Consider the following 68,663-nt stretch of genomic DNA (forward strand, 5'->3'; position numbering starts at 1 on the left):
TTGTGTTTGATTTGCTTGAGTGACTCATAAGTTTTGTTGCAGAGGGAAAAAGGATATGCTGTGTGGGAACTGCAATGGAGCTGGCTTCGTTGGTGGTTTTATGAGTACTTTTGATGAGTGAAGTATCAAGTACATAGTTGTATGGTTGAGCATTTGCACTGCCCTCAAAAAGTGTCTGTTTCTACCTGTATATGTACAAATGTGTATAGTTTGCCTCTAAATTACAGTTATTCTCTTTTTTCCATTCCCATTATTTTTACTTGGCAAGAATTTAATGATCATGACAGATTCTAAATGGTTGGACATTCATGAGTGAAAGTACTGTAAATTTGAACTGAATCTTGATTTTATTAGAAATGCTTTCTGGATACACTGGCCAGGCATAGCTTTTTAAGATTCTAACTAATAGCTCTTCATAAACTCGGACATTTGTCGTTGAAGCAAACGAGTTGCCTCAGATTCAGGGTAAAACACATGAAACACATGCGACTCCTTCTCAGCTTCCACCACTCTCACCTCCTTCAATCCTTTATTCTGCAAAAACTCTGCATACATGATCCCCCTTTCCTTCAAAAAATCCAACCCAGCAACATAAACCACCACTGCTGGAAATTGACTCCATTCTTCCACACACATTTCTTCTGTCTCAAAATTACACCCAAAATAATCACGATTTGACCCTTCCGGTATGCTTAATCTCCAGAACAAATCATTCATGGCCACATGCTCACCAACCCCATCAGCCATCTCTTTTTGAGTTCTCCTTTCACTGCTAAAATAAGGATGTATCAATAACAACCCTTTGATTTTAACATCAAGAGCTTTGTTCCGCAATGCTCTGACTGCAACATGATGTGCAATGTTCCCTCCAGCACTGTCACCTGAGAGAAACACACGAGAAATATCAGCTTGAGCAAGCCATGGTTCAGATTTTACTTGTTGACATAACCACTCAAGCGAGGAATAACAATCTTCATAAGCTATGGGGAGGCGATTCTCCGGCGCCAAACGGTAGTCAATGGAAAGGACAATGGATTGTGATGCAACAGAGAAGTCTCCAAGGAAATAATGGTAGCCAAGCCAAGTGGTTGAGCCAATGCAAAATCCACCACCATGAAAATAAAGGAGAATGGGAAGGGTGGTAGTTGTAGTGGTAGTTGTAGTGGTAGTATCAGGAAGGAAAATCCTTGCAGTGATTGGCTTAGAAGTGTGAATGATGACATCCTTAGACTTGTATCCATTGAATGATTCAGCTGAGGCAGGAGCTATTTCAGGAGCAAAGCGTTGAACAGAACCATCAGCAAAGACTTGGAGGAAGCCTGGTACTTCAGCTATTATAGACATTTTTGGTTTGTGATCAAATTATGAAGAGATTGAATGAGTTTATATGGGCTGTTTCAGTATGGTTAAGAGAGGAATTGTTTGTGATGTTAGGTAATTCATGTAAAGACGCATGCATTGTATTCACAAAATTTATGTTAAAAATAAATTATACATGTATACTCATTTAAACCAGAGGGTATTTTCTTTTGAAGCAATATAATCATGTTTCATTTCTTCGTATATTATCTCACTCCATTTCATTTACATCCAATCCTCATTCATATTTCTCTGTAAAATCTATGAAATAAACACCACTTAGGGTCCATTTGGATCGGGGGTAATATTAATTTATTTTGCAAGATTCCTATGTTTGGTTTGCAAATTATAAGATATTACGGTAATTTTTTATTGCAAATAGTGTTTACTGTTGGTAACATGGGAGGTAATCTAATTACCTTGTTAGAGGGTATTATTAAAACATTATCGGAGTAATATGTTTTTTCTTCTCATTTTGCCCTTAATTAAAAACCATTTTGAACACAATTGCCTTCAAATGATTACCAAATAACAATTACCCAGCCTCTTTACATTTAAGAAATTAGCTAAAACACCCCAACCACAAAAAGTTTAAAAGTTAACAAAATACTCCCAGTTAGAGGTGGGCAAGGGACCGATCCCTTGCGGGCCCAGGCCTGGGCCTGTTTGGGACTAGTCCCAAATGGGACCAGTCACTCATGGGCCTGGGACCCATGAGAAAAACCAGGACCCGGACCAGGCCCTGGGCTTGGTCGAGACTGGTCCCATGGGCCCAAGACCAGTCCTAGGACCGGTCCCATGGGCCTTGGATAATTTCATTTTCCCCCCTCAATTTTTTTTATATTTTGGGGGCAAAACAAAATTTTATAGGGGGTTTTTAGTATTTTTTTAGGGGTAAAATTTATAAATTTTATAAATTTTTTAGGCCTGGAAGATTTTTTTTTTTTTATAAATTTTGTAAAATTTTATTTTAGCCCTCGTAATTTATATTTATTTTAAAATTAATATGGGGTTTTATGTAATTTGGCAGGGGACTACATTGAAAAAATACAAAAAAATTTGGCCTTGGAGGAGGGCCCAATGGAGGGCCCGTGCCCTCCTCCTTAGGCCTGGTCCCGTTTTGGGACCAGCCCTCCTAGGACCGGGTTTTAGAGCTGGGCTTTTGGGCCCGGTCCCAAATGCCCAGCTCTACTCCTAGTTACCCAAGACCACTGCTGACCGTGACTCACCATCGCCAGCTGCCAGCGTCAATCACCGCAAAGGTGCATGGTCGACAGGATCTGGCTAGTTGTGCGCCAGTAAGGCCTTTTCTAGCTATAGATCACAAATCCATAGCCGAAAACGTCCAGATCTAGCATTTCTATGGTTGTTTCACGGCCAAAGATGTGGTCGTGAAACAGCCACAAATATGGTCGTGAAAAGGCCAGAAAATGGCCATGGATCATTTGGCCATGAAAATGCCAGATCCTTAGCCATGAAATGGCATGGCCAAATGATCCATGGTCATTTTCGACTTTGTCGGTGCACAGCCGACCATATACAACCAATCGTGCACCATTCTGTCGAATGCCGACGGCGGCCGACGGTGGTGGTTGGCTGCCGACAATGGCTTGGGGTGGGTGGGGGTGATTTTGCTATAAATTAAAGTTTTATATGGCTGTGATGTTTTAACAAAATTTCAAATGTAGGGGGTTAAAAAAAATGATTCAAAAAATAATAATAAAAAAATACTATGATATTAATATTAAAAAAATGAAGGCAATTTAGTAATCTATATAACATACCCGCCCATTTATCCTCCCAACCAAGCATATTATTCACCAATTTATTTGAACCAACCAAACACATTTTCAAAATATTCTCAATAATCCTCAAGATAATATTTTTTTCCGTTAATATAATATACCCCTATAATAAAATATTATACAATCCAAACGTCCCCTTAAAGGTAGCAACGATGAATGCATAGGTTGAGATGTGTTAATACCCAACTAGGCCTGCAAACAAACCGAACACGAACGAACACCTCCTTTCGAAACTCGTTTGATAAGCACAAATGGGTGTTCGAAATCGTGTTTGAAATCAAACGAACACAGAATGGCTGTTCGAGTTCGTTCGATTAACTTGTAAATATATGTTCGAATAACTCGTTCAAATAACTTAGGGCTATGATTGAATTGGATTAGGATTTTGGGCCGGGTAAGGGAAAATGTGGAATTGGGTTTGAATTTTTGTTTTAAAATTTGGGTTGGGCGGGTTAGTTTGTTGGTTATTGGGTTATATATATAATGTGTAATTATGTAAGCCAATGGCATAAGCTGAAAGCTAGACACAATTGTTTGACACAAATGTAAAACTTAAATGAGCCTACCCTGTGAAGATAGGTATCAGCTGAATCTGGCATGTCATAATTGATGACAATATTAACACGCTCAATGTCAATTCCTCTTCCACCAAATCCGTGGCCACAAGAATCCTCTTGTTCCCCTCCTTGAAACCCTTGTACCGCGTCACCTACAAGCAATTATCAGTCAGCTCAAAAATCCACAACCATTAATAGTTTAAATGCTAATGTGCTTATTAATTTCACAGGCAACACAAATATTTTCCAAAAATGTAATTTTTTCTACTTTATTCGTGTCACCAACCATCCACACAATGAAGTGAGAGCATTTGGTCAAAGATGGAACCCTTAGTATACTAAAGAAATACTACTACAAGCCAAAATCTAGTTAAAAAATATATCAGATCTCACTAAATTCATAAAAAGAAACACATCAAAACAAGGATAACAACTACATATACTGCTTGAAATAAAACATATACTGGATTCTTCGTTGTATTTTGTTGAATATGTTTCGAGAGGCTCGAACCCAAAGAAAATTCAAAACCATAACACCCAAAGTCTAAATGCTCAACAATCAATTTTCTGCTACCTCCACTGACAAGAAACTCACAAACAGAATTAGATGAAACAAAATAAAGCCAATTGTACCTAGTAACAGAAGGTTTGCCTTTGCTAGTTATGACCAGAATGACAAGTAAAAAGCACAAAAAGATGATAAAGTTGACTGAAAGCTAAGAAAGGATAACATTTTTTTTTTTTTGTTTTTTTTAAATGCTCATTTAAACAGCTTAAAAGTAACACTCCTGCAGTACAAACAAAATCATTAAAGTACACGGCAAAACAACAGTATTCAAACTAATGTTGCTGACAAAAACAGTCCTATCATATAAGCCTTATCAACAAAGTTTTAGTTCTGAAGCAGAAAATTACCAACAAAATTATAAATTATGTCCACTGATTTAAAACCTGATATTACCATTCAGAGAAAGATACGCTACTTAAACATTAAGCACACGATAACACATCATGCAACAGGGCAGTAGAAAGTTTTGTATTTGACATTGGGATTAAATAATAGAGAATACAAAGATCCAACATCCAAGCATAATTGATAATTTCAACTGGAATATGAAAGCAGAGACTTAAACCTCAAGACGACGAAAAATATTTTATCACAAAGCTGATTTCTGCAACAAGACAAATACACGGGAACTTACTCAAACCATCTACCCAAAATAGTGGGAAATTTTATATAAACATTGACAAATCAAAACAATGAAAAAAAGCCAAATAATGTACAAATAATCTAGTGGCAAAATACCATGGAGAAAAATTCACTGCAGATAAATAATACATAAAACAAAATGAGAACCAAAAATACAGAAAAAAAAAAATTGTGAAGAGACAAAAACAACAGTTTTATATTACCCAAGATAAATCATATGTCAAAGATTTAAATATTTATATTAATTATTGGGAACAATTACCAAGGAAAAATATATATCAAACCTGGACGACCAGATCTCTGAGTTTTTAAAAAAAATACAATCAAACACATAAAAGCAGTTCACCAGAAAACCTATGTTGTCAAGCATTCCAAATAATCACATGGACAATGACCATTCAGAGGGAAACTTAATACACACATATTTGCCCTCACATTACATCTAAATTTAATCTGTTGGTATCTGTTTGGCCTTTTCACTGAGCCCTCCACATTCATGCTATGATGGAAATCATGGCACATTCATGCATTACATATTTGCTAAAACATTGACTTTACCTTTACTCTTCAAGGGCATTGTTGCATCTACTGGATGCACAAAAGAGTAAAATAAAGAGATGAGTATATTAACAAATAAGTACTAGACAAGAAAATTAACAACACCATAGAACTCCAACATTTTAGAACATAAACAAGCATTCAAAAAAATTTACCACAGCAAATGGTTACAGTTGACCACTAAAGATAATTGCAAAAAGCAAAAAATTATTTGCAAACCATGTACAAACCTTTCCTCCTGGGACATTCCAGAATGTGCATATAGAGGGAAAATTACATTCACCGTAACTTGTTCAACTCCGCAGCTCTGCTCACACTTTTACAAAAATACAACTTGTTAAAGTCCAATGCATCAAGGAGGTCATTCAGCTTCCGATTCTTCTCCAGCTCGCTCATTGATGTAGTGCTATTTCAAAATTATATGAGTGATAGTAAAAACGAATGCCATGAAATAGCAAAAAAGCTAAAGTATAAAGCTCCTGGACACATACCTGTACAAGACCATGAAGAGTCAACTTGGCCTCGTCGCAACATAATTTCCATGGGCTGAAAGGAACAAATGTCACAGTAAATCATATTAGAACCTTCCTCAAGTTAAGGAATCCAGTACGAAATGTATGATGAGTGCACATCCCTTCAATTGAGATTCCTCAATCTGATTTGTCTCCTTGTAGATAACTTTTTTGGTCACCGCAAGAAGAGCCACTGTTGCTAAATATAACCTACGACAAGACAGCACAACCCAGAGAAGCCCACCCACCACCCAAAACCCAAACCACCCTCTCAACAACAGAAAATTTGAACCAACACCCAACATGTAGCCTATAAAAAGAAAAATAAATACAAACAAAAGCCTAACTGACACATGTTCGCATTATAACATATCCCACAACTTTGAGATATCCTAACGGTTGCAATTGTCTTTATTTCCCAATTACACACTAATCTCACCTATAAGACTGGATTTCCCGCTTTCCGACTAAAAATTGCCACCGAGACCAAACACCAATGGCAGTATATGGTCATGGAACCACCGATTATAAAATTCTATGGAAACTCGTAGAAAGTTGGCATTAATAAAAGATTGGACTTCTAAATTCAAGTAGTTCTGGCCATAAGACATTACATCTTGCATAAATTTCTTGCAGACCGGCGGATTTCTTTGCTGAGTGTTGCTGAAAACATCATAACTTGCTTAATGAGGAGTCATCTTGAATATCTCCTGCACATCTCTTCTCATGTCTGTAAACACAAAAACATAAGAAGAATATAGTGAACTAATTACAAGATACTTAAAAGGAATTGAGACATTCTACATTTCCAGGAAACAAAATAATATAGTTCAATTTTGGGATAGGGCTGGAGGGCATACCAAGTGATTCAAGCATCTTGTCACATTCATCAAGGATAAAATGCCTCACATTCTTCAATGAGAGGTCTTTACTCTTGCAGAGCTAATATTCTTCCAGGTGTGCCAACAACAATTTGAGGACATTCATTTTTCAGCAAGTCTTTGTGACTTTTGATATTAACACCACCATAAAAGACAGCAACCTTTATATCGGGCAGGTAAGTACTGAACCTCCAAACTCATGGCAGATCTGCAAAATGTGGTAACAAAAATGAGGAAAAGCATATCAAGTGAGAACAAATATAAATTCCACACAAACACTAAAGAACTTGGACTACCTGATAAGCTAACTCCCTAGTATGACAATAAACAAGTGCAGTAACTTGCCCGGGTTTGGCTCAGTTTGCTGTAAAGTTGACAGAACAAAACTGCGTCTTCCCATCCCAGATTTAGCTTGGCAAATCACGTCCATGCCCAGAATAGCTTGAGTATACATTCATGTTGCACTGATGAAGAACCAAAGAAAATCGTATCGAAGGAACCGTTGGTAAGAATATAACCTCCGTGATGAAAGGTTTACCAAACCACAATACTGCTCCCAAATCAATAGTGATAGTAGTATATTACCTAAAAACACATAAGAACATGACTTTAGAAACAGTGGATGAAGTACCTAAGTTAATTTAAAAAAAAAAAAAAAAAACACTGCACAAGTCATGCAAACCACACAAATTCTATCAAGTTTAGTTAAAGGAACGAAAACAGAGCCACTCTATACAACAATCGGTTAAAAAAGGAGCATGCTTATCAGCAAACATCCCTGAACTTTAAAATCAGAAACCTCATAAATATATGTATACATTAAAAAGTTAGTTTACGCAATATAGTTATTCACATATCAACCTCAATGTACACCTAAGATGTTTCCACATTGTAGGTTCAAAACGGATTGACTAAACACACAATATCACATCAGCAATGATCCAAAATCCTTTAAATATGTACTTGTAACATAAAATAAAAAAATTAAAGGAAAATCATTAAATTCCAAAACAATGAAATTTAATGGCAAAAACGGAGATGGTAATTTGCCTTCTGTATGGCTCAAATCCGAGTCCACGATTGCTCGAAACGCTGGCTTCAAAAGAAGTCCCTGAATCCTGAACTGTGAATTCCAACATAGCCCCTGCTCAATGAAAGGAGAATTTTAAACTAGTAATTAACATTAAATAATGTTTTACAGCAATTTCAAGCTCAATTACTATTTCAAAACTTAAAAGAGCAACAAATGCAATAAAGACATTAAACCTTTCCAGACCAAATCAACCAGAATCTTGGCAAATAATAACGAATATAGAAATAAAAACGAATATAGTACTGACTTCTTGGCGGCTTCGCCATTGGCTTTGGTAGCGACAGAGTCAGGAGCTTGGGCATCTTCTTCCTCATAGTCGAGAAGCTCATCTTCGTACTCGTTGTCCCTGGTCTCTCCCATCCGTAAAACAAAATCGAAAATGATATTAGATCTTCATTAATTAGGGTTTCAACTAAATCAAACGAATCCCCGGTGATATATACAAATCGACAACAAATTAGGGGAAACTAGGGTTTTGAACTACAGAAAAAAACAAGTAAGTGGGAGATTGGAGTAAATAGAGGGAAATTAAAGTTGTACCTGCTAGCCTGTTAGAAGATGTTTTGAGGTTTTAGGGTTAGGGTTTGGGGAGGGGGAAAATTTGAAAGACTGCTGCAAAGGAAAAAATTAGCCAAAAAAAAGGGAAAATATTTATAGTGAAGAGGTCGAAGAGAGAGGTGAATTAGGGTTACGGATTCGGAGCGTCTTATATAAAAGGCGAACTCGGACATGTGGCCAAAATGCCCCTAAAAATTGTTTTTTATTACCATATTCATCCACCTCCAATGAGTTGGGCTGTTTAGCCCAATAAAACAGATTTTTTTTTTTTATTTCTCAAAAAAAAAAGAGATAAATAAAGAAAATTGTTTCTTGATTTAACTAAATAGTTTATGGAACAATATCGTGAATTATTGAATTTATTTGACTAAATATAGTCAAGTTGGGTTGGGCTAGTGGAAGCTTGGTGACGACAAACTGGGCTCGGAGCGAAGCTACATACACCAAACAGACTGAGTTCTCTTTCAATCTATCAATCCTGATATTTGATTGCCGACCATTACAACCAATGGCTTCTGCTTCATCTTTTGCCCCTGCCCTTCCCTCAAGACCAACACTCAAACCAAGTACAACTCCTTTTCTTAATTTTAACTTCTTTATTCTTAACGTTGTTTCATAAATCTGGATGCACAGGGACACTGAAAAGCTGTACTGGATTCATTATGTGTCCCCATTCTACAACTAGTAAACTCCGTTCTGTTAAAGCCAAGGTTAGTACTTTCTCCTTTGCCAGTTTAAGCTTCTCTAAATTGATGTGTTGTTTGCAACAACAATTAACTTTTTTACTGTATCAAAATAGGCTGCAGCAAATAATGGAAACACAAAGCCAAAAAGTGTTATCTGGCAGATTGTGATGAAATGGTGAGCTCTATTGGCATTTGTGGGCAGATTTTTTTTTTTTTTTTTATATTTATTTTAGAAATAGAAGAACGAGTAAATGTAAATGCAGCTTATTTAGATTATAATAATACCAGTGCAGTTATTGCTCTCAATGCAAGGTAGTGGGGTGAACTCTGTTGATCTCTTCAATGGACAATTCAAGGCTGGTGATTCATGTTGGCTTGTGGGTAATGTTACTGATTTTCTTAATTTATTTTCATCTATTCTTGTGTTTGATTTGCTTGAGTGACTCCTAAGTTTTGTTGCAGAGGGAAAAAGGATAGCTGTGTGAACTGCAATGGAGCTGGCTTCGTTGGTGGTTTTATGAGTACTTTTGATGAGTGAAGTATCAAGTACATAGTTGTATGGTTGAGCATTTGCACTGCCCTCAAAAAGTGCTGTTTCTACCTGTATAGTACAAATGTGTATAGTTTGCCTCTAAATTACATTATTCTCTTTTTTCCATTCCCATTATTTTTACTTGGCAAGAATTTAATATCATGAAAATTCTAAATGGTGGAATAAATGAGGAAATACTGTAAATTTAAAACTGATCTTGATTTTATTAGAAATGCTTTCTGGATACACTGGCCAGTCATAGCTTTTTAAGATCTAACTAATAGCTCTTCATAACTCGCCATTTGTCGTTGAAGCAAACGAGTTGCCTCAGATTCAGGGTAAAACACTGAAACACATCGACTCCTTCTCAGCTTCCACCACTCTCACCTCCTTCAATCCTTTATTCTGCAAAAACTCTGCATACATGATCCCCTTCCTTCAAAAAATCCAACCCAGCAACATAACCACCACGCTGGAAATTGACTCCATTCTTCCACACACATTTCTTCTGTCTCAAAATTACACCCAAAATAATCACGATTTGACCCTTCCGGTATGCTTAATCTCCAGAACAAATCATTCATGGCCACATGCTCCACACCCATCAGCCATCTCTTTTTGTTCCTCCTTCACTGCTAAAATAAGGATGTATCAATAACCCTTTGATTTTAACATCAAGAGCTTTGTTCCGCAATGCTCTGACTGCAACATGATGTGCAATGTTCCCTCCGCAGTCACCTGAGAGAAACACCGAGAAATATCAGCTTGAGCAAGCCATGGTTCAGATTTTACTGTTGACATAACCATCAAGCAGAATAACAATCTTCATAAGCTATGGGAGGCGATTCTCCGGCGCCAAACGGTAGTCAATGGAAAGGACAATGGATTGTGATGCAACAGAGAATTCTCCAAGGAAATAAGGTAGCCAACCCAGTGGTTGAGCCAATGCAAAATCCACCACCATGAAAATAAAGGAGAAGGGAAGGGTGGTAGTTGTATAATCAACATGACCAGTGGCCATAAATGTGATTTATAGCACTAACAATTATTATAAGCATAATTTGTTTAGTAAACCAGAAAAATAAGTCATAAAACGGTTAAGGTGACAACTTTCAATTTCAAAACATAACCAGTCGCCAAATCCTAATTTAAAAGTGCAGTTTAATTAAAGCAAAGCAATATACAACAAACGGAATCAAATTTTGATAATGAAACCACCAGTAGTTGGGAGATTGACATGATTGCACATAGTCATCGACATTGCAAATGCCTTATTAAGCTGCGAATTCTATGATGCCCCATAGGCTCCATATAAGACTCACGATGCCAACGTTTTAAAACGACTTCGAAATTCGAATGCTCAACTCCCTTATCGCTTCAATATAGTTACTTTCACTTAGGACAACCGCTATAGAATTCTTGCTACGTATAAATTTACAACAATAATTACTCAACATCCGAAATCGCATTCTACCATCTCACAACCACCAAACGTCTTATTCTTAAAGCCTACCTATAGATGAAATCAACAAGTCCAAAGAGCTATAATTCCGTACACCAACATCTGGTCATTGAGATGTAAATCACTCTTTTAAAACCTGGGCCGACTGGGAGCTGGCACCAACACCGATCCAAAAACCTTCTAAACTTGTTTTTAACAATTAACCCGAAATAAACCAGATTTGGACCGGTGGAATAGTGACAACTGACAAACCACCTGCTCAACCGACCGGTGGCACAACTAAGTCACCAAAAATCCCTAAAACCAATTTCCCCTTTTCCAATTTCCAATTCTCCATCTTCAATTTTTATCATAATTTAAATGCTTATTAACATATCACAACATTTTATAATAACAGTCAATGTTTCAAAATTTAAATTCATGGATTGTTGGATGAAAAAGAATAATTACACAAATACCAAACAGTCCAACCAACAAATTGCAACCCATTCAATATTTCCGAGAAAACCTTAGGTAAAGATGTCAAAAGCCAACAAAATGCGTAGGTAGCCAACTAGCCATCGTAGATCAAAAAAAACATATGCAAGGGAGAGAAAAAACAAGACGATAGAAGAAAAGAAAAAGGAAATCCAACAGCCATGAAGCCTTCACCGTGGCAGATAGATCTAACAGCCACAAAGCCTTCACTGTGATGAAAAGATCCAACAGCCACAAAGCCTACACTGTGGCAAAGCGGCCACGAAATCTACATCATGGCAAAACAACCACAAAGCCTACACCATTGAGGTCCAAATGGTAGCCATGGTAGATCGAAAAAAGATGCAAGGGAGAGAAGAAAGGGAGGCAGTTGAAGAAGAGAGAAAGAAATGAAAAAGAAGAATAAGAGTAAGGAATTTAAGGTTTTCTTAGTAAGTTTTAAAAAATCAATAATACCGTCTTTAAAACGACATCGTTTTGAATTTTAACTGACTTAATTATAATGACATCACCGATCCAACCAATTGGATAGATCAACCTTAACCCAAACCCTTGACCGGGTCAAGGCTCGGGTCAAGTTTTAAAACAGTGATGTAAATATTTAAAAAAACAAAAATTAACTAGGTAAAAATTTGATTGAACTACGTTTTAAGTATTTTAAAATGCAGAAGAAAAAAAGCACTTAATGAAAGACATTTACAAAGATATTTAGTTGAATCCCACAAATTTAAATATAAATTAGGAAGTAGAAACCATCCCTCTAGTAAACTACAATTTAATTCACTTCCGGCACCTAAAAATCCCAACGTAGTAAATTAAAACATAAAATATCATGACTGAATTTTGTCTAAGAATCTAATCAACAACACCAAATTAACACCCGAATTCATAAGCAATTCTACAACAAAAAAATAAAATAAACTAGTAGTAGTGGGGGTAAAATTCCCAAAAGCAGCAGAATCGAGGTCTTAGATAGACGTGACTCTACCAAGAAGTATAAAACGACAGAGAATACGAGAATCTATCCGATTTGGAATCTCCAAGGCCATATATGTCGACCATTGGACTTTAGTCTCAAGAGATACATTAAAGGGCTGCAGCACCCTACATCCGAATTTCGCTTCAAAAAGCCTCCATCCATCCTCGTTTATGATGGCACTATTAAAAAACAACAATTTTAGATCTGTTAGAATACCGAATGAAATATTACTCTTTGCGGTTATAACTTACAAACATGATTTCAAAACAATATAAGCTAAATTACTACACCAAAAACTTAAGCAGCATGAAACATACTGTATGTAGATGTATCAATCTGCTCTGGAAGTTCCTTTATATCCACCTCAAACCTTGCTTGAACCTACAGTCAATTGACCAACAAAATTAAGATACGAACACACAGATAATAAGCAAATATAGATGTTTTTCATAAAAACGAAAAACACAACATAGATTTGAAACCTGATTAAGAATGTCGGAATCAGATGCAGAGGAGACGAAAGTAATCGCAAGACCCTTAGTACCAAACCTACCAGCTCTACCAACCTGCAAGATCCAGCCAATGGCATAAGCTGAAAGCTAAGACACAATTGTTTGACACAAATAAGTGAAAACTTAAATTGAGCCTACCCTGTGAAGATAGGTATCAGCTGAATCTGGCATGTCATAATTGATGACAATATTAACACGCTCAATGTCAATTCCTCTTCCAACCAAATCCGTGGCCACAAGAATCCTCTTGTTCCCCTCCTTGAAACCCTTGTACCGCGTCAACCTACAAGCAATTATCAGTCAGCTCAAAAATCCACAACCATTAATAGTTTAAATGCTAATGTGCTTATTTAAATTTTCACAGGCAACACAAAAATATTTTCCAAAAATGTAATTTTTTCTACTTTATTCGTGTCAACCAACGCATCCACACAATGAAGTGAGAGCAATTTGGTCAAAGATGGAACCCTTAGTATACTAAAAGAAATACTACTACAAGCCAAAATCTAGTTAAAGAATATTATCAGCATCTCACTAAATTCATAATAAAAGAAACCACATCAAAACAAGGATCACAACTACATATACTGCTTGAAATAAAACATATACTGGATTCTTCGTTGTATTTTGTTGAATATGTTTCGAGAAGCTCGAACCCAAAGAAAATTCAAAACCATAACACCCAAGGTCGCAACATTTCTAAATGCTCAACAATCAATTTTCTGCTACCTCCACTGACAAGAAACTCACAAAACAGAATTAGATGGAAACAAAATAAAGACGCCAATTGTACGCTAGTAACAGAAGGTTTGCCTTTGCTAGTTATGACCAGAATGACAAGTAAAAAAGCACAAAAAGATGATAAAGTTGACTGAAAGCTAAGAAAGGAGATAAAACATTTTTTTTTTGTAAATGCTCATTTAAACAGCTTAAAAGTAACACTCCTGCAGTACAAAACAAAACCATTAAAGTACACGGCAAAACAAACAGTATTACAAACTAATGTTGCTGACAAAAACAGGGCCTCCTATCATATAAAGCCTTATCAACAAAAGTTTTAGTTCTGAAACAAGGAAAAACTACCAAACAAAATTATATAATTATGTCCACTGATTTAAACACCTGATATTACCATTCAGAGAAAAATACGCTACTTAAACATTAAGCACACGATAACAACATCATGCAACAGGGCAGTAGAAAGTTTGGTTATTTGACATTGGGATTAAAATAATAGAGAATACAAAAGATCCAACATACAAAGCATAATTGATAATTTCAACTGGAATATGAAAAGCAGAGACTTAAACCTACAAGACGACAGAAAAATATTATATCAACAAAGCTGAATTTCTGCAAACAAAGACAAATACACGGGAACTTACTCAAACCATCTAGCCAAAATAGTGGGAAATTTTATATAAACATTGACAAATACAAAACAATGAAAAAATAAGCCAAATAATGTACAAATAATCTAGTGGCAAAATACACATGGAGAAATATTCACTGCAGATAAATAATACATAAAACAAAATGAGAACCAAAAATACAGGAAAAAAAAAAATTGTGAAGAGACAAAGAAACAACAGTTATATATTACCCAAGATAAATCATATGTCAAAGATGTTAAATATTTATATTAATTTATTGGGAACAATTACCAAGGAAAAATATATATCAAACCTGGACGACCAGATCTCAAGAGTTTTTAAAAAAAATACAATCAAACACAATAAAAGCAGTTCACCAGAAAACCTATGTTGTCAAACATTCCAAATAATCACATGGACAATGACCATTCAGAGGGAAACTTAATACTACACATATTTGCCTCTCACAATTACATCTAAATTTAATCTGTTGGTATCTGTTTGGCCTTTTCACTGAGCCCTCCACATTCACTGCTATGATGGAAATCATGGCACATTCAATGCATTACATATTTGCTAAAACATTGACTTTACCTTTACTCTTCAAGGGCATTGATGCATCTACTGGATGCACAAAAAGAGTAAAATAAAGAGATGAAGTATATTAACAAATATAGTACTAGACAAGAAAATTAACAAGACCAATAGAACTCCCAACATTTATAGAACATAAACAAGCATTCAAAAAAATTTACCACAGCAAATGGTTACAGTTGACCACCAAAGATAATTGCAGAAGGCAAAAAATTATTTGCAAACCATGTACAAACCTTTCCTCCTGGGACATTCCAGAATGGATGCATATAGAGGGAAAATTACATTCAACCAGTAACTTGTTCAACTCCGCAGCTCTGCTCACACTTTTAACAAAAATAACAACTTGATTAAAGTCCAATGCATCAAGGAGGTCATTCAGCTTCCGATTCTTCTCCAGCTCGCTCAATTTGATGTAGTGCTATTTCAAATAGTATATGTGAGATGAAAAACGAATGCCATGAAATAGTAGAAAAGCTAAAGTATAAAGCTCCGTGACACATACCTGTACAAGACCATGAAGAGTCAACTTGGCCTCGTCGTCAACATATATTTCCATGGGCTGAAAGGAACAAATGTCACAGTAAATCATATTAGGAACCTTCCTCAAGTTAATGGAATCCAGTACGAAATGTATGATGGATGCACATCCCTTCAATTGAGATTCCTTCAATCTGATTTGTCTCCTTGTAGATAACTTTTTTGGTCACCGCAAGAAGAGCCACTGTTGCTAAATATAACCTACGACAAGACAGCACAACCCAGAGAAGCCCACCCACCTACCCCAAAACCCAAACCACCCCTCTCAACAACAGAAAATTTGAACCAACACCCAACATGTAGCCTATTAAAAAGAAAAATAAATACAAACAAAAGCCTAACTGAACACATGTTCAGCATTATAACATATCCCACAACTTTGAGATATCCTAACGGATTGCAACTTGTCTTTATTTCCCAATTACACACTAATCTCACCTATAAGACTGGATTTCCCGCTTTCCGACTAAAAATTGCCACCGGATAGACAAACACCAATGGCAGTATATGGTCATGGAACCACCGCATTATAAAACTTCTATGGAACTCTCGTAGAAAGTTGGCATTAATAAAAAAGATTGGACTTCTAAATTCAAGTAGTTCTGGCCATAAGACATTACATCTTGCATAAATTTCTTGCAGACCGGGCGGATTTCTTTGCTGAGTGTTGCTGAAAACATCATAACTTGCTTATCATGAGGAGTCATCTTGAATATCTCCTGCACATCTCTTCTCATGTCTGTAAAACACAAAAACATAAGAAGAATATAAGTGGAACTAATTACAAGATAGTTACAAAAGGAATTGAGACATTCTACATTTCCAGGAAACAAAAATAATATAGTTCAATTTTGGGGATAGGGCTGGAGGGCATACCAAGTGATTCAAGCATCTTGTCACATTCATCAAGGATAAAATGCCTCACATTCTTCAATGAGAGGTCTTTATCTCTTGCAAGAGCTAATATTCTTCCAGGTGTGCCAACAACAATTTGAGGACATTCATTTTTCAGCAAGTCTTTGTGACTTTTGATATTAACACCACCATAAAAGACAGCAACCTTTATATCAGGCAGGTAAGTACTGAACCTCTCAAACTCATGGCAGATCTGCAAAATGTGGTAACAAAAATGAGGAAAAGCATATCAAGTCAAGAAACAAATATAAATTCCACACAAACACTAAAGAACTTGGACATACCTGATAAGCTAACTCCCTAGTATGACATAAAACAAGTGCAGTAACTTGGCCCGGGTTTGGCTCAGTTTGCTGTAAAGTTGACAGAACAAAAACTGCGGTCTTCCCCATCCCAGATTTAGCTTGGCAAATCACGTCCATGCCCAGAATAGCTTGAGGTATACATTCATGTTGCACTGATGAAGAACCAAAAGAAAATCGTATCGAAGGAACCGTTGGTAAGTAAAATATAACCTCCGTGATGAAAGGTTTACCAAACCACAATACTGCTCCCAAATCAATAGTGATAGTAGTATATTACCTAAAACAACATAAGAACATGACTTTAGAAACAGTGGATGAAGTACCTAAGTTAATCTAAAAAAAAAAAAAAACACTGGCACAAGTCATGCAAAACCACACAAATTCTATCAAGTTTAGTTAAGAGGAAACGAAACAGAGAGCCACTCTATACAACAATCGGTTTAAAAAAGGAGCATGCTTATCAGCAAACATCCCTGAACTTCTAAATCAGAAATCAGAAACCTCATAAATATAATAGGTATACATTAAAAAAAACAGTTAGTTTACGCAATATATGTTATTCACATATCAACCTCAATGTACACCTAAGATGTTTCCACATTGTAGGTTCAAAAACGGATTGACTAAACACACAATATCACATCAGCAATGATCCAAAATCCTTTAAATATGTAACTTGTAACATAAAATAAAAAAATTAAAGGAAAATCATTAAATTCCAAAACAATGAAATTTAATAGGCAAAAACGGAGATGGTAATTTGCCTTCTGATGGATGCTCAAATCCAGAGTCCACGATTGCTCGAAGAAGCTCTGGCTTCAAAAGGAAGTCCCTGAATCCTGAACTGTGAATTCCAACATAGCCCCTGCTCAAAATGAAAGGAGAATTTTAAACTAGTAATTAACATTAAAATAATGTTTTACAGCAATTTCAAGCTCAATTACTATTTCAAAACTTAAAAGAGCAACAAATGCAATAAAGACATTAAAACCTTTCCAGACCAAATCAAACCAGAATCTTGGCAAAAATAATAAACGAATATAGAAATAAAAACGAATATAGTACTGACTTCTTGGCGGCTTCGCCATTGGCTTTGGTAGCGACAGAGTCAGGAGCTTGGGCATCTTCTTCCTCATAGTCGAGAAGCTCATCTTCGTACTCGTTGTCCCTGGTCTCTCCCATCCTGTAAAACAAAATTAGAAAATGATATTAGATCTTCATTAATTAGGGTTTCAATCGTTAAATCAAACGAATCCCCGGTGATATATATCAAATCGACAACAAATTAGGGGAAACTAGGGTTTTGAACTACAGAAGAAAAAACAAGTAAGTGGGAGATTGGGGAGTAAATAGAGGGAAATTAAAGTTGTACCTGCTAGCCTGTTAGAAGATGTTTTGAGGTTTTAGGGTTAGGGTTTGGGGAGGGGGAAAATTTGAAAGACTGCTGCAAAGGAAAAAAATTAGCCAAAAAAAAGGGAAAATATTTTAGAGTGAAGAGGTCGAAGAGAGAGAGAGTGAATTAGGGTTACGGGATGCGGAGCGTCTTATATAAAAGGCGAACTCGGATATGTGGCCCAAAATGCCCCTAAAAATTGTTTTTTATTACCATATTCAATCCACCTTCCAATGAGTTGGGCTGTTTAGCCCAATAAAACAGATTTTTTTTATTTTTTTATTTCTCAAAAAAAAAATGAGAATAAATAAAAGAAAATTGTTTCTTGATTTAACTAAATAGTTTATGGAACAAATATCGTGAATTATTGAATTTATTTGATCTAAAATATAGGTCAAGTTGGGTTGGGCTAGTGGAAGCTTTGGTGACGACAAACTGGGCTCGGAGCGAAGCTACATACACACAAACAGACTGAGTTCTCTTTCAATCTATTCGAATCCTTGATATTTTGATTGCCGACCATTACAACCAATGGCTTCTGCTTCATCTTTTGCCCCTGCCCTTCCCTCAAGACCAACACTCAAACCAAGTAACAACTCCCTCTTTCTTAATTTTAACTTCTTTATTCTTAACAGTTGTTTCATAAATCTTGATGCACAGGGACACATGAAAAGCTGTACTGGATTCATTATGTGTCACCAAATTCTACAACTAGTAAACTCCGTTCTGTTAAAGCCAAGGTTAGACTTTTCTCCTTTGCCAGTTTAAGCTTCTCTAAATTGATGTGTTGTTTGCAACAACAATTAACTTTTTTACTGAATCAAAAATAGGCTGCAGCAAATAATGGAAACACAAAGCCAAAAAGTGTTATCTGTGCAGATTGTGATGGAAATGGTGAGCTCTATTGGCATTTGTGGGCAGATTTTTATTTTTTTTTTTATTTTTTTTTATTTTAGAAATAGAAGAAAGAGTAAATGTAAATGCTGCTTATTTAGATTTATAATAATACCAGGTGCAGTTTTATGCTCTCAATGCAAAGGTAGTGGGGTGAACTCTGTTGATCTCTTCAATGGACAATTCAAGGCTGGTGATTCATGTTGGCTTTGTGGGTAATGTTACTGATTTTCTTTAATTTATTTTCATCTTTTCTTGTGTTTGATTTGCTTGAGTGACTCCTAAGTTTTGTTGCAGAGGGAAAAAGGATATGCTGTGTGGGAACTGCAATGGAGCTGGCTTCGTTGGTGGTTTTATGAGTACTTTTGATGAGTGAAGTATCAAGTACATAGTTGTATAGTTGAGCATTTGCACTGCCCTCAAAAAGTACCTGTTTCTACCTGTATAAGTACAAATGTGTATAGTTTGCCTCTAAATTACAATTATTCTCTTTTTTCCATTCCCATTATTTTTACTTGGCAAGAATTTAATGATCATGACAGATTCTAAATGGTTGGACATTCATGAGTGAAAGTACTGTAAATTTGAACTGAATCTTGATTTTATTAGAAATGCTTTCTGGATACACTGGCCAGGCATAGCTTTTTAAGATTCTAACTAATAGCTCTTCATAAACTCGGACATTTGTCGTTGAAGCAAACGAGTTGCCTCAGATTCAGGGTAAAACACATGAAACACATGCGACTCCTTCTCAGCTTCCACCACTCTCACCTCCTTCAATCCTTTATTCTGCAAAAACTCTGCATACATGATCCCCCTTTCCTTCAAAAAATCCAACCCAGCAACATAAACCACCACTGCTGGAAATTGACTCCATTCTTCCACACACATTTCTTCTGTCTCAAAATTACACCCAAAATAATCACGATTTGACCCTTCCGGTATGCTTAATCTCCAGAACAAATCATTCATGGCCACATGCTCACCAACCCCATCAGCCATCTCTTTTTGAGTTCTCCTTTCACTGCTAAAATAAGGATGTATCAATAACAACCCTTTGATTTTAACATCAAGAGCTTTGTTCCGCAATGCTCTGACTGCAACATGATGTGCAATGTTCCCTCCAGCACTGTCACCTGAGAGAAACACACGAGAAATATCAGCTTGAGCAAGCCATGGTTCAGATTTTACTTGTTGACATAACCAATCAAGCGAGGAATAACAATCTTCATAAGCTATGGGGAGGCGATTCTCCGGCGCCAAACGGTAGTCAATGGAAAGGACAATGGATTGTGATGCAACAGAGAAGTCTCCAAGGAAATAATGGTAGCCAAGCCAAGTGGTTGAGCCAATGCAAAATCCACCACCATGAAAATAAAGGAGAATGGGAAGGGTGGTAGTTGTAGTGGTAGTTGTAGTGGTAGTATCAGGAAGGAAAATCCTTGCAGTGATTGGCTTAGAAGTGTGAATGATGACATCCTTAGACCTGTATCCATTGAATGATTCAGCTGAGGCAGGAGCTATTTCAGGAGCAAAGCGTTGAACAGAACCATCAGCAAAGACTTGGAGGAAGCCTGGTACTTCAGCTATTATAGACATTTTTGGTTTGTGATCAAATTATGAAGAGATTGAATGAGTTTATATGGGCTGTTTCAGTATGGTTAAGAGAGGAATTGTTTGTGATGTTAGGTAATTCATGTAAAGACGCATGCATTGTATACACAAAATTTATGTTAAAAATAAATTATACATGTATACTCATTTAAACCAGAGGGTATTTTCATTTGAAGCAATATAATCATGTTTCATTTCTTCGTATATTATCTCAATCCATTTCATTTACATCCAATCCTCATTCGTATTTCTCTTTAAAATCCATGAAATAAACACCACTTATGGGCCATTTGGATAGGGGGTAATATTCGTTTATTTTGCAAGATTTCTATGTTTGGTTTGCAAATTATAAGATATTACGGTAATTTTTTATTGTAAATAGTGTTTACTGTTGGTAATATGGGATGTAATCTGATTATCTTGTTAGAGGGTGTTATTAAAACATTATCGGGATAATATGTTTTTTCTTCTCATTTTGCCCTTAATTAAAAGTCATTTTGAACACAATTGCCTTTAAATGTTTACCAAATAACAATTACTCAGCCCCTTTACAGTTAAAAAATTAGCTAAAACACCTCAACCACAAAAAGTTTAAAAGTTAACAAAATACTCCCAGTCACCCAAGACCACTGTTGACCGTGACTCACCACCGCCAGCCGCCAGCATCAATCACCGCAAAGGTGCACGGTCGGCAGGATCTGGCTAGTCGTGCGCCAGTAAGGCCTTTTCCAGCTATGGATCACAAATCCATAGCCGAAAACGGCCAGACCTGCCATTTCTAGGGCTGTTTCACGGCCAAAGATGTGGTCGTGAAATGTGGTCGTGAAACAGCCGACGTGAAACAGCCACAGATATGGTCGTGAAAAGGCCAGATCTTTAGCCATGAAATGGCACGGCCAAATATCTGGCCTTTTCATGCCAAATGATCCATGGCCATTTTCGACTTTGTCGGCGCACAGCCGACCATATACAACCAGTCGTGCACCATTCTGTCAAATGCCGACGGTGGTGGTTAGCTGCCGGCAATGGCTTGGGGTGGGTGGGGGTGATTTTGCTATAAATTAAAGTTTTATATGGCTGTGATGTTTTAACAAAATTTCAAATATAAGGGATTCAAAAAAATGATTCAAAAAATAATAATAAAAAATACTATGGGTGCGTTTGGCTTATTGTTTTTATCCATATTCTCAATCATATTCTTCAAATGTTGTTTGGCACATTATTCCCAAAATATTAGTCTATTTTTTTAATTATTTTTAGACCTCATAAGTTTATTAATTTTATTAAATAACCCCTAGAAAAAATGTTTAAAAACTAACAAAAACACCCCTACCCACCAATACTTGCCAGATTCTAACAACCACCACCGGTGGTAGTCAGAATCTGTCACAACAATCACATGACCACCAGAAATGGCCAGTAATGGCCGGAAAAGGACGGCCAAAGATCGCCTTTTTCGGCCGTCGAAAGCCACATCCGGCCTTAGATCTGGCATTTTTCGGCCAGATCCGTGGTGGATATGGCTGGAAAAGGCCATATTAATCAAATACCCGCCAGATCCGACCTAAGTTAGTTAAGTATGTGTGGTTATCCAATTTTTCGGCCAGATTCCGGCGGTGGTGGCCAGAATCTAGCACTGCGGGTGGTAGGGGTGTTTTTGTCATTTTACAATATTTTAATATATTGGGGTGTTTATTAAATTAGCAAACCTTGGGGGCTTTTTTATAAATTTTTAAATTTTATCTCGTAATATTCCCTTATCCAACTATCCAATACTATCCCCAAAATCCTACCCAAAATAATAAACCAAACGCACCCTATGATATTAATATTTAAAAAATGAGAGCAATTTAGTAATCTATATAACATATCCGCCCATTTATCCTCCCAACCAAACATATTATTCACCAATTTATTTGAACCAATCAAACACATTTTCAAAATATTCACAATGATCCTCAAGATGATATTTCTTTCCGTTAATATAATATACCCTTATAATAAAATATTATACAATCCAAACGTCCCCTTAAAGGTAGCAACGATGAATGCATAGGTTGAGATGTGTTAATACCCAACTAGGCTTGCAAACGAACCGAACACGAACGAACACCTCCATTCGAAACTCGTTTGATAAGCACAAATGGGTGTTCGAACTCAAACGAACACAGAATGACTGTTCGAGTTCGTTCAATTAACTTGTAAATAGATGTTCGAATAACTCGTTCAAATAACTTAGGGCTGTGATTGAATTGGATTAGGATTTTGGGCTGGGTAAGGGAAAATGTGGAATTGGGTTTGAATTTTTGTTTTAAAATTTGGGTTGGGCGGGTTAGTTTGTTGGTTATTGGGTTATATATATAATGTGTAATTATATATATACAAAATTATTATCATACATATATTAATCATAGATTAAATATGTTTAATATATTATTAAATTACCAAAATGATAGGTTATTATATATATATTATCATTACTGTCTACATATAATTTTGTATCAACACCCATAAATTTATAGTGGTATAAGAGTCAATTATAATATATGATCAATACAAATATGTGATTAATTTAGGTTTAATTAAACTATTATGTTATTAAATTTGTCATGCTATATATCACTAAATTATAAAATATATTATGCTCATAAATTTGTTATACTACATTTAATTAAGCTATTATATTATTAAATTTGTCATGCTATGTATCATAATAATTTATTATTTTTTAATTAAAATGCTATATACTTATATATTTAATTATTGATGACATTTGAAAAAAAAAATCCAAACATATTATATATATAAGAAAAACAAAAACATCATAATATTTTATTATTGATTACCATTAAAAAAATTCATCCAAACTAAACCAAACATAATATAAAAAAGAAAAAATATAAATATATATAATAATGTATACAATGTTTTTCGAACATAAACGAACAAATAATCGAATAGATTGTTCACGAACGGATGAATCAGTCGAACTCAGTATGTTCGCGAACATAATCGAAAACTCGAATCAAACATATTATCGAACAAACATCGAACTGTTCGCGAACAGTTTGTTGTTTAGTCGAATCGAACAGTTATCGAACGAACATCGAGTTATTTGCGAACAGCTCGGTTCATTTGCAGCCCTATACCCAAACCAATTTAACCTGTTAAGACTTTACTTAGTCCATCTAAATTTGTTATTAAAAGTTTAGAAATATCGGTAAAGTCGGAAAATAAAAAACATACTTGTGACATGCTCTGGTTACAACGACGACAATACAATGAATGTGTTCCATTAGTAGTTTTCTCTTTTCTAATTATATTAAGGAATCAAAGTAATAAAAATCCTCTAATAAAGGGAAAATATAGGAGATATTTGTTTCATTTTAAAGTAATAAAGGGAGATAAAAGACATATTTGACTTGTGACATGCTCCAGTTACAACCAGGACGATATGATATTTGTGACATGATCCGGTTACAACAACAATGATATGATAGAGGTGTTTTAGTAGTTTTTTCTTCTGTAATTATATTAAGGGATTAAAGTAATAATTTTTTTTTTTTTTATATTTGTGACTTGCTTGAGGTATAATGACGATAGACGAAAGTGTTTAACTAATATTTTTCTCTCTCCTAATTATATTAAGAAATTAAAGTAATAAAAATTCTTTAATAAGGAGAAAATATAAAAGACATATTTGTAATGAAATTAAAGCAGGGAATTGAAAATCTGAAAAATAATAACCGCGCCAGGTAGGGGTCGAACCTACGACTTTCTGCTTAGGAAACAGACGCTCTATCCACTGAGCTACAGGCGCTCTTTGTGAAACAATATACATAATTATGAAAAAATAACAAACGTTATACGGTTATAGTAATGATTAAACAGCTAAAACCCGGAGCACAATTTCGATAAACAAAAAATTTCTCCCCTTGAGTGTAAATATTCTTCCATATATGTCCACAGGTTCAGTTGTTTCAACAGAAGTAATGCAAAAACTAATTTTAATAATCTTCTAAGTGATGAGACTTTGATAAAAATAAAATAACTAAATGTATGGACACACCATAGAAGCTAATCGCATCAGTTTACATAAAATTAATCATTTCTACAAGAACTTTCATCCATGTCTTGAGAGCTAAGGAGTCAAACATACAACAACCTGTAGGCAACTAATATCAGTAATGTATGAGTAAAGAAAAAAGGCAGCAACAGGGGAAAAAGGGTGGAAATAAGAGCAAAGACCCATCCTTCAATTCCTATGGTCAAGAGATTACAAAACTATTTGGCTGCTTGCTCTAAGACAGAAACTTTCTTCCACTCCTTTTCCAAAGTATTACTTTGCAAAGGAGGAAGCGAAAACATGCTCACAGTTGAGCTTCCACTTCGAATCTCCTTCAAGACACGCAGAGCCGATAGTGTCAGCTTCACATACATGCTTTCCATGTTCTCTATTTCTGAAAGTTCTTTGGGAACTGTGAGAGGCCTCTCTTTATTTTCAGCCGAAGTATTTGGGTCACAGCTCGCTTTCTCTTCAGTTGCTTCAGACGAGGATGACGGTTCATTCTTGGAGAAAAGATGATCCAGCATTGTCTCACACTCCTTCACAAGCTTGTTAAGCACATCAGTTGTATTGAATGGCTGTTGCAATACATTCTGGATAAAGGGCAACCGAATAAGAGCACCGCTTCGCTTGTCATATTTCTTTAATATTTTAACTAGTCCTGTACATAACAAGTCAGGATCAGGAAAGGTCACAAGTGGGTCAAACCATAACAATATTCTTTGTCACAAACCACAGTATATACTCATCTTAAAAGCAGCTTTTCTTTTCCTTTTTCCCTCTTAGAACATACCATCATAGGACAAAAATTGCACTCAGAATCCATTCACTCCTTGCAACTAATTGATTTTAATCACAATAAAGGCAGCAACTAAGGACTCAGCACTAGACATATTCCTCTCTAGTTATAAGCCACTTGTATTACAACAGATTCATTGGCATATGGGCAAATTAAATCTATTCTTATCAAGTATGAACCTTTTTCCACCTTTAATAGTATCCATCCTACTTATCTTCGTGCAAAATTAATCCTATCACCAGAGAAAATATAATAAACCCATTTGATTGGCATTAAACTGATGAGAAAATGAAAGTTAAGCTCTGCCATCCCACTAATGTTAACCCAACAAAAACATATCCAAAATATTCTAATATTACACCGTCAGTTTGACCAGATGCAATAAGTATTCTGTAAACCAGGCACTGGTAACTGCTCAAAGGTTATATGCCTTTAAGAGATGAAATGATGCATTCACAAAGCCATCCAAGTAATAGATAATTTGAATAGCAGCACAGAATTTTGTGGGTGTTGTGCCTGCGCAAATGCTACCAAGCACATCCAAGCAGGAATGGACCTGCGCCTCGCCTGGCCTCCCACTAACTTTCAGGAGGAGATGCAATTAGCCCAATAGGACATCAGTAACTAAAATAAAGAGACCGGGATAAAGATATATACCTGTGTAATTAAGGGCACTGTAATTCTCCAAAAAAACCATCTCCCCATGAAAATCTACAATTTCCCTTCCTACTTTCATCAACTCTTCATTTGAACCCTTGGCCTTTGCTACCCTATCTTGCAACTCCTGCATTTCAACCACCGCCCTATAAATATTTCAAATCCCAAATTCCCTTCCTCGACACATGACGCTTTATACAGCTATAAACACATCCCAAAAATTTGAAAAAGAAAAATGAAAAAATTTGCAAAAGCAACAACTAGATCGATTACAATATTTCTAAATTCTAACTAACATATTCCAGGGACTAAAACAACTAAAAAGAGAAAATAAAACAAAAATCTCATCTAGTAATTTGTAAACAATAATTCAATAATATTAAAGGTAAAGGTTCAATTTTTAACAGCAATTGTAAATACCTTCAATTTGATAACATATTCCTCTTCTTTTTCAACAAAAAAGGCATTGAACTTCTCCATCTCATCCTCCAACATCTTGACGAATTGATTGACACGCTTGGCCTCCTCAGTCTCCTCGTAGCAATCTCCGCCGTCCGGGCCCTCTAATCTGGGGCGTTTGTTACCAGTCTCCCCATGTTTTGGATGGATGAGCTTCAACTGCTTCTTCAAATCCTTGTAAGACAAAAACTTGTCTCGCCAATCAGGTAATGTCTCTTCGATCAATATGCTCAAACTCTTCCAAAATTTCATGGTCCTAATAATAAAAATCCGATGAAATGTTACGGTGATTGAAGAAGGTGTAAGATAATTAAAACATAACAGAACATAAAGTTGATTTTATTTATGTTGGTGGAATTGGAATATTCGTTAGAGGAGAATAAGAATATCCTCTGTGTTTTAAGTATATCTTCTTAGTTTTATTCTTCTATTGTCCGTTTGACTATTCTATTCTAAGCTATGTAATTATAAATTAAATTACACACAAAAACTTATATAGTGTAATTATAATAAAATAATTTATTGAGAGTGTCATTGGATGGCATACTAATTAAAGTAATGGCGGTGGCTCTATGTTTCTCTTACATTGCACATATAAATTGAAGTCAATGCCGAATATAGATTATATATTTATTTGATTCGGAGGCAAGTTGTTGAAATTAACATAAAAAGCAAAAATACACATTAGTGATAATATAAGATAGAGGCATCAGCGTGACATGTTGATAAATTATAATATATGGTTTTTGATAAGATCAAACACTATCGATGTGAAATATGGTATATGCTTATTGCCTTGAGAAGGTCAATGTTTGTGGAGAAATTAATACGGATAGTTTATAGGGAAAATAGACTAAGCAACTTGTTTATTTTAAATCACATAGTTATCAATGTTAGACCTAGTCGTCTTATTATATATGCTCATGTTTGAACTTTGGTGAAGATGGATATTATCAATACTCAATTCATACAAGGGTATTATTCCCAACACTTGGTCCAAAGGGGTCAACAGTGCAGCCCCTTACTTTAGTAGAGCCCATAAATCTCTCTCCAAATTATGTTTTATATTAAAAAAATTAGTTATAATAAAATGTTTAAGAAAAGTATTTTTGAATATAATTATGATAAAAATTTTCATGTAAATTTGAAACGTATTAAAATATGTGTGTTGGTGAAAATGATACAATGATAAATAATGAAGATTGCATGCGCGGATATCTCGCTTTCTTTAAGGAAATTCGAACCCTCTATAGTTAGCAAAGCTTAAACAATCTGTGTAATAAAGAAACACTTTGACCCGTCCCCTCTAAGATAGTATACAACTATCCAACAGTCTCGTTGTTTGGTTAACAGCAACTCAACACAAATTGCTCAACCCAAACTCCTCCAAAGGAACACCTTGTTTAGCTAATATTTTTCTCTCAATAGAATTGGTGAAGATAAAAAAAATGTATTTGATGAATGAATATAAGAGATATTTATATACAACTCTTCACATACTCCATCTTTTCATATTCATAACTCATCCTTTAATTCAATTAAATTCACCATAAGCACCTCCCATTCAATGACTTAACTCCCATCATCTTTAATCTTCGAACCTTTTATCTTTCATCTTCCAACATTCTATGAATAATAAATTAAATAAAAAATGCAAGTTACAACAAACGTGTTAATTGTTTACATCATAAAATACAAGATTATCTGCTATAATTTTTAACCATGACTTAACACAAAAGATATCAATACACTCAAATCACTAATTATAAAAGACAAACAAATATTTTGCATACTTAAAAACAAGCATTTCTAATACTTGAATGCTAATAAACAAAATAATACTTATTTGAAGGATTCCTAATTTCCTATAGATTATCATCTCAATATTTCCCAGCACAAAAAAATAGCAATAATTTTACTGCCTTTTAAAAAATATATTAAAAAAAAAAAACCGTCTTTGATTTATTTGACATCCTAAATTTATATAAATACTACACTACACTAAATTATATAATCTAATATTGACGTAATTTTAGGATTAATTTTTTTAATTGAATCTTTCTACTTTCATCTTTAAAATATTGAGATAGTTATCACTAAGAGAATTTCGGATATGTAATAAGTTTGAATATATATGCATTTTCTTTTCTAAAGAGAAGGGTTTAATCTATCATAACTTTCAAATATTAGGAAATATCTTCGTTAATTAAATTCTAACTTTGAAAAAATATTTTTTATGCAAAAAAGAAAAATAAACTTAAGATGACATTAACCTAATTTTATTAAAAAAAATAATATAAAAATATATCCATTCTATCTTTTATATAGCTTGAGGCACATTGGCTAGAATAAGGGATCTACCCGAATGACCCAAAGCCAAAGGCAATTATCCCACAAGCAATCAACGCGGTTTTCTTTTAGCACTTGATCAAGTTAATGGCAGCCGTTGGATAAAAAATCTCTCGACAATCGTCCTTAACACAACACCATATTAAAGCAATAGAAATAGAAATAAAAAGCGGGAAAGAGGAAAAAAAAAATAATAAAGCAACGTGAGTCTGGGTCCTGACAACTTCTTTAAGAAGGCGACAGACAGTCACAGACTCAGGACAGCAGTTGAGAGATATAAATAGAAAAATAACACACGCTCATTTCATTTCCTTCACTTCACTCAACTCAACTCTTAACAAACTCAAATGCTCCCGCGCCTTTACTTTATATCTGATTTTCTCCTCTTTGATCGCCTTTACATTCTCCAGGTTTGTACTTTTTTGTTCTGAGAGTTTCAGTTAACTTGTGATCATGTTTTTTTTTATTTCAAATCTTGAAATTACTTGTAGCGAGTCATTGGGCCTTAATTCAAGTTCTGTTTGGTTGCCAAGAAACTGTACGGAAATGAATCTTGCATTCTGTTTTGTTATTGTTTGTTCGGTATTTTGTATAATGAGATTTTGCATGTAAAGAAAAGATACGTAAACTGAATTTAATTCTTTCTCTTCTCACCAAAATTAAGTTTAGCTGCCTTTTAATTGATATTTGTTTGTAGCTTTTGATCAATATGTTTTATTATGGTTGTTGGGAAAGCTCGTGAAAGAAAGAAGAAAATGAATTATATGCTTTCGGTTATTTTATTTAAACATTAAAGAAAAATTATTCATTATTGTATAAAGGAATGGTGGACTGGGATCTTTGCTTATCTTCTCTTAAGCTAACTCTCTCCATATCTATTTCCTTTTTTATCATTTTCTCGCTATGACCTAATTTTTTCTTAATTGTTCTGTATTTATTTGTTTTTGCTTTGATTTTGGAGTTGAATTGGAATAACTATTAATCTGTTATGACATCAGGGTTCTGATGCAGGCTTTTGGTTTTTTTGTCTGTTATATGTTTGCAGATTTTACTTCATCAACTTTTCTGTGCCAGATGGAGCAAGAAGGAAATGGAAAGAACACAGTGGTCACTCAAGTTAGTTTTGGTGGATTTGACAACGATGTTAAAGCAAAAGAACTTACAAATTACTTGCAATGTTACGTTGGAGATGTGTGGCGCTGTAGATTGAAGACTTCTTCAACCCCTCCAGAATCCTATCCAAATTTTGGTATCATTAAAACTTCAGAAATTCAAAGCACTGATGATTATAAGAAGGTAGAGCCACATGCCTTTGTGCATTTTGCCTCACCTGAATCTGCAACCGGGGCAATGGATGAGGCAGGCCGTTGTGAGCTCTTTTTCAAGAATCAAGCACTGAAGGCCAGTTTGGGCCCTGAAAATCCTTTCCACTTGAATATGAGGAGGAGGACTACTATTCCCTTCAAATTACCTGATGTATGTGTTGAGATTGGTACATTAGTTAGCCGAGACGAGTTCTTTGTTGGTTGGAGAGGACCTTCGTCAGGGGTTGAGTTTTTGGTGGATCCTTTTGATGGAACATGCAAAATGTGTTTTTCAAGAGATGTTGCTTTCTCTTTCAAAAGCTCTACTCTGCATGCTGTTATTAAATGTGATTTTAAGGTTGAGTTCTTGGTGAGGGAGATCAATGAGATCAAGCAGTATTCAGATTCATCCTATCAAGTAATTCTATTGCAGCTGGCTTCTTCACCTTGGGTCTGGTACAGAACCGCTGATGATGATATAGAAGTAACAGTACCATATGATTTGTTGGATGATGATGATCCTTGGATCCGAACCACAGATTTTACACCTAGTGGGGCAATTGGTCGGTGTAATTCTTATCGAATTTCTGTCCCTCCCCGTCATGGTGGAAAGCTAAAAAGGGCCATGAATTACCTTAGAACACGGAGGGTGCCAGTGGAGTGCCTAATGCGACCACTTAAGATTAGAGATGAACCTGGCTTTGGGACGCTCATGACAGATTCATTTTTTTGTATTCATCATGGGGATGGCATAGACTTTGAGGTAATGTTTTTGGTGAATGCTGTCATGCATAAAGGAATATTCAGCCAACACCAGCTATCAGATAGCTTCTTTGATATACTGAGAAGCCAACCGAAGGAGGTAAATGTGGCTGCACTGAAGCACATATGTTCTTATAAACGGCCTGTGCTTGATGCCTATAAGAGGCTGCAAGTTGTGCAAGAATGGTTACTCAAGAATCCTAAGCTTTATGAGATTCCTAAGCAGATGGATGACATTGTAGAAATCAGAAGGTTGGTTATTACCCCAACCAAAGCGTACTGTCTTCCCCCAGAAGTTGAACTCTCCAATAGGGTTCTTCGGAAATATAAAAATGTTGCTGATCGGTTTTTAAGAGTCACCTTTATGGATGAAGGCCTGCAAAAAATGAATGCAAATGTTCTTACTTATTATGTTGCTCCAATTGTGAGGGAAATCACATCAAACTCCTTCCCGCAGAAGACACGAGTATTCAAGAGGGTGAGAAGCATTCTCATGGATGGGTTCAATTTATGCGGGCGCAAATATTCCTTTCTGGCCTTTTCATCCAATCAATTAAGGGATCGTTCTGCCTGGTTTTTCGCTGAAGATGGGAAGACAGGTGTGCACAACATTAAAAGTTGGATGGGAAAGTTCGTCAACAGGAACATTGCAAAGTGTGCTGCCAGGATGGGCCAGTGCTTCTCATCTACATATGCAACAGTTGAAGTACCATCAATGGAGGTTAATCGTAATCTTCCAGATGTTGAGAGGAATGGATATAATTTCTCTGATGGTATTGGTATGATCACTCCTGATCTTGCCATGGAAGTTTCAGAGAAATTGAAATTGGACATGAACCCACCACCCTGTGCTTATCAGATCAGATATGCTGGTTACAAAGGGGTGGTGGCCTGTTGGCCAGCACAAGGTGATGGGATTCGACTGTCTTTGAGGGGAAGTATGAACAAATTCCAGTCCAACCATACTACCTTGGAAATATGCTCATGGACTAGGTTTCAGCCTGGTTTCCTAAATAGGCAGATAATTACATTGCTTTCAACATTGAACATTCCCGATGAAACATTTTGGCTAATGCAGGCCTCTATGGTTTCCAAACTGAACAAAATGGTCATGGATACTGATGTGGCATTTGAAGTCTTGACTGTTTCCTGTACTGAGCAAGGAAATACGGCAGCAATGATGCTGAGTGCAGGTTTCAAGCCTCAAGCAGAACCTCATTTACATGGAATGTTAACCTCTATAAGAGCTGCCCAGCTTTGGGGTCTTAGGGAAAAGGCTCGGATATTTGTTCAGTCTGGGAGGTGGTTGATGGGCTGCTTGGATGAACTTGGGGTATTGGAACAAGGTCAGTGCTTTATCCAAGTGTCCAAGCCATGTTTGGAAAACTGCTTTTCCAAACATGGCTCCAGATTTACAGAGACAGAAAGCAATTTGGAAGTTATTAATGGATTTGTGGTTATAGCAAAGAATCCTTGCCTTCACCCTGGAGATATAAGGATTTTGGAAGCAGTTGATGCCCCGGATTTACACCATTTATATGATTGCCTTGTTTTCCCTCAAAAGGGTGACAGGCCCCACACAAATGAAGCTTCCGGAAGTGACCTTGATGGGGATCTGTACTTTGTCACTTGGGATGAAAATCTCATCCCCCCCAGTAAGAAGAGCTGGCCTCCGATGCAGTATGATTGTGCTGAGGTCAAAAACTTGTCACGCCCAGTCAATCATCAGGTAGCTTTTCACCTTCTTAGAATGTTATAACTAAGCTTCTATAACTGTGTTTTATTCAGAATCTGGTTTTTTATAATTCTCTTTTATTATTGACATCATATAATAATTATTCATGCTACAAACATTTTTTTCGTGTTATCTTTCTTTGTAGCACCAAGGTGATTAAGATAATGCTGCAATTGCATACATATCTTGGTTAAGCCAATGCCAAGTACTGACATTTGTTTTAATTCACATCTGTGGAGCCTGACAATGTTATAACCAACAAAACAGATGAAATTCTTTGTTACCATTTATCCAGTGCAAAATTATTGTTTCCTGGTGTATCAGTAAGTCATACGACCAGCTCAGTTAGTACTCAATAATGTAATGGCGCTATTAGGGATAATACGGTGGCATCATGTGGTTTTCAAAGTCTTTTGCCAGACATTGCCAAGTGCTACATTGTTGGTGTAACCTCAGAAATTTCAACATCAAAAAGTGAACAAAGTTATGTTGATGAAATTAGATGATAACAAAACTACATTTGATGAAATCAGATAATTCTAGAATAGCATGTCTAGCCAAAGTAGCTTTTAAATGTAGGTTACGGACATTTTCTGATTTCTTACAGAAGCTTCAAATTCTTATTTAGTTTATAATTAGTCTTGTTGAGAGTGTAACTGTAGAACTCTCTCAAATGTGCTACAGTTCTAATCATGTTTATTTTACAGGACATAATAGAATTTTTTGCAAGAAACATGGTTAATGAGAACCTAGGTGCAATCTGCAATGCTCATGTCGTTCATGCTGACCGCAGTGAGTATGGGGCACTGGATGAGAACTGCATCATCCTAGCAGAGTTAGCTGCCACAGCTGTTGATTTTCCCAAAACCGGGAAGCTTGTAACTATGCCATCACATCTGAAACCAAAGATGTATCCAGATTTTATGGGAAAGGAGGAGTATCAATCATACAAGTCAAGCAAAATATTGGGAAGGCTCTATCGACATATTAAAGATAATTAAGATGAAGACATTTCTGGTTCAGCTGGGGTAAACTTTAATCCTGTTGAAATCCCCTATGATACAGATCTCGAGGTCACTGGGTCCATTGATTTCATTGCTGATGCTTGGGATAAAAAATGCTCCTACAACGGCCAATTGCTTGGTCTTCTGGATCAGTACAAAGTTAATAGGGAAGAAGAGCTGGTCACGGGGCATATTTGGTCTATGCCAAAGTACAACAGCCGGAAGCAAGGAGAACTGAAGGAGAGGCTCAAGCATTCTTACAGGTCCTTGAGAAAAGAATTTAGGCAAATTTTTGAGAAGATGGACTCAGATTTTGAGCAACTTTCTGATGCTGACAAGAATTTATTATATGAACGTAAGGCCTCGGCATGGTACCAGGCCACTTACCATCCAAAATGGGTGAAGAAATCACTTGACTTGCAAGAGCTAGATGGCACTAGGAATGTAGTCATGTTGAGTTTTGCCTGGATTGCAGATGATTATCTTATTCGGGTCAAGATTAGGAATCGAGGAATGGAAAATGTTGACCCTGCGAAGCCAGTCAACTCTTTAGCAAAGTATCTTGCTGATAGGATGTGACCAGCATTTGAAGCTGTTGACAGCTACTGTTTATGGCTGTAACAGGGTTTATAGGCTGCAAGCCACTCTGCCATTGTTAAAGGCAAGCTATCATGTGAGTTTGTTATAGCAGTACTGCCTTGGAACTATTAATCATGAATGCTATGATGTATATTCTCGATTATAATCAAATGTTTTCCAATAAGATGGTTTGTTTGGAAATTGGAATACTATGTTTTTGTCGTTTGGTTCTGAATCTGGTTAAGTTGTTCGTTGTCTTTAAGTTGGATACAGGTAATTCTGCGATTGACCTGTTTTTGCTAGTGGACTACCATGAAATTTTATTATATGATTCCTCCTTAATGATAGGAAACCCATGAGATTCATTCTTTTTTATTTTAGCTGTTGAATACATGCATAGTTGTCCTTTTGGTTGATAGTCAATGAAGTACTGCCCCTTGAAGTTCTTCACCGTATAGATGCTTCAGAATGAGCGTTTGATGATTGACCTGATTCCTTTTACCTAAGCTATTTCCGGAGGTGAAGGATTAAATACAAGATTATTTGTCACTGATGCTCCTGCAAAGCAACATCTTCTCAAGGCTTGAACCTATACTCTTGTCAACCTTGCGACTTTTACCCCTTTCGACCATGAAGTTTCATGGGGAATGATAGTGAATTTACATGAGAAATTGAGTTTGTAATTGCTAATTTTACATTTTAAACATGAATATATTGCGGGCTATCACAGCAAAACCTTCATGGAGCTCACTTATTGCTACTTTTTCTCTGTCTATCAAACGGCATGCAAAATGAAAGGTCCCGCTCTTCAAATGAATGGTGACAGGTATAAGATTAGCTCCTCCTTGTGCCTTGAATCAGAAACTAAGAAGCTTGACTTGATGCATATGAAATAATGTTATGATGCAGACCTTTTCCTACTCTCTTGATGAAGTGCGGAAAAAAATTAGCACCTTACTTTAGAGTGACTTTGAATGAGTTTGTAGAGATTGGCAGCCCCTGCCCCTTCTCCTCGTGCACACTGACCTTTTTCCCCCCCTTTTTTTTTCAAAGGTTTGGTGAACAATGGTTTCTGGTGTCCCAAACTTGAAGGAATTTCATGCAGCGGTGGCGTTCCATCCCAAATTCCGGTATAGTTCACTTCTATCTAGTCCAGTTCAACTTAATTCCTATGAATTAGTCCATTCGAATCCAATCATAGTCCCTAAGCATAATCTTTTAAGTGTCCTAGGAAGATAACAAACCCAGGATGCCTTGTCTAACTTTTGCAAATTTGTCTTGAATGCAAATTCCTAAACAATCTTAAACCAATTTTGCCATGGCTGTGAGTATCAGAAGGCAATGAGATATGTTTGATTAGATGCATAATGTATTCAAGATCTGCCCACCATGGAACTTAAAACTTAGTACCAATGCATTACTCATTCCAATCTAAAACAAATGCTTACTGAAAATTTTAGTCGTAGGTTGAGGTATCATACGTGAAGTTTTTGTTAAAAAAATGTTATTGTCAGATGATTAAAACATAAATTTCGTTATGGATTGATTTGGAGATCTTAGGAAAGGTTAAATACAAGGGGCTGCAGATTATAGTAATTGAAATTAATTCATCAATCCACCTATTCATTAAGATATTCTTAAAAGACTCACGGGATAATATCGGAAGTGTGGTCAGGATTTTATCAGAGAATTTCTTCATTTGGGGGTAATTTTCTTGTAAAGGAGATAGGAAACTCACCTTTAATGAATGACTACATAATTTATTGCTGTAAGGAATGAAATTAAGAGAGAAGAAGAAGAAGATAAGTGGAAGCATGCATCAAATGCAACTCACCTAACCCATTTGAAAGCAACAGAACTCAGCTCAAGTAAGTTTAGTGATGGCATTAACGATGAACCAACCACGTAGTAGTAACTAGAGCTGTCCTGTTAATGTCAATAATAATATTTGTGTTTGTGAGCTTCGACTTTGGAACTACTGGACCATTTAGCATCACCATCATGCATACTTTATGTGGACTCCCTATATAAGCAGCTGTGAAATTAATAAAGTTTATATATTTAATATCACAACGCTTTTAATCTCCATGGCTCAACCATAAAAATAAAGGGTCCTTTTGAGTTGTTTGACAGCTCAATTATAAAACGTAATGACTTCCATTTTATTGTTTCACATTCAAGGAGGGAGAAATTTGGGGGTTGGAGTGGACCATGTGTTCCCACAAATAAATAATTTTTTGTTGTAAAGACGTGGATCTACGGCCACTTATTGCTACCTTTTGACACCATTTTTTTTATATGCTTGCTAAATGTATGACACTGACACCAAACCAAGTTGCTAAATGGCAGGTTTTGATTGGTTTTGGAGGGCGGCAATAATTACTATGTAATTTATCCGAGAATTAAATCAATTAGAAGGAAAATAACACTGCAGCCCTTCTATTGTTCAACAGTAGTTATAATAATTCTGAACGGTCAGACGATGATGGAAGAGGAGGCAAATGAATTGAGCAGAAGTTGACAATATGGTTCACGTATTAAATTTAATTAAAGTGACAAAATACTTGGCTTTTTCTGTCCATTATTAATATAAGGTCAGAAATTTACTATAACATCATCAACATAATTAAATTGCAGATAAGGGAAGGGAACGACTTTAATTTAATTTATACACTTCTTTTCCTTGATAAGATTTTGCCCAAGCAGCAAGCATTATTTTCAGAAAGTAACAACCCCACTTTCGGAGACCTTCGTCAACTCTAGTAGCAGTAGGTAACAGACATAAATCTCATTCTAAATTATTTATTAATTAATTGATTGGAAAATATAGTAATTTCAGAGTTGTCAGTTATGTAACTTGTGATATTAATTAAAATCATACATCAATCATCTTTCTGCGTGGTAAACTGGTGAGTTTAATTTTGAGGTGGAAATTTATGTTTGGCTGGCGACTATGGATATAGTAATTATTTGCATATGCAGAGATGTACATATATTGTGATGATCAAGGACAAGGACAAGGACAAGGACAGAGATAATTTAAGGATCTTCCTAAATAAACAAACTAGAAGGACAGTTCCAATTTAGTAGTTCTTCGATCATTTGCATTGCAACTCTATCTTCATCATGATCCGTTCCAATTCCATTTGTGGCTTCAACTTGAACAGTAGTTGGTGATGCCATTGATGTTGTACCTTCCAAAACCTGATGTGTCTTCTTCTTCTGTAGGCCGACCTCAACCCTCATCACCCAACTAGAGCTTGAATGTGATCCAGCACGCTTTTGCCACACCCCAATATGAGAATTGTCATTGTCAAGCCTGAGGCAGGTGAGTGAAGGTGACAAGTCTTTGCAACACTTTTTAAGTTTTGTGTTGAGAAGTTCTGAAAGATCCTTGGAAGGAAATGGAGAGTAGTTATGATGATCAGAATTACAGTCTTTGCCTTGTTGAGTAGTAGTAGTAGTCTTGGGTACAGGAAAATTGGTCTTGGCATTTTGACCATTCATGAGAATGGCAGCTTGATCATATGCTCTTGCTGCAGCCTCAGCAGTCTCAAATGTGCCTAGCCATACCCTTCTCTTCCTGTAAAAGTAAATGTGCTATATAGAGAGAATCAAAATAAATTTGTTACGAGTAATAATGTTAGTGGGTGTACTTACAGTAAAGGATGGCGAATTTCAGAAACCCAAGAGCCCCACTGGCGTTGCCTGACGCCTCTGAACTTCTTTGATTGTACCATGTTTTTATTTGAATCTTGGGGGAAGGGAGATCATAAATAAGAGAGATCTGCAGAAATCGAGTTGAGAAGAGAGTACAATTATAAGATGATGAATTGTCGGTGAAACGCCTTAAAAGTCTAAGTAACTAGGACTTGCTGCAATAAAGATTTCACCTACGCAACCATTGATAAAACCTTACTCATAACCACAAAAATAAATGCATAACGTGCTGCGCATCTTCCTCCATAAATTTATCATTTAAGTAATTTTTATATAAATATTATAACTTCAGCTGCCCAAAACAATAAACAATAAAGACTTTGTCACCACTTCTTAATCACTTTAGTTGGAGGTTGAATATATACAGTATATGACTTACAGTTCATGACATATCAATTATGGAGTCGAAGATAGTCAGTCTCTTTAATTAGGGGATGAAATGTCAGCTTTTTGGTTTGGTTCTTCATCGGACCGACCTTGTGTTTTATAACACTAGTTGTTATGGTCTTTCTATTTCCTGAATAATATTTCCATTTGATTTGTGGTGTTGGTGTATGCCACAAAAGCACAAGAATAATACTACAAATATATCATTCCCATACAACATTTCTCATACAACATTATGTGACAAGATTTGATTGGGTGAAAGTTTAATTTTAACTTTAAATTAGCCAATCATATCTTGCCACATAATGTTGTATGGAAAATGTTATATGAAAATGATGTATGTGTAGTATTACTCAAAGCACAACTGTTATCGAACGTAAACAATACATTTTTAGTATTGGATTAAATCTGGACCTAGCCCATTGGGATTTCAATGGACCAAAGTTGGGCCATATATATCAGATGTGCTTTGGCTTAATGGGGTGCTTGGAAGCAAAGGCGGGAACATATAAATATATTTTTAACAACAAAGAAACATGATCTCTTTCTTGATACTGTATCTCAAGAAACATTGGGCCATATATATCAGATATGCTTTGGCGTAATGGGGAGCGTGGAAGCGAAGGCGGGAACATATAAAAATTATTTTAATTGGATTTTATACAACAAAGAAAGAAGATCTCTTTCTTGATACTTGATCTCAAGAAACAAAGAGAGCAAGATCTCTCTTTCTTGATACTTGATCTCAAAAAACAATGAAAGCAAGATGCTCTTTCTCACTCTATATATACATATATCAATCATGCATTTCATTTTCATCTACTGCTTCATAATCCTCAAGGTGAAGCTACCCTCTTTATTTAATTTCTGTTTGATTGCCTATTTTTATGTTGTTTAATTTGTAGTTAATTGATTTTCTTTGATTTGTAGATCATTACAAGACAGGACAAAAATGGTTTCACCAACTTTGCTTCATGGGACCATATTTGTGACAATTTACGGGATTGATAAGTTACACACTGGATGTGGATTTCCTTTAGCTCAAAAGGTACATACGTTTCTTCCTTGTATATAATATTTCAGGATTCAATTTATTCCTAATTTCTAATTATATTAATCAGTTAATGTAGATAGAATTTAGAATAGTTAGTTCATACATATACATATACATAATTATATTTGCATTAATCAATGCTACATAAAATGATGAAATATAATCTTCAGAAGATATTACTATAATGTATTAATATTTTTCAGTAATGATTTAGTTTGGTCTAAAGAAATGTCCATGTTATACTTGAGTGCAATGTTTTAATAACCGATCTGGTCAAGTGATCGGGTCTCGGGTTGATTGGTTTAACTAGTTTGATCGGCAAGTCAAACAGTTGATGTCAGTATAAAAAATATTCCATGATTACTGTTGCAGGCGCACGTTAGCACACGTCGCCATCGATCTTTTTCTCCTTTTTTCGGCTGTTTTCTCACTCAAAGTCACCCTGTCACCACCACTGGAACTCTCACTCTCTCCTATTCAAAACCATATCATTTATCCCCTCTCATCACTCGCTGATCGCCGGCCACGGCAGCTGCGTCGAGCGATGACAACCCCAACCACCATAACCCTTAGACTCACCAGCTACTCCCCTACAAAACCCCCCAAAGTTCCCAAGCCATTCCATCCACCAATCGTCGGCAATCACAAGCTAGGGTTTCACCGTTTCTTGGCCAAATTCCAATGATTCCAATGACTAAAACTCAATTCGACACCACCTTCCGACTCACTGTGGTCCACCCTTCCAAACTCTATTAACCTTGATTCCTGTTTTCCCATCGAATGCTAGCCGAGAGCCACCTCCAGCCGCTGCGATTTGAATTGTTTTGGTGTGGGATTGATCGAATTTTCAACTAACTTTTTTAATTAGTTTTGGCTTCCTGGTTGTTTGTGCTTGTTTTGGTTGTGTGTTGTTGTGTTTTCTTGGTAGACGACATCTCCCCACTGACTGAAAGTCTGACCTTAGAATTTGGGAATTTGAGTTAATCCGGTTTTGATAAAAAATTGGTTGGATCGGTGGTTTGCTACAGTAACATTGGTCCAACCGCGGGTCAAAACGAGTTAATTACAATTCCAAATTTCAACCCTAGCTAGCCTGGCTTGCCATCGGTTCACGATTTGACTGGTTAAACTGGCTAGGTTTTAAAACACTGCTTAAGAGGTCGGTATAGAGCTTAATATTTAGAAAATTTACTCAATAATCTCTTTTTGAAGAAGTGAATTTAATATATCATTTATTCAATTAATTATAATTGGTGGAGAAAACATATTATCTTTGTTTTGCTAATATACTATAATTTAATTATTTGTTTTGCTAAAGAAATATAATGATTTATTTCAATAAATATAACTTACTTTAATAAAGTGTATTACATCCACTGTTAAATTTCTTTCTTCACAATATTCCTTCAATATTATAAATAGTATTGCAAAAAAAAAAAAAAAAAAAAAAAAGAAGTTAGTTTGTGAGTGTAAAAATATAATATTTACACTTAATTTTTATTTATATTGTTATCTTAATGACCCAAACCCAATTCAGGTTTCTTATTCAAGTTAAGCTTAGGTCATTATTTGATGTTATTTAATCACCTGGATAGTGAATATATTCATTAACAAATTACTTTGAGATTTAATTATTCTTATGAACTGTGATTATTGTCTAGAACCTCGACGCTTTTTACCATTGTGCTTTTGTTTTCTTTGAACATAAAAGTGCGGGAGAAAGGTTATATATCAAGTCAAGAAAATAGTGTGCGGGCCTGAGGTATATTTTAATTCTTCTCTTGCAGGTCAATTAAATTTTTTATAATCTTTTTATGACTTTGTCAAATGTTTCTGTAGGTTGTTGGTTCTCAAACGTATGCAACCGTTGATTTAGACAAGGCAAGGGTGGGGAGGACGAGAATGCTTAAAACTCATTCCTCAAAACCCCAATGGAATGAGTCATTTCGCATATACTGTGCCCATTTGACGTCAAATGTTGTATTTACAATCAAATATGACAATCCTGTTGGAGCAACACTAATTGGAAGAGCTCATTTACCAGCTCAGGATCTTGTAAGAGGGGATCTAGTGGACAGATGGGTTCCTATTGTAGATGAAGATTTTAATCCTATAGTAGGAGGTTCCAAAATTCATGTTACATTGGAATATGTCAATGTTGTTAAGCAGAATTCCTGGTCTCGAGGAATCGCAAGTCCTCAGTATGGGGGAGTTCCTTCAACTTTCTTTCATCAACGACAGGGTTGCATGGTTACTTTGTATCAAGATGCTCATGTGCAAGAAGAATTTAGGCCTCCAATCTTTCTATCTGGAGGAATTCAATATGAATTTCACAGATGTTGGGAGGACATTTTCTATGCAATTAATAACGCCAAACACTTGATTTATATAACTGGGTGGTCTGTGTATGTTGAAATCACTCTGATAAGGGACGGACAGGACAGACATAAAGCCAAGCTCGGGGATTTGCTGAAGAAAAAAGCCAATGAAGGTGTGGCAGTTTTGATGCTTGTGTGGGATGACAGGTCTTCAGTTGGGGATTTGAAGAAGGATGGTTTGATGGCAACTCATGACCAAGAAACAGTAGATTTTTTTCGCAACACAAATGTAAAATGTGTTTTGTGCCCTCGTGATGCTGGTGGTAAAAGAAAGAAAATTCAAGGGTATGAAATATCTACCCTGTTTACTCACCATCAAAAAACTTTAGTGGTCGACAGTGAAATTCCTGGTGGACAATCACAAAAGCGGAGGATTGTGAGTTTTGTTGGCGGCATCGATCTTTGTGAAGGAAGGTTTGATATACAGAAACATCCTCTTTTCATGACTTTGGGAACTAATTCATTGCATCATGAGGATTTCCACCAACCCAACTTTCCAGGTTCTTCTATAAAGAAAGGCGGTCCAAGAGAGCCATGGCATGACATTCATTGCAAACTAGAAGGTCCTGTTGCATGGGATGTGTTGTTCAATTTTGAGCAAAGGTGGAAAAAGCAAGCTGGCGGAAAGTTTATAATTCCTACGGAGAAGTTAGAAGAATTCATAATCCATCCAACTTCAATCAATCTGTCATCAGATCCCGAATCATGGAATGTTCAATTATTTCGATCTATTGATGGAGGTGCTGCTTATGGTTTACCCAATGATGTTCAAGAAGCATACAGAATTGGTCTTGTTACGGGAAAAGATCGCGTGATTGATAGAAGCATTCAAGATGCTTATATCAATGCTATCCGTCGAGCAAAGAACTTTATATACATTGAAAATCAATATTTCCTGGGAAGCTCTTACGGTTGGCTATCAAAAGATATAAAAGTGGAGGATATTGCTGCTTTGCATCTTATACCGAAGGAGCTCTCATTGAAGATTGTTAGCAAGATTGAAGCAGGGGAGAGATTTGCTGTGTACATTGTGATTCCAATGTGGCCAGAAGGAATTCCTGAGAGTGGTTCTGTGCAAGCAATATTAGATTGGCAAAGAAGGACAATTGAAATGATGTATTTTGATATTGCTGAAGCCCTTAAAAAGAAGGGACTTAATACACATCCCAGAGAGTATTTATCATTCTTTTGCCTTGGAAATCGTGAGAAAACAATGTCGGGAGAATATTTACCCCCAGAGACACCAGAGCCAGGTAGTGATTATCATAGAGCTCAACAGGCTAGGCGTTTCATGATCTATGTTCATGCAAAAATGATGATAGGTAAGTAATAACTATGTTATAGCTGCATTTAGTTAAAGTATCTATTGAATTGACAAAATACCTAAAAGGTCATTAATTTGTTACTCTTTTCAGTTGATGATGAATACATAATCATTGGATCTGCCAACATCAATCAGAGGTCAATGGACGGTGGAAGGGACACAGAGATTGCAATGGGAGCCTTTCAGCCTCTTCATTTAACAACTTCTATTGAACCAGCCAGGGGTCAAATATATGGATTCAGAATGGCATTATGGTCCGAGCACACAGGATATCTGCCTATGTCATTCAACCAACCAGAAAGTTTGGGATGTATCCAAATAGTGAACCAGACTGCCGACGAGCATTGGAAAATGTACACCAGCGATACTGTTACTGATCTTCCAGGTCATCTACTCCCCTACCCCATTGAAGTTACCAACGATGGAGTTGTTAAAACTATTCCAGGATTTGAAGTGTTTCCTGACACCAAGGCTCATGTGCTTGGCAACAAATCAGAATACCTTCCACCTATCCTTACCACCTAGACCTGTAGATATGTTTATCTTTATTATGCTAAATAATCTCACAATATGTATTTGATTTGTATATATAAATAATAAAAGTATTTAATTTGTATAAATTAAAAATGTAATTCTAATAGTATCTGTTACGTAGTGTAAGATATGGTTGCCGAAAATGGGATACTTTAAGCAAAGGCGGGAATAGATTCAAACTAAATTTTGGAGTAAAAGAATTACTTCATCTCAAGAATCTTTAATTTTTCATCATAAATCTACAAATTTTCAAGGTTTCTTCCTATTCTTAAGGTAGGCGCGGTTAGTTTATGACAAAAAATTATGTTAAATATATATCTATGATAAATAAGCGAGTGCGTTTGTTTTACTTTTTTCTACTCTATTTCCTATCCTATTTTTAAAGTAAGTATTTGTTTTATTATTCACAAAACACAATCTTCAAAATTTGTTTCTTGACAATTGTGACCGTTGTCTGTCTTTAATATGCTGACATTTTGCAGTGCTTTCTTCTTCTTCTTTCTTCACTTTTTTTGTCTTTCTTCTTCACTCCTTCTTGTTCCGTCTTCACTCCTTCGCCACGGTCACAAACGATCTTCTTCTAAATTCCCAAATTTATCTCCAAACGATCTTCCACCTGAATCAAAAAACAAACCCAAGATCTTGCAGCTCTCCTTCCCCAAGATCTCTGTCCCAAAAGCAGTCATATAAATTAAATCGATTCCACCCATTGCACATTGTTTGTCTTCCGCCACCACTCATCACCGGGAATCTCTCTTCCTCCTCCATGACCGTTGAACCTCTTGTAACGCCCACATGCTTTGGCCCTGGACCACCATTGTTGCACGATCTTCAAGATCCACCACCATCGTCAGCCATCCTCCTCCAACGTTGTCTCCATAGGCGAGTTTCTTTGCTGGATCTAACATAACTTTTGGCATGTTCCAGTTGAGGTCCAGTCGCAATTTCTGTATTGACATAATTTTATTGTGCATACTTTTGGGAATTGTGGGTTATTTATACAAGTAATAAAAATTAATTTAACAAAAAGCAATAAAGAATTCTATCAATAAATCCTTTATAAAAAAGTAAACCAAATAATTTTTCTACAATTTATTCAACTCTATATACTATCCTAAATACTTTACAAAATATCAAATCATATTCTCGTAATAATAATCCAACTAAATACTCGACCAAACATATTTTTTTTTCAGATCGTATTCTCAAAATAATAACCCAACTTAACTTTACAATAATATTTCAAAAATATTACTCAAAATAACTAAATACTTTACCAAACATCAAATTATATTCTAATGATTTCCCCGCATATGACATAATCCTAAACTCCTTATTTCATCTAACATTTTGTCTTCCCTTCATAACGGGAGAAACCAGAAATTTAGTCATTGTTGAGTGGGCATATTGTGATTGTTTGGGATGAAGTTGAGGGAATAAATTTGTGATGAAGTTGAGTGAATAAATCGTTGATTCATATGAAAGCATATGATATAATCTTCTCCAATTCTTGAAAACAATTAAAATCACCATTCTACCCATATTGCCCAATACTTTCTCCTTAGGACCAATAATAACCCATTTTTGGTAATTATTTGATATCAAAGGATGTCAAAAGTAGGGTGAGAGTTATTTTGTAAAACACTTTTCAATTGAGGACCCAAAATTGGATTATTTAATATAATTTCTCTTGATTTAATTAAATTTTTTTACAACTGCTCTTCAATACTCCAGCAAAAACTGAATTTCATTGTTCATATTAATAGCTTTTTCAAAATTGCAAATAAATTTTAAAAAAATAAAACTTGGCCAAGGGATGTCGTATCTTTGTAATAGATAGTGTCATGTCCCCGATGGTATTATGGTCATACGAGGTCGTGACCACAAAGAGACATCGCTATCAAAAACATGACGACAATGTCTCACCTTCGGCCTCGTGACCAGCAATGTGTCCACACAAGGTTGTGTCGTTGCAACCAAGCATTAGGGGTGAAGCAGCGTACAACCGATAACAAGTGCCACGCCACCGTGTCCTCTGCAACCTAATCCAATTTTTTTTTTTTTTTTTTTTTTTATTGTAGTTTTACTAGTAGATGTGTTATACGTGAACTAATCAATGTAGAATCTTATTCAAGTGAAAAAATATCCATCTAAAACTTTACTTTCGAAGATATTTATATATTTTGAAGAACCTTAAAAGAGCGGGAGAAATATCTCAAGTCAAGAAAATAGTATGCAGCCTTGAGGTATTTTATTCTTCTTCTGCTACATTACAATGTCAATCAAAATTTTCATATTTCAACATTTAATGAACTTCTTATAACTTTCTTGGAGGTTTTTGGTTTCCAACCTTATGCAACCATTGATTTAGTAAGGCGAGGGTGGGGAGAACTAGAATGCTTAAAAATCTTTCCTCCAAACCCTAGTGGAACGACTTCTTTCACATATATCAAATGTTGTATTAACAATCAAATATGACAATCTTATTGGGGCAACACTAATTGGAAGAGCTCATTTAATAGCTCAAGATATTGTAACAGGGAATCCAGTGGACAGATGGGTTCCCATTGTAAATGAAGATTTTAATCCTATATTGGGAGGCTCCAAAATTCGTGTTAGGTTGGAGTATGTCAATGTTGCTGGGAGAATTTTTTGTCTCGAGTAATAAGACGTCCTCAATATGGTGGAGTTCCCTCAACATGCTTTAACTAGAGACATGGTTGCATGGTTACTTTATATCAGGATGCTCATGTGCAAGAAAGATTTAGGCCTCCAATCTTTCTATCTGGAGGAATTCAATATGAATGTCACATAGGTTGGGAGGACAATTTTAATGCAATCAATAACGCCAAACACTTAATATATATAACTGGGTGGTCTGTGTATGTTGAAATAAACTCTAACAAGGGACGGACAGGAAAGACATATGATCAAGCTCGGGGATTTGCTGAAGAAGAAAGCCAATGAAGGTGTGGGAACTGGGAAGACAGAAGTTTAGTTAGAGATTTAACAAATTGAATTCATTGCTCAGAAAACAATTGAATGGTTGAAATGAAGTGGTAAAAGTATATGTGGTTTCAAATTGGATGATATCTTAATCAAGACTTTGTTATCATTGGTTTAATTATAAGCAACAACTTATGATGTGGTGTATGGTTTTGACAACAACACGACTCACCACAAATATAACAATTGGTCCTGCTCAATAATTGAGCAAATCAAGCCTGCTTAATCAACCCATAGATTCAATTGACATGTTCCACTCACCAACAGACCCACTGGCCTAATTCAAACATGTCTCAGAAAAATGATCCATCTAATCGACTCAATCTCATTTATTGGTGAATCCTAATCACCATCCAACGCCGGTCCCCACACTAATCTTGAAGCCAAGTACAAACAACAACAGATGTACCTTACTTTCAAGTGTGTTATTTTTTTTGAGTTAACGACATGTTACCACCCAAAAAATGGCCTACTCACATTTTCCCACCTCAAACTTTTAAAACACCCATTTACTACCCAAATATTAGGTTATCCTTTGATTTGGGTGGGAAACAAAGTGATTTACTCTCTTCTTTCTTCTCTTCTCAAACTTTTCCATTGCCAACAATTGATGCTAGTGTTGGGGAGTGTCAGCAACCAAAAAATCAACAAACAAACATTCCTTAATTGTATTTCAACTCAACAAACACAAAAATGGTACGAATCAAACCCAATTAATTCAATTAAAACTAAGGTGGGGAGCTTCAATCGTCGACGATTGGTGAGCAAACGGGATCGAGAATGTTAGGCCTTTTGGAGAGGAAGATTCAGGGATCGATTGGTGGTGGTAAGGACGATTTTCAACGTCAGAAACGACCAGAAATTGGCTTGGAAGTTGACAGGTCATGCAGTTCACGGCCGGCGATTGGCAGGCAAGGAACAGTGATGGAGGTAAGAGTTTTGTAGAATGGGTTGTGGAGAGTGTGATGGTGGTGTCTGGAGAATTTCTGACAAATAAATCGATCGGAAATCCGACTTGAAGAGTCGACCGTGCGAATGAAGGTGGTGGTGGGAAATGGTGAGTGATGACGACAAATGGAGGCTTGGGCTTTGTGGAGGAGGTGATGGGGATTTTTAGGTGGTGTCGGAAGTGATTTTGAACGTCGAGATCTGCCGAAAAAATGGCAAAACCTTGTCGGATTTGACGTTGCTAACATGCACCATCTTCTACTAACGTGCACCGTTCTTCTTCTCTGGCAACCACTGTTTGGTGACCAGTATGCGTTCATTAATTATGGGATTTTGACCATTTTACCCTTCTTGACAACAAAAATTACTAATAAAATTATATTTTGGGTACTGAAATGGTATTTAAAATGTGGGTGGGTATGAATTGTTCATGGGCTATTTTTTGGGTGGGAACAGCCGTTACTCTATTTTTTTTATTTCCAAAAATAACAGTTACCTCCTCAACCAGATACACAAATAAATAAATTCCAAAATAATAATATAATAATAATAAACCGAGAACAGAGAGAAAGTGAGGGAGCCCTTTGGTTGAACCAGAGGGCCAAAGCAACAAACTTTTTGCAGGCAGGAGAGACGAGACTATCCCAAAAAGGAATCCCATTTCAATCATGCCATTTTTGAGGTTTGTTATCTTCTTTTTTTATTTTTCGCTACGTGGATTTTATCTCCTTTTTTTAAATGGGTTTTGGTTAAATTTTTGCAGGATTGTGATGAGCGTCCTTTCTGCATATAAAGCTTCGCTTCAAAGATCTGTGGTTTGGTGCTTTTAAATGCAATTCAGTAGATACGTCCCGCCTTGGATCTGTCATCTTTTTGCATGCATGGGGTCAGTCATTTCGTTTCCATTCATGTAGAATACAAATGTATACATATATTATGTTTTTCCTTTCTGTGTTGTTGCTTGTGTTTTGTTTCTGAGAAATTTTGGGGATAAAAAGGGAATTGAATTTTTAAGTTTTAGATTCTATCTTTGAATGCAGAGGCGATGTAGGAAATTGAACGGAAAGGTAAAGTTTGAAATAGTTGGTTCTTATTCAACTTTCAACTGTTTTTGGTGGGAAAAGGTAGCCAGAAAGTGTAAAGAGATTGAAAACTGAATCATAAATTTTCAATTTTGGACCCAACAATAACAAATCATGAGGATTTTGCAAATTTTTCGTGGATTAAAGAATAACAGAAGCTTAGGAGTTAAAGTTTTCAATCTGTCTAGCTTTTTTAGCTTTCTGAGTCACTAAACTTACGGTTATATAAGGTTTATTTGTTTTGTTTAAGTTTGTTTTTAGTTAGTGTGGAATCATGTGTGTTTGTGCTTGCTTATTCTGTAAGGGACCCGTGTTGGCACTTTTTTAAATTTTCCATTCTTTTCTTCAAGTTTTGGGCACTTGGTTATACTATACAATATAATACACATAGGGTTATGCTTTTGCTTTGGCATTTATAAGGAGATATGTATTCTAGATATTGTTTCCCGGTTCAAATGGAGAGATGTTTTGTGAAGAAACCATGTTGTTCATTTGTTCTGTTTTCTGGAGCTTATATCCGCACACTTACACATTGGTTGTTAAAATCATTTAGGAACAAATTCAAGGCTCATTTCAGTGTGAGAAATTTTTTCTTTTGGCTTTCTTTTTTCTTTTCTAATTTAGTCTTTTTATATTTGATTGAAAATGGACTGCTTTATTTTTTAATGATGTGCTTAGTTATATTTACATAAGAGTTCAGTTTTGATGACATGCGTAGCTATGTGTTCAGCCTTCTAACCTGAATTGAAATCTAGATCAGATGGTGTGAGTCTGGATGCTTTTATTTTTTTATATGGTTAATATGATCTAGGCTTCATTTATTCCAATTGAAACAAGTACACGAGGAAAGATTTTATGAATTTTTTTTGTTTGGCCCATTTTTATGTCCTGTTTAACTAGAATTATCTCTTCTCTATGGAATTAGCCTACATTTTTTTAATTTCTCTTTCCTTCCCTTTCTTTTTATTGAATGAGATAGTCAGAAATTATTTCAATCATGAAAATTTTATTAAATTGAACTTTTGATTTTACTGAAGGCAGAGTGATGTTGATTGGCTTTCAAGTAAACCTTTTAGTTTTGTCATTCTGAGTGAGCATAAGATATACTGGGGAAAGGTAATTTGAATGTGTAAACTAAAAGACTAGGATGAATGAAAGCTAAAGAATATGATGAATTATATCCTGAAAACAGATACAATCTTTTAAGTGGTAGGAATGAGAGCTGTACTGTCAAGCATCATCGGAATATTTCTGGGATTTAATGCTTCTCTGTTTACAGTATTTCCCAATGTGATTAATTTCCTTTCCTTTCATCTACTGTTATTTCTTATCATGAAAAATAATATCTTTTGAGTGCACATAAATGAATGAGGCTTCTATGGCAGAATGACAAATTTTTTAGCTGTTGGTCACATCATTTCATATCTTACTTAACCATTTTCCTGTCTGGATGCTGGATTGAGGATTGACTTGTTGATTTCTGGTACTAATCATGTCTGTGGTTAAACCTGATTTGTAACAGAGCAGAGGCTGTTTTGGATGCTTTACTAAACGCACACTGATTACTGCTGTGGATGAGCCATCAAAGGGATTGAGAATTCAAGGCCGAACAGTGAGGAAACCGAGCATAGACGATTTCTGGAGCTCAAGCACTGGTGAGATGGACAACAATGCAGTTCAGTCCAGTACCATGTCATCAATTAGTGCATCAAACCAATCCCTTGATCCCGTCAATGGTGCTGGTAGCACAAGCAATCCTTCTGAATTTGTAAATCATGGCAAGTTCTACTGCTTTGAGTTTACCTGTCTATATTACTAAGGCTGACTATTGGATTCCTCATACGAATGTGCGTTTGCATGTGCATGTTACTCTGAACTTCTCTACTTGACTAGATATTGCTTAATTTCCATAGCTGGAGGGGTTTGATCGAGCACTTGGGGGCTGCTGTTTGGTTGTATAATTGTATCTGTTGTAATGATTGAACTAATCAATTTGAATTTGATAATGCTTAGAGATACAACCATAATGATCTTATTGTGGGGTTTTCAATAAAAATAAAAAAAAAATAAAAAAATAAAAAAACTTCTAGATGTTTATTCTAGTGAGCAGAAGGAAAAGAAAAGCCCAAATAACTTGATAGATTTTCTTGGAAACATGGTTGGATTTTTTCTTTCTCTTCAGTTTTCTCTCTTGTGTTTCTGCATTCATTCAGAAATCTATAGCTGCCTTGTTTTGATTCCATCAATTTGATTTTTACTTCTCTGCTTCTATACCTTGGGTGCAATCTATAGCTGCGGATCCTCTTTTATGTGCTACTGCCCAATGTTTATACAGTGTTATTGCTGCTTTTATGGGCGCCTCTTTCTCTTCTTACATTCTTCTGTTCTTTTTTTCATTTATATTTCATTTTGTCAAATGAAGTTCCTTAACTGTGGAACTTCACTGGGTGCAGGTCTTCTTCTCTGGAACCAGACACGGCAACAATGGCTTGCAAATAAAAGTTCTCAAAATCGAAAGCAAGTTCTAGAACCTACAATAAGGTGCATAAATTTCATTATTACCAACACTGAATATCAAGCGTTTACTCTTCACAAGACTTAACAATGCAGAGATTTTTTCTCTGCATTACGTATTTATTATGCATATCTTATAATTTGCTGAGATTTTAGTTCTAATCATGGATAAATGTTTCTCAGGGTAGATTATCCACTGTCATTTGACCAAGATTTTGTTATATCATATGAACCTTAATTAAATAACTCAAAATTTTCATGTCACATTCCGATGCAACGTCTAATATGCAATTCAAAGCAAGCCTTATAATCGTTTGATTTTTTTTTTCTAGGCTATAAAATTTTGTGACAAATTTCCACATATGATTCAACTACTGTGTTTCGCAGTTGGAATGCTTCTTACGAGAGTTTACTTGGAACTAGCAAGCCCTTTCCCCAGCCAGTCCCTCTCCCGGTAAGTACACTTCACTTTCTGCAGTTGTTATCGATTGTTAATGCTAGCAAAACTGTTCGAGTGTTGATGACTGCTCATTGCATATTATATTGACAGGAAATGGTGGATTTTCTTGTTGATGTTTGGGAGCAGGAGGGTTTGTATGACTGAGGAAACATAACTTTTATCTCTTTGATCTTTGTATTCTCTCACTTTTTTCTTGTAAGGCTTTGGTACCTAATGAGGCTTGATTTGTTTCATTGGTCATTGTATCATCTGTTTTTTTTTTTTTTTCACTGTTCATCAACCTTTTCCGCATTTCACTTGCTGGGGTTGGCCTCAGGAGATGTAGTTTGCCCACAAAGTCGGGCCAGAATCCATAAACTTACCTTCATTTCTACAGGCCATTATGAAAAAAGAAAAGAAAACATAATCCTCAAAATTGTGTGTACACAAAGGCATCTCTGCTCATTATTAAACTTATCAGGAACTGAATGATTGTCCTGGATGAAGCCAGGTGGAAGTTTCTTAATGAGAGAATATAATTAAAAACATTAGCCTCCAAAATGGACCTAGATTCAACAACTCCATACGACTATATGAAGCAATGTGTTTTGTATTTGTTTTATGGATCATGTTAAAGAATAGATTAGACATGATTGATGTGTTGTGTTATTAATAATACAGTAATTAAAGATAAAATTATAATTGAGTTAGTGTGAAAAAGCTTGCTTCTTTTGGTATTTAGTCCAATTCCAAATGAAATTATCTCATCTCTTTGCCTTTCCTTCTCCAACATTGAAAGTGGGTGTGGGTCAGACCTGTTTAAAGTTTAAACTAATCCGATTGTTTTGACAAATAGTATTTAAGAAGATTGTTAACCTGTTTTTCTGGATAGAAATTTCCGTGCAATTTCTCAAGTCAAGTCCAAGGTGGAGTCAATTATCAAATGGTAATGAAGAAGAAATTCCCATAAGGCTGAGCACATGTAGGAAAAAAACAAAAGAATCCTGTAACAATCTACTAGTTGTGGTACCAACCACAATTTGGGACCATGAAATCTTTCTATATCAAATTAAACTATTTGATTAATGTGAGATTTTGTTAGTAATTAAGAGAAAAAATATACAATACATTGCATTTGCATAGAATAGGAATAGTTGGTAGAATTAAGGAAAGAAATAGAATAGTTAATAATACAAGTGCATACCTTAAATCCAGTGAACCTGGGAACATCTTGACTGCAACTTGCTCATTTCATTTTCTTCTTTTAATTTTATATCAAATGGAAATGGTGGGGACCTCATCATGCATCAGTAATGCTATATTTAGGCCAATTAAATAACAAAACTAGTTGCTTAATTTAAAATCTAAGTATTAGCGTACGTAATTTAAATCTCCAAGTTGTTGAAACGGATGGATTACACGTGCATTACTTGGAATTATTTGACTAATACCAAAACAAGGACATGATATTTAGTGTGTAACACATTCTTAATTTTACCCTTCCCTCACCACCACCATTTTTCAATGCCAATGTACCAAATGTTGGTAACACTCACAACATTTTTTTTGTTATATTCAATCAAATTACGTGTTATATTTTGGCATGTTTGGTAGAAAAATAAACCTAAATACTTACCTTTTAATTTTAATCATATATATAATAATAATAAAATTACTTCATATATATATATATATATATATATATAATGATTGGAGATTTCTGGGTCATCTTATGTGTACTTTAATTAATCCTCTAGATTCTGAAACTTCGGTTGAATAAGACCTTCAGTGACCACCCTTATTAGAGACTGTGGGGACTCAAATTCATAAAATCGTCTTGATCCTTCTCTTATTCTTTTACCATCAAACTTAAGAGACCTTGCTCCACCTAGTAGTAGTTAAATAACTTGGTATCATTTATAATCGATCTAGAATGTTTAACAATTGTGTCATAATAAATATATAGAAAGTAATATAAATTGATAATTTTGAATTTCAGTTTTAAGCATTGTTATTAGTTATTACTTAACAAAATAAAAATAAATACTTAAAATAGAAATAATTCTTAAGAAAGGAAATAATTGTGGCGGGTCATTCTAAAATGTAGAGGAGCAGAGGGATGGTAATTACCCTATACTAACCCTGTATCCAAACTAACCAAGTTCACAAAAAAGGAAACAGCAAAACAAAACCACTACCTGGTTTCTGGTATTCATAGGGTGGGGGAATATAACAAGGAAACCCCACTTATGCGAACAAATACATTGCATGTGAGTTTTTCTTGCGTGTATTGTCACGTACCGAAACCACACTCCACTCATATTAAAAAACCACTCTTTACAACAAATGTCTATCATTCAATCATTTCTCTTCTCTGATTTCCCCTTTTTTTTTTTTTTGCCCTATCTCATAGGGTTTCCATCTCCTTCAAGCTCTAATCTTTCTCATGCATTCGTGTCTTCAACAACTATACGGTGTTGTAGCGGTTTCCATCCTCGTCGGGTCTCTCTTTTTTGCTCTCTTTGGAGGGTTTTTGGGCCAGGATCAGTTCAGATTTTACCTCCCGGGGTTTTTTGAGCTGTACCCATGTCTAAGCTCTTTGCTTTCTCTGGTAAGTTTTAATATTTCCTTTTTTTTTTTTTTAAAAATTTTATTGTTGAATTTGTACATGGGTATGTTAGTTTTTGTTATTTTTAGGTTGTTGTTTAATTGGTTTCGTTGTGGATCAGATCTATGAACCTTGATTTGTTGAAAGTTCTTTTGTTGTTGAGTTGATATGTAAACGTAGATCGTATAGGTTATTTGTGATCACCTAAGTTATGGTAGTGTTTTGTTATAAACTGGTGGATTTGTTGGAGCATATCAGATTAAATTAGATTTCATAAAATTTTATGGATGTGATTAACCATGTGATTAACCCTGTTTTTTGTGGATCTCGTAGAGGAGGTTTCTAGATTTCCTATGATCGGAAGCCTTAGATAACTGGTCATAATCTTGAGCAAATACGAATAATATGGTTGATAACTGGAAACTAATATAAAATCGTTGATGGTTCTGAAAGATGGTAGTATGGTGTTGAAACCTTGTGTCATGGATAGTGACTTTTCGGTGTATTTATCAATATTCTGGAAATTTTTTTGCCTGTATTATTGCGCTTATCTGAGATTTTGATTTTTAATTCAGGTAATGATGATTTTTGCCCTGGGGGGTCAATATACCCAAACCCCAAGGAGTCGAGCCTCTTTTTGTCCCTTGGTTCTCATGTGGATGTGTATTTTCCTCCTCGCAAGAGGTCACGCATTAGTGCTCCATTTGTTTTCAGCGAAGAGAGATCTGAGAAGAAGAAGGTCTCTATTGAAGTCCTGCCTGATGAATGTCTCTTTGAGATCTTCAGACGGTTGCCTGGAGGCCAGGAGAAGAGTGCCTGTGCTTGTGTTTCCAAGCGCTGGCTTACTCTTCTAAGCAATATCCGCAGAGATGAGTTTAGCAACAGATCTTCAAAGCCTGAAGCTGAGATTCTTGAAAAGAAAGCTGAAGTAGCATCTGAGGCTGAAGATCTGGATGTTGAGGATGATGGATACCTCTCCAGGAGCCTGGAAGGAAAGAAGGCTACAGATATAAGACTTGCTGCTATGGCTGTTGGAACTGCTAATCGTGGAGGATTGGGAAAACTTTTTATCCGTGGAAGCAAATCTAGTCGTGGTGTGACGAGCGTTGGCCTTGGGGCCATTGCCCGTGGCTGCCCATCTCTAAAGGTTCTCTCCCTCTGGAACCTATCTTCTGTAGGGGATGATGGTCTTTCTGAGATTGCTAGTGGATGTCACCAGCTAGAGAAGCTTGACCTTTGTCAGTGTCCTGCTATTACTGACAAGGCTTTGATTGCAGTTGCAAAGAACTGCCCGAGTTTGACTGATCTGACCATAGAGTCTTGTTCCAGCATTGGGAATGAAGGTCTGCAAGCTATTGGGCAATGCTGCCCCAATCTAAAGTCCATTTCAATCAAAGACTGCCCTCTTGTTGGGGATCAAGGAATCGCTAGCTTGTTGTCTTCAGCCAGTTATTCCCTGGTGAAAGTGAAGCTTCAAAGAGTGAACATCACTGATGTTTCACTTGCTGTTCTTGGACACTATGGCAAGGCAGTAACTGATCTTACCCTCACTGCCCTTTCAAATGTGGGTGAGAGAGGCTTCTGGGTCATGGGTGGTGGTCATGGGTTGCAGAAGTTAAAGTCTTTGACAATTACATCCTGTGGAGGAGTAACAGATCTGGGCCTTGAAGCTGTGGGAAAGGGTTGCCCAAACTTAAAACAGTTCTGCCTCCGAAAATGTTCATTCTTGTCTGACAATGGGCTGATCTCTTTTGCCAAAGCTGCAGTATCACTTGAAAGTCTTCAATTGGAGGAATGCCACAGGATCACCCAATTTGGGTTTTTTGGTTCTCTTTTGAACTGTGGTGCAAAACTGAAGGCCGTTTCACTAGTGAGCTGCTTGGGGATGAAGGACCTAAATCTGGCAGTACCTTTGTTGGCTCCTTGCAAATCCTTGATATCGTTGTCCATCCGTAACTGCCCTGGATTTGGTGATGCAAGCCTGGCTGTGTTGGGGAAGTTGTGCCCTCAGTTGCAGCATGTGGATTTGAGTGGGCTTCAGGGAATAACAGATGCTGGAGTTTTACCTCTAGTTGAAAGCTCTGAAACTGGTCTGGCGAAGGTTAATCTTAGTGGTTGTGTGAATGTGACAGACAAAGTTGTTTCAACCATGACTGATCTGCATGGTTGGACTCTTGAAATGCTCAACCTTGATGGTTGCAGACAGATCAGTGATGCAAGCTTGGTGGCAATTGCAAATAACTGCCTGCTTCTCAGTGATCTTGATGTCTCAAAGTGTGCAGTCACTGATTTTGGAATTTCATCCCTAGCTCAAGCAAGCCATCTCAACCTGCAGATCCTTTCGGTGTCAGGATGCCCCTTGATTTCAGACAAGAGCTTGAATGCTTTGAGGAAGATGGGTCAAACCCTTTTGGGATTGAACCTCCAGAACTGCAATGCAATCAGCAGCTGCACAATTGACATTCTTGTGGAGCAGTTGTGGAGGTGCGATATCCTTTCGTAAACAAGGGAAGGATTTGATGAAACCCCATCGATGAATTAATTTGGCAGATGCCAAGGGTCGGGTTGCAGTAAATCAGGAAGCTTCAGAATTCTAGTCAGCTTTTGTGAGTAGCAGCAGTTAATGTAGTTTTTGGGTCCATCAGCTATGGGTCTTTGATCTTCCAGTACTCAGGTTTCTTTTTCCAGGAAGCATATTGGCCATATTTATTCTTCTTTTTGCAGGTTTCCGCTGAGTGGAAATCTGTTGCAAGTTTTTTGACCCCGATAGTGGGTGTCACTTTATTCATGGCCGTATTTCCTGAGAATACAGTTACCGAGTTCTGTTTCTGGGTTACTTTCTCCAATCGCGTGTTTTAGCTTGGTCCTGTTTCTTATATATGCTTGGGCTAAGCTTTCATTTAAAGTCATTTTACCGAGTCTGATCATGTTTTCGATATCATATCTGAACGTGATGGTTGGTTGGTCTTTTGTTTTCCTCAAGGGGCGGATTAAAAGTTTTAGAGTCGTTGTTCCGTTGGTTTTAAAAGTTGGAATATTGGTGCCTTGTGGTCGTGGGGCTTGGCCGTGGCAGCGAGTTATATGGTCTGCCATGACAACCTGTCGGTTGTTTTTTTTTAACCAGTTCCATCGTTTTACAGGCTCCATTTGTTTATCAACTGTAGACTATGCAACGGCTTCGTCATGTAATGAAATCAATAATCGCCCTTTGTGATGTAAACTTGTATGCCTTTTCATAATATAAATAAAGGCTATTTATGTAGATGTCTTTTGTGAATGGCTCAGTTAAAACCCAGATCTCAAGAGAAGACTCGAGCGTATGAAAAACTCAAGTCTCACTCTAATTAAATTGATTTTTAAGCAAAAAACTCTGGAATCAAACTCATTTAACCAAATATACTGATGTAAATTTCATTGAACTTCTGTCAGAAAGAGTTATTTGTGCAAAATCCCAATATAAAAATGGTCATATTTGTAGGTAAAGCAACTAGTGTTATATGTGGCAATTAAACAATGGATGGTTGAAAAGCAGAGTTTATTTATGAATGATAAACTTGTGGAGGTAATCGTAATGGAAAATCTTTGGCGGTTGGAAGGAGCATCCGTTGAAACCTATTTTTTGACTTTGTCAACCTACTGCTTTCTCCACTTTTGACTTGGCTCAAATCTCTAATGCAGAGAGTCCATTTTCAACAATTATAATAATATATGCATTATCTCGGAGGCCAATGCTATCCTCTAGAATCTCTCTCTCTCTCTCTCTCTCTCTCTCTCTCTCTCCAATGCATATCCTCATGAAATCAACAATCATTTGATGAGTCTCCATGTGACCTCTAATTACTTTTTCTTTTTTTAGAAGGACATTGGGTTATGTTATGTTATCCTAATAATTTTGCTGTTCCCATAATATTTCTTCCTAGATAAAATCTCTCAAGTTTGCTGCCAAATCTGATCACATGGGATTTAAATGGGATGGTCTTGGTATGGCTAATATTTTCTTGGAACATAGCTAAAAAACTGAAAACTCATTCATTTGTCTTGTGTGATCCCGTGTATGATTGGGGCGAAATAAGTAGTAGAAAGAAACTTGTCTAATGGGTTGGAGCAAAGGCCCAGAATGATTAAAGGGAATGGGCTGTTTTTGAATATAGATGAGGTAAGTATGAAAAAGTCCAAAAAACAGACTGAGTTTCCAACCTGCACTCAGACAGATGGCATTGGCATCATGCCCAATAACTCAAAACTTCCTTACTTTTACAAGAAAGGAGGAGGAGGAAAAGAAGAGAAAGCACAAATGTATGATACTTTTGAGTCTTAGAGATATTAATTAACAGGAACCAAATTCCGAAGCTGATGATGATGACATTGAGACCTACTATCTTCTCTCCTGGAAGTGTAAATGTGGGAATAAGCTCTTGATATTAGTAATTTGTGTTCATCCCTTAGACTCAGACTCATGTTTCATCTCTTTATCTGTTTGGTCAATGGTCATGTCTTCTAATTAGGACTCTCTTTTGAAATTAATTAATTGATGAGAAAGAAAGTTACAAATTCAAATAGGTTTCGTTGAGATTAATTAAAAATCTTTCCCAATCTTTGAAAATGGACTCTTAGTAAAAAACTTCAATTTTCAACTGGGTGGTTCTCTTAAAAGATAAGGAAGGGATATCTTCTTGTTTTATAAAATCTTCTAGACTTTTCCTTCTGTTCCAAGAATCCATCAAAACTAATTATAATTACTAAAAGATTATGAAAATCATAATCTTCCATATTAATTTAATGAAGAATTGCCTTATTCCATAATTAAGTTATATCCAGCCTAGGCACCGATTTTATCTCAAAGTCAAAAGTCAATTCGCCCGGATTTTTGTAAAGACGGGCCCAAGCCAACATGAAATCGCGTAAATGAAGCACCCGCATGTACCCACCCCTCACTTCAGCCCCTAACAACGCAACGCAATAATAAAAGCTAAAACCTTTAACTTTCATCTCAACATAATGCTTCTAAGAAGCGCTTCTACACCCATCTTGAAACCATGTTCCTTCCGTTCCTCGCCAGAACCCGATCTCGGTGTTCGGATCCGGACCACCAGACCCATATCCATGTCTTTGTCTCCGCCCATCAAGAAAATTCCCAGAACCTTATCAGAGGACGATCTCAAGTGTCTTCATTTCTCTAAGAAGAAAATTTTGCTTAATAGTCCCTTGACATCACAAGGATTAGTTGAAAGAGAAGAAGAGCTAGAAGCTGAAGGAGAAGGAAAAACTTGCTTGCAAAAGGATACATCATATTGTTTGCATGATGGGCTAGTGTTGGATGAGGGCTGTGGCGGAGCTGGCGCTGGCAATGGAGGAGTTTACGGCGGTGCTGGTGGCGGTGACGGGGAGTCTGGTAATAGGAGTGAGAGTATGGAAGGTTATTATCAGAGAATGATAAAAAAGTTTCCTGGAGACTCTCTTGTTCTAGCCAATTATGCTAAATTCCTGAAAGAGGTATATATTGTATTACAACAGTAAAAGATTTCTACTTTGTTTATTTTTGTGATTTAGATTATTATATGTTTTGTTTTGTTTTGTTTAAAACTATTGAATACAGGTGCGAAGTGATCTTGTGAAAGCGGAAGAGTACTGTGAGAGGGCTATCCTAGCGAAGCAAGATGAACGGGACGGAAATGTTTTGTCTTTATATGGAGATTTGATATGGAAAAATTATAAGGATGCTCCTCGTGCTCAGAGTTATTACGATCAAGCTGTTAAATCGGCTCCTGGCGACTGGTAATTCGATAATAAATGTTAATCTAATCCCATTTCATGTTCATTTTTTTAAGACATGCTTTTAATTTTAATCTGTTGCAGCTATGTTCTTGCTTCTTATGCTCAATTTCTCTGGGATGCTGGAGAAGATGATGATCTTCAAGTCGACGATTATAAAAAATGCAATACACAACCCAATCTTTTGCCTCCCTTAACAGCTGCATCATAGATTGGTGATTTTAACGTCATAGTATTTCTCTAATTCCTTTGTGAATAGATGATGATAATAAAACTTTGATGAAACAATAATCCTTAAGACTGAAATTTTATTCTATGCCCAACAACAAACGCCAAGGGAAGAAAAATATCTAGCCAGATAAATCTAGTAAACTTTATTAAAGGAATAGCACTTTGTGCTTGTCTTGTTTTACAGTTACAGATTTCTTAAGCTTTCATATGGCCTCAATGGTTATCCTTCTTCATTACCCTATTATTCATATTCTTGACTTCAATGTGTTTTATTACTCCACTTATAATACGCATACATATTCCCTTCTTCTCATGTCCTTGTCTTTGATATTTTAAATGTATTAGAAAAATGTGAAAAATAGTTGTCTTTTTTGGATAAGCTTCTGTTTGTTTTTAATTGGTCATCTTTTATCTCCCATCATATGATTGGGATGGCTCATTTTACAATTTTACCCACAGGTTAATAATCCGAATAGAACCAATTAAATGGTTCTGTTATGCACTCCTTATCCAAAACCAGCCTTAAGGAATAAAACATGTAACAAAAGTATTAAGGTAGTTTAACAAGTAGCCAAGGGCCCCAGGTTAAAGAAGTCGCTTCAATGGAACCTTGAAAAACCCTCATTATAACAGAAATAGAAAGATGAACATAAAGAAGATTTCACAAAAGGGGAAAAAAATTGTCCACAACACAAAATCAGCCTTAACTGACAATTCCAATTGTTCAAGAGCAACCCCTTTAAACAAACAACACCTGTGATAATGCACTAATCGATATAGACTTACCCAAAATTTTCAAAAAAAAAAAAAAAAAAATCTAAAAAGCCGGCAACTAAACACATCAATTAGGATAGCAACTTGGCAAATTATAACATACACTGCTCAATTAGGAATGCAGAATCCAAGTGACAAGACCAGCAAGCTTCTAAGCAAGCAAACAAACAACCAATGCTGGTAACTGGACAATATGTCATCACAACCAAATGCAGAATCCTCTCACTCTTTCATCATCAAATAGTTGGAGTCTAAAACCTACTTATTTACGCAATATCAAGTCACGACTTTGTATAAGCATCCAATTCCAACCGCTAATGAACTTGACCCTCCAATGCCATGGGTTCTGTACAAAGGTGGGTTGATCTTGCTCCCCAACTGCTGGTTCCTCGTCTGTACCAGTGAGTTTCTTCTGAACCAGCTGCAGGAACTGACTCTGGATGAGAGAATCAGCTTCCTTTGTTGCAGTCATGAGTGGTATTTTCCTCATTTGCTGCTTTTGATGATGTCATCTTTTCTTCCTTGCTGGAATTGTTTAAATTGCTCCTTTCAGAAGGCAGTTTAGGAAGGGACTTCCGTTGTGGCTTTCGATTGTACAGGAGAAATTCCTTTGGCAGAGTTGCTCTGAGATGCTTTCTCATCAGACTTAGTCGGCCTGGTCGAGTACTGGGGGCACCATTTCCATCTGTATCCACGGAAGTCAAGGTCTTCTTTCTACCAAGTTTGGGAGATTTGGCTCTCGTTTTTGTATCTACATCAAATTATATTAAGGTTAAGGAAAAAGCAATTGCAATTGTCTTAATATCTCCTGGTACCCATAACAGTAAACTGGCAGATCAATTCTGCTACACAACTGGAATGGCAAAGAGGGTGATTGGAAAGAAATACATCAATTGTACTGAACTCAAATCATCAGGTCCAAAATGAATTGAGCACGAACTGTGACAATATTAGGTTAGGGAACCAAACATGTAATCAAGATATATTTCCTGAATATATATACAAAAACTGAGGCAAAATAATTGGAGATGAAGGTTGGGCTGCATTCAAGAACCTAAAAGTAAATTCATTTAAGGAAAAGAAAATTTGAGATGGGGGAAATGCAAAGCACTGGCAAAGGAAAATAAAGGATTAAAGATCAAGTATTTCTCATCAAGAGTGAGAGGTACTATATATCTCCAGAGGGATGCTACTCTTAATTCCCAATCAAAATAAACATAACCCAACAGTGAAATGTAAATACAACCAGTGAAACTTAGCCCCCAAAGTAACCACCCAACTCCTTAGTCCATGTTTCTCTGGTTTCTATATATAAATGCACATCTTTCATCCATTATCTGATATTCTACGCTAAATCTTTGGCCAATGCTTAATAAAATAAAACGAAAAATTCCAGGACTTTTAATAAACTAAACACTACTTCAATTTCGTCCCCAACTCATAGTATTTGCTTAGTTCAAGAAATAGAAATTAGATTTCCTAACCAAACGAAGAGAAATAAATGTGCTCAGCTGCACACTAATGAGCTGGGATCATCAGAGATAACTTCAAAAGTTACAACATAGCAAAATGCAAACTAACTACCACCAGACTAAAAAGCATGTCTGTGCCACTCGAACCTACAACCACCGTAAAACACTTTTATGCAGCGAATAAATTTTCAACATCAATTCTGGCACAACTTTTACCAATAAGCAAAAAACACACTCTTTCAATTAAGATGCATTTATATGATTCAGATCTTGTTTGAACAACTATCAACGTTAGGAGCAGATAAACCAAATTTGTATGAGCACAAAATTATCAAATAATGATCATACTCAAACTACAAGCATCCTTTTTGTTAATGTTATTAATAAAATTTAATCAATCCACGCAGGGGAAAATGGCAACGACATCAGATTCACACTTAATGATATCCCAACTTGAAGCAATGAATTGTTATAAGTTACATAGTTCGTAAAGCATTCTCCATACAAGTGCCATGATACTAAAATTCAGAGAAGAAAATTAGTTTTCATTGGTTACATCTTTGATGAAAGTACAAACTTACCTTCTTTAACTCCACTCTAGGAGGAGGAGGCTCTTGGTAGAAGCTCGCGATGGGAGTTACTTTAAAGGTCATTCTATTCTCACAGTAAAGCAATTCCAACCCTTCTTTCCCTTCCGTTTCTCTCCAACCCAACAATGGGTTCTCTTTTTTTTCTTTATCTCCAGACCCACAAAAAAAAAAAAAAAAAAAGCCAGCTACTGGTTGGCCGCCATGTGCGGAGGAAGTGAAGAAAAAAATTAAGTGGCTGCCGGAATCGGCCACATTGTGGCGGAAGAATGCGATTAATTTGTGATTTCACCTGATCTGCCACGATCTGGCCTTGAACTGCCACGATCTAGGCAGTCACCCTAAGTCGCTGCGGATCTAGAGTGTGGTAGCTTCTTTCTGTTCCAAAGCAAAGATCGCAGCCGCCGAATTTGTTTCCGGTGGCTGTGATATCTTTTTTATGACTTTGATCCGCTGAATTTTTCTTTTTTTGGTTTAATCTAAGAGAGAAGAAGAAAGAGGGAAACAAAGAGATAGAAGAAAAGACAGACGAAAAAGAGAGGAGGAAGTGACCAAAAAAAAAAAAGAAATACCAGAGAAGAGAAGAGAACGGAAATAAGGAGAAAGAGATTTAAAATTAAAAAAAAATTTGGGTGTAGATGAAAGTACTATATTGCCCTTTAGCAGACGGGAATCGTAACAGAATATGATAAAAAGTGGCTGTTTGTCATTTCCAAACTTTTGGGTACCACTTTGTCTTTACAGCAAACTTTGGATAGGTATATGTTATTTAGCCTTTTTAAAACTGGTAAATGAGTAATACTAGCCTTACAAAGAGGCATATAAAGACCCATACAAAGAGTCAAATCCAACCCTTGAAATTCATGATTGTCTTTTTCTCTCTCTTTTTTCTTTATTTTAAGGACTAGATTTGACTCTTTATATGCCTCTTTATAAGACTAGTATTACTCTTCACAAATATATTCTTTCTCATCTCTACCGAAATTCAAGCCAACTCTATCTCTGTAAATTATATCTCATGTCCATAGAAATTCAACCAACTTTTCTCTATAACTTATAGCTCATCTCCACTCCGCATACATTCAAAAGGTGTTCACAGAAATTGAAACTCATCTACACTATCTTTAACCACAAACAATAAATTGGTGTAAGTGTAACTCTCACACAATTTTACTATTTTATCTCTAACTCATTACACCAAAATGATTATTTCTTAGAATATTTTATTTCTATTAATTATCAACAATTAATTTATTTTACTAATTATTTTTGTATATATTAATTAAATATTATGAATAATATATTTTATTAATTAACGACTAATAATAACTTTGAAAATTATACTAATTTAATAAAATTAAGCTTTTATTTAATCAAATAAATATTACATTTAATATAAAAGGCCAAAAAAAAAAAAAAAAACAATACAAAAGTAAAATTCCATATTGATAGTAATTTAATGTACCAGAATACTAAATTTTTTACCATAGTTTATATTGTATTTTCTTTTAATTTAAATTTTTTAAATTAGTGCTAAATTATTTTGAATTATTGGAGTTCAATATCTGTATTGTAATGAGGTTTTGTTTTTAATTTTTCATCATTTTTTTAATTATATAATTATTATAAATATTAATATAAATAATAATTAAATGAACATAAATACAAATTATATAAATTAAATAAAAAAATAAAAGATGTTTTGATGGGAATGAATAGTGTTACGCTAGGTATGGCTTTTGGTGTCTGGTTGAAGCAAAATTTGACCCGTTGCCACACCAAATTGCTTTACACCAATTTGGTGTTTTACAGCAGTTTGGGGTCTCATTGTTTTACACCCATTTGAGAATCTAAACATTTACAACGCATTATTAAATTAAAACTAAAATTTGTTTCATTATTCATTCACAATCCAACAAACACACTGATTATATCTTGACAGTGTTTCAAAATCTAAGAAATTTTATCTTGATTTTTTATTTTAATTATATTTATTGTATTAAATTTTTGCTTTTAAAAACTTTTAGTTGTTGAAAGACGGATTTGCCCATTCATGTTAAAGTCTTGGCGTTAGGTAACTGTTTGTAAGGGAGGATGTTGATAAATTGAAAAACCTCAGGCGAGGTGGAAAGATATCTCTAACAGTTGGTGGTCAATTGATTTTTGTTAAACCTCGGGAGAGGTAACTGATAATATACCTAAATAAAAAATATAGAATAACGTAAAGGCACAAAGATAACCATAAGACAATTTATTTATGTTACCTATGAATTTTCTTTTCTCATTTTTATAATTAGAGATATTAGCTTGTAATCTCCCAAAGTTCCCTTAACGTAAATAAGAATTTATTTACCCTAAGGTTTTTATCCATTAATTTTCCCCCTTATCCCTTTTAGATATAAAAAATATCGATTTATCCCTTTTGTCATTGTTTCATTAAGATTTGTTAATTGAATAATATATTTTATACTTAATTTGTTAAATTGAATACTAAAACACTAACAGAATATTGATGACAAGGGTTAAATTATTATTTATCATAGTTGAGGGAAAATTATTATTTGGAAAAACCTTAGAGGAAAAAATACATTAAACGCTATAAATAAATACTACAAGGTATACGTAATAGCTTACAACTAGGGTTGGACGGGTCTGGGTACCCAATTCAATCCCATGGAACTAGAACCAAAACCGGAATCGATCGGTTTCTAAGATTTAGAACTGGAACCGAAACCAAAACTGGTTTGTTTCAATTCTTAGATACCTAGAACTAGGGCTGCAAACGAACAGATCTGTTCTCGAATAGTTCGATGTTCGTTCGATAACAACTCGATTCGACGCGATAACAAACGGTTCAGGTTCGAGTTCATTCCATAAGGTGTTCGATTCGAGTTCGAACAAGGGGTGTTCGTTCGATTATGTTCGTGAACATAACTTCGTTCGAATGATCCGTTTGTTCGCATGACAAATAATAAATTATTATGATATATAGCTGTTAGAGTCATGAAAGTGACTCTATTTTGGTGATAAAAAGACCCTATGTGTGATTAAATTGAAGTATATTGAGACAATTAAAGAATTTATAAATTTATTCACGAAAATCGCTTCCTAATATTTTTCCTATGAATTTAATATGTTTGGAATGATTTTGGAAAGGGTATGAGTTGATATTAGGTTGTGGTTTATGGATTAGGGGTGATTTTGTCTCATTTATGCTGTTTAGGGGGTAAACTGTCATATTTATAAGGGTTGATTTTGTCACTTTTCAATCGTATAGGGACCAAAGTGATATTTTTCACTTTATGTATAAAAAGAAAGTGCAGATCTGGATTGCCGTTCATCTATCCACAGTGCCATTTTCTGGCGATGCTTCATCTCCCTTTTTGGGCGACCTCCGGTGACGGTTGGCCTTCCCCTTCACCGATCATCATCACCCCGCATCACCACCGCAAATCACGCCGTGTTTTTTGATGACTTTTCGCATTCCAGCTGCGATTTTTTCCATTTTTCAGCGAACTCTGGCGACGTTTGGGCTCCCTGGTGGTTGATCTATCTTCCCCACGGCCGGATCTATCCTTTGCAAGCTGCAGCCGTCGCGGAATCCGCCATCTAGCCGCCACGCCTCTTCATCTTCCAACCACGATCTCGCTCATTTCTGGTGACCTTTCACCTTCCCAAGACCTGATCTGAACTCCCCACCACCAGAGCTTTCCATCGGTACCTTCGGATCCCATTTCCGCCACCATTTTTCGGAAGACCAGCCAGAAAATTAACGTTTTCTGGCGAGTGCGACTGTTCGTATTCTGGGCTGTCCATTGATCGTTTTTGCCCCTTCTTCGCATCAAATCGCTGTCGGTTGCTTCCTCTCCGCCATGATCAGCTTCGTTTCCACCGTTTCAGTCTCTGTCGACACCACCATGAGCGGCTGAGTTCCCGATTGTCTATTACGGCGTAGGCGAGATCGAGATTGACTCCACGGCTCTCCTCATCAGCTCTCGACTAATTGGATGAGCCCGATTGTAGGACATTTGGTAGTGTTGTGTTCTGAATTATATTTGTTTTCGTTTCATGTTTGATTTCGATACTTTAATATGGTTTGGGCATAATTTGTGATGAATATCGTTGTCCATTGTGATTAAATTTTTCATAAAACTTGTTGAATAATAAACGTTGGTTTGAGATAATTAAATGATGAATATTGCTTTTCATTACTTTGCATCGATTGTAATTGAGTTGTGTTAGGATTTAATTTCATTTCTACTGTTGTTGCGTTTATTGTGAAATTGGTTGATTGGAAGATAAGTGTTGACAAATTGTATTTGTTAATCGCGTACCAACTAGTGGTATTGTCTTGTAGTGTTTATCGGCATTTAATGATAGTCTTTAACCAATCGAACTTGAGTGATCGGGTGAGACAAGATAGATTATACCTAGAGTGCCGGCAAACCATTTCATTGATTTACCTTGCCTTGTAGGTTTAGGGGATCGTAGAGGGTGGAGGAGAATTGTGTGAGTTGGTCTCGTGTCGAACCAAAACCGTAACGACAACGTTTTTATTATAAAGTCTTTATTAGTTTTAATTTCACGCTTTTATTATTTGCATTTAGTTTGTTTAGTTTCATTAATCAAATTGCCAATTTCATTTCCGCTACTCAAAATACATTAGGTTGTTAGTCTTGCTCCCTGTGGATTCGACCCTGCTTACCGCTAACTACGGTATTTAGGTTTAATTTTGTGATTGTAACGATCGATTCGACAATAGCATGACAAATTTAATAACATAATAGATTGTATAATCAAGCGATATATAACATAGCAAATCTAATAACATAATAGCTTCATAGTTTTTCAAATGTAATCAATAATTAAATATTATTATATAGTGTTAGGGCCAAAAAATGTCCTCGGCCCCAATAGGCCCAAAGACGAAGACACCTTCAACAAAGCTCAGAGCCATGGCCCAATTCTGATTAGGCTCGTAACAAAGTTTGCATATTGGCTCCGCTTAGTACACCTACCTTGTTGCTCACTGCTTGGGCCCAATCAGCAAAGGCCTCGATTCGTTTAGGCCTCATCATTAGCTTGTCTAGGCCCAAGCCCTTTGATCCTAGACCACCTACCGGACTTAGGGTCTACTTGGAGCCCAGCGTTGCCTACTTACTCCGGCATTATCCGAACTCTATCGAAGAGATCCATTACTATCTTAATTCGTCTAAGATTCGTATCTTAGACTTGTTGGGACTCCCTTTCCCACTAAGTAAGGGAGTCAAAGACTCTTCTTTTTTACTAAACCTCAACTCCTAAGGACTC

At 35.9% G+C, this 68,663-nt stretch overlaps 12 protein-coding genes, 1 non-coding gene and 2 pseudogenes across 15 annotated transcripts; 7 read left to right on the forward strand and 8 right to left on the reverse strand.

Annotated features, from left to right (window-relative positions):
* Positions 1-322: 322 nt before the first annotated feature.
* On the reverse strand, positions 323-1,344 carry LOC116132395 (probable carboxylesterase 17). Its single transcript, XM_031418045.1, has one exon. It carries the CDS (start codon positions 1,342-1,344, stop codon positions 403-405), a length of 942 nt encoding a protein of 313 aa, XP_031273905.1. The 3' UTR covers positions 323-402.
* Positions 1,345-3,655: 2,311 nt separating this feature from the next.
* Positions 3,656-8,632, reverse strand: LOC116132309 (annotated as a pseudogene).
* Positions 8,633-9,041: 409 nt separating this feature from the next.
* Positions 9,042-9,757, forward strand: LOC116132321 (protein BUNDLE SHEATH DEFECTIVE 2, chloroplastic-like). The gene is made up of 5 exons (XM_031417974.1): positions 9,042-9,099; positions 9,167-9,243; positions 9,333-9,394; positions 9,508-9,531; positions 9,682-9,757. Exons 1-5 carry the CDS (start codon positions 9,042-9,044, stop codon positions 9,755-9,757), a joined length of 297 nt encoding a protein of 98 aa, XP_031273834.1.
* Positions 9,758-10,017: 260 nt separating this feature from the next.
* Positions 10,018-10,740, reverse strand: LOC116132322 (annotated as a pseudogene).
* Positions 10,741-12,716: 1,976 nt separating this feature from the next.
* Positions 12,717-18,417, reverse strand: LOC116132318 (DEAD-box ATP-dependent RNA helicase 56). Its single transcript, XM_031417971.1, has 12 exons — positions 18,281-18,417; positions 17,978-18,091; positions 17,673-17,773; positions 16,888-17,060; positions 16,565-16,796; positions 16,309-16,427; positions 15,654-15,710; positions 15,385-15,569; positions 13,320-13,464; positions 13,152-13,235; positions 12,987-13,050; positions 12,717-12,848 (listed from the first exon to the last, which is right to left on the reverse strand). Exons 2-12 carry the CDS (start codon positions 18,088-18,090, stop codon positions 12,838-12,840), a joined length of 1,284 nt encoding a protein of 427 aa, XP_031273831.1. The 5' UTR covers position 18,091; positions 18,281-18,417; the 3' UTR covers positions 12,717-12,837.
* A 335-nt stretch (positions 18,418-18,752) lies between these two features.
* On the forward strand, positions 18,753-19,634 carry LOC116132399 (protein BUNDLE SHEATH DEFECTIVE 2, chloroplastic-like). 2 transcript variants are annotated; one of them, XM_031418049.1, is made up of 5 exons: positions 18,753-18,890; positions 18,962-19,041; positions 19,132-19,195; positions 19,314-19,410; positions 19,493-19,634. In XM_031418049.1, exons 1-5 carry the CDS (start codon positions 18,833-18,835, stop codon positions 19,569-19,571), a joined length of 378 nt encoding a protein of 125 aa, XP_031273909.1. In that variant the 5' UTR covers positions 18,753-18,832; the 3' UTR covers positions 19,572-19,634. The 2 variants fall into 2 exon arrangements, with proteins under 2 accessions (XP_031273909.1, XP_031273910.1); XM_031418050.1 differs by having other exon boundaries at positions 19,320-19,410.
* Positions 19,635-19,772: 138 nt separating this feature from the next.
* LOC116132303 (probable carboxylesterase 17) lies at positions 19,773-20,861 on the reverse strand. Its single transcript, XM_031417958.1, has one exon. It carries the CDS (start codon positions 20,792-20,794, stop codon positions 19,853-19,855), a length of 942 nt encoding a protein of 313 aa, XP_031273818.1. The 5' UTR covers positions 20,795-20,861; the 3' UTR covers positions 19,773-19,852.
* Positions 20,862-24,556: 3,695 nt separating this feature from the next.
* Positions 24,557-24,629, reverse strand: TRNAR-CCU. The gene has a single exon. It is a non-coding gene; the product is annotated as a tRNA-Arg (tRNA).
* Positions 24,630-24,965: 336 nt separating this feature from the next.
* On the reverse strand, positions 24,966-27,166 carry LOC116132391 (SPX domain-containing protein 1-like). Its single transcript, XM_031418043.1, has 3 exons — positions 26,752-27,166; positions 26,332-26,458; positions 24,966-25,536 (listed from the first exon to the last, which is right to left on the reverse strand). Exons 1-3 carry the CDS (start codon positions 27,040-27,042, stop codon positions 25,094-25,096), a joined length of 861 nt encoding a protein of 286 aa, XP_031273903.1. The 5' UTR covers positions 27,043-27,166; the 3' UTR covers positions 24,966-25,093.
* A 2,254-nt stretch (positions 27,167-29,420) lies between these two features.
* On the forward strand, positions 29,421-34,724 carry LOC116132351 (RNA-dependent RNA polymerase 6). The gene is made up of 3 exons (XM_031417994.1): positions 29,421-29,549; positions 30,185-32,934; positions 33,648-34,724. The coding sequence occupies exons 2-3, from the start codon at positions 30,214-30,216 to the stop codon at positions 33,939-33,941; spliced, it is 3,015 nt and encodes a 1,004-aa protein (XP_031273854.1). The 5' UTR covers positions 29,421-29,549; positions 30,185-30,213; the 3' UTR covers positions 33,942-34,724.
* A 2,850-nt stretch (positions 34,725-37,574) lies between these two features.
* On the reverse strand, positions 37,575-38,373 carry LOC116132324 (ethylene-responsive transcription factor SHINE 2-like). The gene is made up of 2 exons (XM_031417975.1): positions 38,184-38,373; positions 37,575-38,106 (listed from the first exon to the last, which is right to left on the reverse strand). The coding sequence occupies exons 1-2, from the start codon at positions 38,261-38,263 to the stop codon at positions 37,575-37,577; spliced, it is 612 nt and encodes a 203-aa protein (XP_031273835.1). The 5' UTR covers positions 38,264-38,373.
* A 1,061-nt stretch (positions 38,374-39,434) lies between these two features.
* Positions 39,435-43,979, forward strand: LOC116132360 (phospholipase D alpha 1-like). Its single transcript, XM_031418002.1, has 5 exons — positions 39,435-39,471; positions 39,561-39,678; positions 41,396-41,446; positions 41,524-43,384; positions 43,478-43,979. The coding sequence occupies exons 2-5, from the start codon at positions 39,583-39,585 to the stop codon at positions 43,909-43,911; spliced, it is 2,442 nt and encodes an 813-aa protein (XP_031273862.1). The 5' UTR covers positions 39,435-39,471; positions 39,561-39,582; the 3' UTR covers positions 43,912-43,979.
* A 4,439-nt stretch (positions 43,980-48,418) lies between these two features.
* LOC116132362 lies at positions 48,419-52,178 on the forward strand. 2 transcript variants are annotated; one of them, XM_031418005.1, is made up of 6 exons: positions 48,419-48,556; positions 48,638-48,760; positions 50,479-50,734; positions 51,410-51,497; positions 51,858-51,924; positions 52,021-52,178. In XM_031418005.1, the coding sequence occupies exons 2-6, from the start codon at positions 48,752-48,754 to the stop codon at positions 52,072-52,074; spliced, it is 474 nt and encodes a 157-aa protein (XP_031273865.1). In that variant the 5' UTR covers positions 48,419-48,556; positions 48,638-48,751; the 3' UTR covers positions 52,075-52,178. The 2 variants fall into 2 exon arrangements, with proteins under 2 accessions (XP_031273865.1, XP_031273864.1); XM_031418004.1 differs by having other exon boundaries at positions 50,484-50,734.
* A 2,086-nt stretch (positions 52,179-54,264) lies between these two features.
* Positions 54,265-57,781, forward strand: LOC116132308 (EIN3-binding F-box protein 1-like). Its single transcript, XM_031417964.1, has 2 exons — positions 54,265-54,520; positions 55,093-57,781. The coding sequence occupies exons 1-2, from the start codon at positions 54,496-54,498 to the stop codon at positions 57,018-57,020; spliced, it is 1,953 nt and encodes a 650-aa protein (XP_031273824.1). The 5' UTR covers positions 54,265-54,495; the 3' UTR covers positions 57,021-57,781.
* A 1,691-nt stretch (positions 57,782-59,472) lies between these two features.
* LOC116132381 lies at positions 59,473-60,764 on the forward strand. Its single transcript, XM_031418034.1, has 3 exons — positions 59,473-60,010; positions 60,114-60,292; positions 60,374-60,764. Exons 1-3 carry the CDS (start codon positions 59,516-59,518, stop codon positions 60,498-60,500), a joined length of 801 nt encoding a protein of 266 aa, XP_031273894.1. The 5' UTR covers positions 59,473-59,515; the 3' UTR covers positions 60,501-60,764.
* Positions 60,765-68,663: the final 7,899 nt, after the last annotated feature.

The sequence above is a fragment of the Pistacia vera genome, unplaced genomic scaffold (assembly GCF_008641045.1).
Source record: "Pistacia vera cultivar Batoury unplaced genomic scaffold, PisVer_v2 Contig250, whole genome shotgun sequence".
In the NCBI taxonomy this organism is placed as follows: domain Eukaryota; kingdom Viridiplantae; phylum Streptophyta; class Magnoliopsida; order Sapindales; family Anacardiaceae; genus Pistacia; species Pistacia vera.

Bases quoted from the DNA above. Each gene is read 5' to 3' on its own strand.
- LOC116132395 (XM_031418045.1), bottom strand. From the start codon at position 1,344: ATGTCTATAATAGCTGAAGTACCAGGCTTCCTCCAAGTCTTTGCTGAT.
- LOC116132321 (XM_031417974.1), top strand. From the start codon at position 9,042: ATGGCTTCTGCTTCATCTTTTGCCCCTGCCCTTCCCTCAAGACCAACA. The intron at 9,100-9,166 runs GTACAACTCCTT...CTGGATGCACAG, and splicing joins AAGACCAACACTCAAACCAA to GGACACTGAAAAGCTGTACT. The intron at 9,244-9,332 runs GTTAGTACTTTC...GTATCAAAATAG, and splicing joins TCCGTTCTGTTAAAGCCAAG to GCTGCAGCAAATAATGGAAA.
- LOC116132318 (XM_031417971.1), bottom strand. From the start codon at position 18,090: ATGGGAGAGACCAGGGACAACGAGTACGAAGATGAGCTTCTCGACTAT. The intron at 15,711-16,308 runs GTAATGTCTTAT...TGTTCCTTTCAG, and splicing joins GCAAGAAATTTATGCAAGAT to CCCATGGAAATATATGTTGA. The intron at 15,570-15,653 runs GTATGTGTCACG...TATTTGAAATAG, and splicing joins CTCTTCATGGTCTTGTACAG to CACTACATCAAATTGAGCGA.
- LOC116132399 (XM_031418049.1), top strand. From the start codon at position 18,833: ATGGCTTCTGCTTCATCTTTTGCCCCTGCCCTTCCCTCAAGACCAACA. The intron at 19,042-19,131 runs GTTAGACTTTTC...AATCAAAAATAG, and splicing joins TCCGTTCTGTTAAAGCCAAG to GCTGCAGCAAATAATGGAAA. The intron at 19,196-19,313 runs GTGAGCTCTATT...TAATAATACCAG, and splicing joins TGCAGATTGTGATGGAAATG to GTGCAGTTTTATGCTCTCAA.
- LOC116132303 (XM_031417958.1), bottom strand. From the start codon at position 20,794: ATGTCTATAATAGCTGAAGTACCAGGCTTCCTCCAAGTCTTTGCTGAT.
- LOC116132391 (XM_031418043.1), bottom strand. From the start codon at position 27,042: ATGAAATTTTGGAAGAGTTTGAGCATATTGATCGAAGAGACATTACCT. The intron at 26,459-26,751 runs GTATTTACAATT...GTTGAAATGCAG, and splicing joins AATATGTTATCAAATTGAAG to GAGTTGCAAGATAGGGTAGC. The intron at 25,537-26,331 runs GTATATATCTTT...TGTTATGTACAG, and splicing joins CAGTGCCCTTAATTACACAG to GACTAGTTAAAATATTAAAG.
- LOC116132351 (XM_031417994.1), top strand. From the start codon at position 30,214: ATGGAGCAAGAAGGAAATGGAAAGAACACAGTGGTCACTCAAGTTAGT. The intron at 32,935-33,647 runs GTAGCTTTTCAC...TTTATTTTACAG, and splicing joins CACGCCCAGTCAATCATCAG to GACATAATAGAATTTTTTGC.
- LOC116132324 (XM_031417975.1), bottom strand. From the start codon at position 38,263: ATGGTACAATCAAAGAAGTTCAGAGGCGTCAGGCAACGCCAGTGGGGC. The intron at 38,107-38,183 runs GTAAGTACACCC...TTACTTTTACAG, and splicing joins GAAATTCGCCATCCTTTACT to GAAGAGAAGGGTATGGCTAG.
- LOC116132360 (XM_031418002.1), top strand. From the start codon at position 39,583: ATGGTTTCACCAACTTTGCTTCATGGGACCATATTTGTGACAATTTAC. The intron at 39,679-41,395 runs GTACATACGTTT...TGAACATAAAAG, and splicing joins GATTTCCTTTAGCTCAAAAG to TGCGGGAGAAAGGTTATATA. The intron at 41,447-41,523 runs GTATATTTTAAT...ATGTTTCTGTAG, and splicing joins AAATAGTGTGCGGGCCTGAG to GTTGTTGGTTCTCAAACGTA.
- LOC116132362 (XM_031418004.1), top strand. From the start codon at position 48,705: ATGCAATTCAGTAGATACGTCCCGCCTTGGATCTGTCATCTTTTTGCA. The intron at 48,761-50,483 runs GTCAGTCATTTC...GTAACAGAGCAG, and splicing joins CATCTTTTTGCATGCATGGG to AGGCTGTTTTGGATGCTTTA. The intron at 51,925-52,020 runs GTAAGTACACTT...TTATATTGACAG, and splicing joins CCCAGCCAGTCCCTCTCCCG to GAAATGGTGGATTTTCTTGT.
- LOC116132308 (XM_031417964.1), top strand. From the start codon at position 54,496: ATGTCTAAGCTCTTTGCTTTCTCTG. The intron at 54,521-55,092 runs GTAAGTTTTAAT...TTTTTAATTCAG, and splicing joins TAAGCTCTTTGCTTTCTCTG to GTAATGATGATTTTTGCCCT.
- LOC116132381 (XM_031418034.1), top strand. From the start codon at position 59,516: ATGCTTCTAAGAAGCGCTTCTACACCCATCTTGAAACCATGTTCCTTC. The intron at 60,011-60,113 runs GTATATATTGTA...TATTGAATACAG, and splicing joins ATGCTAAATTCCTGAAAGAG to GTGCGAAGTGATCTTGTGAA. The intron at 60,293-60,373 runs GTAATTCGATAA...AATCTGTTGCAG, and splicing joins AAATCGGCTCCTGGCGACTG to CTATGTTCTTGCTTCTTATG.